General features: G+C 41.4%; 1 protein-coding gene and 1 long non-coding RNA gene across 4 annotated transcripts; both read left to right on the forward strand.

Moving 5' to 3' along the window:
* Positions 1-11,831: 11,831 nt before the first annotated feature.
* Positions 11,832-15,400, forward strand: LOC121140474. Its single transcript, XR_005877323.1, has 2 exons — positions 11,832-12,084; positions 13,631-15,400. It is a non-coding gene; the product is annotated as an uncharacterized LOC121140474 (long non-coding RNA).
* An 8,354-nt stretch (positions 15,401-23,754) lies between these two features.
* Pum3 (pumilio RNA binding family member 3) lies at positions 23,755-55,592 on the forward strand. 3 transcript variants are annotated; one of them, XM_005063722.4, is made up of 18 exons: positions 23,755-23,904; positions 26,784-26,875; positions 27,855-28,073; positions 30,256-30,391; positions 31,014-31,089; positions 31,502-31,595; positions 31,820-31,886; positions 32,918-33,092; positions 34,457-34,560; positions 35,370-35,448; positions 37,561-37,659; positions 38,456-38,509; positions 41,796-41,876; positions 45,540-45,682; positions 46,286-46,508; positions 48,914-49,001; positions 51,132-51,222; positions 55,332-55,592. In XM_005063722.4, the coding sequence occupies exons 2-18, from the start codon at positions 26,791-26,793 to the stop codon at positions 55,462-55,464; spliced, it is 1,947 nt and encodes a 648-aa protein (XP_005063779.1). In that variant the 5' UTR covers positions 23,755-23,904; positions 26,784-26,790; the 3' UTR covers positions 55,465-55,592. The 3 variants fall into 3 exon arrangements, with proteins under 3 accessions (XP_005063779.1, XP_012973038.1, XP_012973042.1); XM_013117584.3 differs by lacking the exon at positions 23,755-23,904 and adding an exon at positions 23,947-24,182; XM_013117588.3 differs by lacking the exon at positions 23,755-23,904 and adding an exon at positions 24,204-24,312.
* Positions 55,593-71,709: the final 16,117 nt, after the last annotated feature.

Here is a 71,709-nt window from a genome sequence, read left to right on the forward strand (position 1 = left end):
TTAGAAAAAACAGGTGTTCATAGCTTTGTGGATTAATTTCAGGGCTTTCATTTCAATTCCATTGGTCTACCTGTCTATTTTTGTGCCAGTATCAAGTTGTTTTCAAGACTATAGCTCTAAATAGAGCTTGAAGTCAGGGATGGTGATGCCTCCTGACGTTGCTTTGTTGAGCAGGGTTGTCTTGACTATTCTGGTTTTTTGTTTTTCCATATAAAGTTGAGAATTGTTCTTTCAAGGTCTGTGAAGAATTGTGCTGGGATTTTGATGGGGATTGCATTGAGTCTGTAGATTGCTTCTGGTAGAATTGCCATTTTTACTACATTGATCCTACCTATACAAGAGCATGGGAGATCATTCCATTTCCTGGTGTCTTCTTTAATTTCTTTCTTTAAAGACTTAAAATTCTTTCGATACAGGTCTTTCACTTGTTTGGTTAGCGTTACCCTCAGGTATTTTATATTGTTTGTGGCAATTGTAAAGGTGATGTTTCTCTGATTTCTTTCTCAGCCCTTTTATCATCTGTATATAGTAGGGCTACTGATTTTCTTGAGTTGATCTTGTATCCTGCCACTTTGCTAAAGGTGTTTATCAGCTGTAGGAGTTCCCTGGTAGAGTTTTTTGGGTCACTTATGTAAACTATCATATCATCTGCAAATAGTGAGAGTTTTACCTCTTCCTTTCCAATTTGTATCCCCTTGATCTCCTTTTGTTGTCTTATTGCCCTAGCTAGAACTTCCAGTACAATATTGAAGAGGTATGGGGAGAGAGGACAGCCTTGCCTTGTTCCTGATCTTAGAGGAATTGCCTTGAGTTTCTCTCCATTCAGTTTGATGTTGGATGTTGGTTTGCTGTATATAGCTTTTATGATGTTTAGGTATGTTCCTGTTATCCTGGATCTCTCCAAGACCTTTATCATGAAGGGGTGTTGGATTTTATCAAAGGCTTTTTCAGCATCTAGTAAGATGATCATGAGAGTTTTTGTTTCTCAATTTGTTTAGATGGTTGATTACATTGATGGATTTTCATATGTTGAGCCATCCCTGCATCCCTGGAATGAAGCCTACTTGATTGTGGTGAATGAGTTTTCTGATGTGTTCTTGGATTTGCTTTGCCAGTATTTTATTGAGTATTTTTACATCAATGTTCATGAGGGATATTGGTCTAAAGTTCTCTTTCTTAGTTGTGTCTTTGTGTGGCTTGGGTATATGGAAGCCTCATAAAAAGAGTTTGGCAATGACCCTTCTGCTTCTGTTGCATGGAATACTTTGAGGAGAATTGGTATAACCTGTTCTTTGCATTTCTGGTAAAATTCTGTACTGAAGCCATCTGGGCCTGGGCTTTTTTTGGTTGGAAGACTTTTGATGACTGCTTCTATTTCCTTAGGTGTTATAGGACTATTTAGATTGCTAATCTGTTCTTGACTTAATTTTGGTAAATGATATTTATCCAGAAAATTGTCCATTTCCTTTAAATTTTCAGATTTTGTGGAGTACAGCTTTTCAAAATATGGCCTGATGATTCTCTGGATTTCCTCACTGTCTGTTGTTATGTCTCCCTTTTCATTTCTGATTTTGTTAATTTGCATGTTCATACTCTGCCATTTGGCAAGTTTGGATAAAGACTTGTCTATCTTGTTGATTTTTCTCAAAGAACCAACTCTTTGTTACATTGATCCTTTGTATGGTTTTCCTAGTTTCTACTTTATTTATTTCAGCCCTCAATTTAATTATTTCTTGGCATCTGCTCCTCTGGGGGTGAGTTTGCTTCCTTTTGTTCTAGAGCTTTCAGTTGTGCTGTTAATTCTCTAGTGTGACTATTCTTCAGTTTCTTCATAGGGGCACTTAGTGCTATGAACTTTCCTCTTAGCACTGCTTTAAAAGTGTCTCATAAGTTTGGGTATGTTGTGTCTTCCTTCTCATTGAATTCTAGGAAGTCTTTAATTTCTTTTTTTATTTCTTCTTTGACCCAGGAGGGGTGCAATTGTGTATTATTCAATTTCCATTAGTTTGCAGGGTTTCTGTGATTTGTGTTATTGTTGAATTCCAACTTTAAGGCATGATGATCTAATAAGATACATGAAGTTATTCCAATTTTTTGTACCTGTTGGAGTTTTCTATGTTGCCAAATATGTGGTCAATTTTTTGAGAAGGTTCCATGTGGTGCTGAGAAGAAGTTATATTCTTTTGTATTTGGATGGAATGTTCTATAGATGTTTGTTAAACCCAATTGGGTCATAACATCTATTTGGTCCTTTTTATCCTTGTTAAGTTTCTGTCTTGTGGTCCTATCTAGTGCTGAGAGTGGGATATTGAAGTCTCCCATGACAAGTGTGTGAGGTTTTATATGTGCTTTGAGTTTTAGTAATGTTTCCTTTATGAACGTGGATGGCCTTGTATTTGGGGCATATATTGTCTCCTTCCCATCTGTTCTTGCAGTGGGTTCCAGAGGGATACCTCTTCCTCTCCTGGTGGGTGTGGGACTGGGGTTCCCTTCTGGTGGGTGTAGGCAACCTCACTGTTGTGGTAGCTCTCCACTTCCTGGTCTCGTGGGTGGAGAAACAGACAAGGATGCTAGGGTGCTTTGGATCCCAGTGGGATGGATTGGAGCCCCAGTGGTATACCCCAGGCACAGGAGTGTGACCTGGAGACAGGTCCTGATAGTCTTAGTCATGTGGGTGGAGCGGGAGACAAGGGTGCTGGGGTGAGTTTGCTCCTGCCTCTGGGATGGAAGCTGCAGTGGCAGTCCCCAAGCACCTGCAGCCGGTCTAGTCCTAGTTCTGTGGGTGGAGCAGGAAACTACAGTACCTTGGCTCCTGCCGCCTCCACCAGGTTGGAAGCCTCAGTGGCAGAGCCCAGGTCCAGGACTACTTTATATATTTTAATTAAAATAAAATCACATCACTTTCCCATTTCCCTTCATCCTTCAAGCACCTGCCAAGTGTCCTTCCCTCCGCCTTTTCAATGCCTCACACTCTAAAGTTGATAGTCCCTTTCTTCTTAATTATTATTATTGTTAAATGTATATGCCTATGCACATAAATACATAAATACAACTTGCTGAGTCCATTTTGGTTGTTTGTGTATATATGACTTTAGGGCTGATTATTCTGAATTGGGCAAGCAACTAGGGGCCCTTATCCCTGGGGGGAAGAGGAATCTCTCTCTCTCTCTCTCTCTCTCTCTCTCTCTCTCTCTCTCTCTCTCTCTGTCTCTCTCTCTCTCTCTGTCTCTGTCTCTCTCTCTCCCTCTCTCCCTCTCTCAGTAATCTTCAGTTGCCTGTAGTTCCTTTGAGATTTTCCCGTCTGTTACCATGTCTATTAATTTTGCCAGTGTTCTGGTCTTGTTTATGCAGCCATTTCTATGAGAAACTGTTTCACAGAAGGGGGTATCATATCCCATTGTGGATTTGATTGTCATTTCTTTGACCATTAGTACTGTTGAGGCTTTTCCGTATGCTTGCTGTTTATTTGAATATCTTCTCTTGAGAAATATCTACTTAGCTCATTTGCCTACTGTTTAATTGAATGTTTTCTTTTTTACTATTTAATATATGGCTTTGAGTTACTCATATATGCTGAATAACAATATGCTGTTGGATTCTAAATTGGAAATACTTTCACCCATTCTGTAGGCTGTCTTTTCACTGTGTTGACTGTTTCCTTTTTTTCAGAGATGCTTCTTAAACAGAATCTCCTCCACCCATTTTCACTTTGTCATGAGTGCTTTAGAGTCATAAAAAAGAAAACAAAAACCTTAACCAAGAACAATGTCCTAGCCGGGCGTTGTTGGTACACGCCTTTAATCCTAGCACTCAGGAGGCAGAGGCAGGCGGATCTCTGTAAGTTCGAGACCAGTCTGGACTACCAAGGGAGTTCCAGGACAGCCTCCAAAGCCACAGAGAAACCCTGTCTCGAAAAAACCAAAAAAAAAAAAAAAGAACAATGTCCTAGTATTTACCATATCATAGTTTTGAGTTTTGCGTTTAAGTTTTTGTTCATTTTGAGTCAGTTTTGTTCCTTAGGAATGGATATTTTTAAGAAACATGTAGACTCACCAGATGTAATGACACATTCCTAATAACCCCAGCAATCAGAAAGCCGAGGCAGGCAGATCTCTGAGAATTGGAGGCTAGCCTGATCTACGTGGTGATTTCCAGGCTATTCAGGGACACATAGTGTCACCCCTGTCTCAAAATAAGCATCTGACAGTTTTAAGTTCCTACCTGACTGTGAGGCACAGCCAGGACTGAGAAACACCAGTTCAGAAACTGACAGTTAGCAAAGCACTTCTGGGTGTGATTGCCTCTCACACTTCCCCATAAAAGATGGGACAGCAGGTTCTGTCCCCATTTTAAGGGAGCCCTGAGAGGATGACTGACCTGGCCATCTAGTAAATCTCAGAGCTGGAACTTAAATCTGCCTTCTGACTCAAATCCCAGGCTCTTTCTCCCCCGAGTATAGCAGAAGCCATCTGTAAATAGTGCTGTGTAGCTCTGCATAGCCATCTTCACGCCCTCTTCAGATATAGATTGCATTTCTTTTCCTGTCTTGCCTCAGCAGATCACTAAGCAGCAAAACTTGGGAACAGACCCCACTTTGCATTATTCACACAGGACTTAGCATATTTTTGTCTCTGCACAAGTTATTTTTTGAATGAATGAATAAATGAATGAAGCCATTGTTCCCACTGTTCACTGAAAATTCTTGTCCTGCTTTAATGGCTGTGCTGTCTGGTGACAGCTTCACTCAAATGTTGGTAATTAGGGCTGGTAAGATGGCTTAGTGGATTGAAGATACTTGCTGCCAAGGTGTGTGTGTGTGTGTGTGTGTGTGTGTGTGTGTGTGTGTGTGTGCACGTGTGTGTGTGTGCATTCACATGTACACACATACACACACAATTAAAAAGTATATTTTTAAAGGGAGAGTGGTAGTTTAACACTAAGAACACTTGAGCTCACACCTGGGACTAAGGTGCTGTCCTCTTCTTCTTCCCCCTGAACAATTTTAGACCTGGAAATGCACTGGGTGTTGGGATTTTTTAAAAGTAAGTAACGTTCTTTCTTCTTAGCAGTCTCCAAACTTTAGACTGTCATAAATAGTCTCATTAGAACAGCTTGCTTTCCCAGCAAGCCTGCAGATCTAAGTAGACAGAGGAGAGACGAAGAATCTTGCATTAAGTTAAACTAAGCATTTAATTAAAATTATGCTATTTTCTCTCCAGATGAACTTAATGACTTTCCCGAACTGGAAATGCCTGCTTCCCATCAGGCAACAGGTACTGTCTAGTCTCTTTCTCGCCGTACGACTGCAGGTTGTGCATCAAGATTTTTTCAACCTTGGCAGCATCAGTGTTTAGGTTTGTGGCATTTTTTCTGTGAGTGGGATTTGTCCTGTGCACTGTAGGAATTTAGAGGTGTCCCTGCTCTCCACGAAGAGCTTAGTCAATGCTTCTCAAAGTCTGTCCCCAGAACTCTACACAATCCTGTTTGAGGCCTTCGCTTAACCTATTTCTACATTTCTCTTCCACGGGATATTCCCAGTATAACCTCTCTGCCATTTATTTCCACTTACTGCAATACATGGGCTAACACATGTATCAAATATAGTTCTAGAACACTGGCAGTAGGATGGAGTCCTGAGAGTGGCCCATTCATTATCACTTAGCAAGGAGGACCACAATCCAGATTGAATATGGCATACACATGGTTCAAAGGGCAACATGGCTGCTGAGTTGCTAAGCAAGTCATTATCAGTGGGCTAGGGCGTCTGATGGAAATACTCTTGCCAGTGCAGTCAGTTGTTTGGGCATTTGAAAGTTTTCAATTATGTATTTTGTCCACATACTGTAATACCTGACAGACACCACCTAAGAGAAATGTTTGCATTGGCTCCTAGTTTATGGTGATGCAGTTCATGTGGTAGCTAATCTTGGTTGCCAGTGGGACTACATCTGGAAACAACTAAAACCCAAGCTTCTGAGCACTCCTATGAGGCCTTTTCTTAGTCAGATTATTTGAGGCAAAAAAGATACACCCTAAATCTGGGTCATGCCTTCTTGTGGCAGCCCACAGGAAAAGACATGGAAGAAGGAAGCTTTGTTTTTTGCCTGCTTGCCTTCACTCTCGATGACAAGTTCATCTATCCTGTTGCTGAGGCATCCCTTCTCTGGGATGGGAACCAGTGTTTTTGGGGTTCCAACTTAGACTGAAAATGAGCAGTCAGGAATCATTGAGAGCCAACCATCAAGGCCAGCCTCTCGGCAGCCTGCCTCCTTCAGCAGCTTCCTCCAACATGTTTACTAGCTGGTGACCAACTGTTCAAACACATGACCCCACAGGGATATTTCCTATTCAAACTCTGACAAGGAGATCTGTGCTTTTAAGGACAGTGGAGTTGGATGATTTCCTGCAGAAGATTAATGAGGATTTAGGTGCCTTTTAACAATAAAGACCTCACAGAAAGGCCAGCAGCACTTTTGTTTGTTTGCAAACAGACACCTACCTCCTGTAGGGAACAGGACAAGCTGAGGAGAATATACACTTAAAAGTCATGACTCTCGAGGCTTGCAAGTGTTCAACACTGTGGTCTGTTACAGTGAGGTCAGTGCTCTGGTTGAAAAAACTTAAGACTCTGAAATGTGAGATGGGGATGTGAAAAGATACTTCAATGGAAGTTCTGAGTACCCCAGTCAAAATCTAGATTCCCACTCCACCCCATGCAAGAAGACATGCAGTGTCTTCCTGTAACACAGGAAGTCCCCATCTTCCCTCCCCAGGCCACAGTTGCAGCATTGCCTCTCCTGGCCATGAGATCAATAACTAAGATTAAATCCCAACAGCATGCTGGGACTGACACTAGAGATTATCCTGGAGCAGACTTTTAAGAAATTTCCCAGAACACACTGTCTATCCCAGAGAAATGCTGAGAGACTGAGTTACAAGGATGCTGGACGAAGGTACTAAATGGGAAAAGTGAACATGTAAAGACATACTTAGGGCCACTTTCTCAAGGCATGGTTCTTAGCACCATGGTGTTATTGCCAAAGGCCAGGTAAAAGACATGTTATATGACTTTCCAAATGCCTTGGTTACCATAGCAGATGGTAAAAGATAATGAAAACAGTTGGAAAATACAATGAGAAACAGTTCAGATTCCTTGGAGTGAACAATATTCATTTCTAGTTTTATATCAAAGCTATGTTAGCTCGCCCACCCTCTGTCTTAATATAGTCCAAAGAGATCTGGGCCATCTGGACACCATACATAATGTCACATCAAACTTTACATCAATTAAACAAAGGTATGGTTGGAATGCTAGAAACCTTGATTGGAAGTGGGGCATGCAGCAAACCCTGCAAAGATTTCAGGATGGGTCACTTCAGTAACACTTCTAGGAATCATATGAGAATGGACAGGAATTAGTAACATTTTTGCATGCTGACACACATCCACAAAGGAAGTCACTGAACAATCGCTTCAGCCAGTTGTCATTAGTCACTCTTCAAAAGTGGGTATGAGGGATGTGTAGATGGAGTGACTACAGTGGCAGAGATGGGGATCCATCTATAGGTCCACACCATAAATATCTACTCAACCAAGACCAATCTAACTGCTACTCCCAGCAACTAAAAACTAATATAGGACACTTGATATGGCATTGTTTCCCAAAGAAACCAGTAGGTCTCTTGGTGGCTAGTTGATGATATTGGGCTCTACTTATTCTGAAGGGACCACAGGTTCCTTCTCATAGGTGAAAAGTCCTATTTCAAGTATGGATTTCCCTATTTCCCATTCACAGAGCCTCTAATATCAGTAACATCAGAATCTATCAGACTATGAAGTTCCTGGTTCTTGGGTGCAAAATCTACATAGCATAACCCACACACAGGACATATGCATCAGATCAAAGCAGGGACAGGGTGGGCCCATGCCTTGAGATTCAGAAGCCATATCATAGGCTATACCACCTAGAGACAGGCAGTCTGACAGAGCACTCTGATGGTCTACTGAAGACATAGCTGAAGCACTGGCTGAGAGATCAAAGTCTGAAAAAATGAAACACCGTCCTCCAGAATACAGAACAAATGGTATACTCCTCAAGACAATACATGTATCATGGATAGCAGTATGAATGGAGCCCATTACCATCATTTTCAGTGACCTTCTGAAAAAAAATGTGCTTCCCGTCTCACACTATGAGCTCTTCAAGGTGGAAATTCCATTTGCCCAGTCCAATAGGGGCACACTTGCCAAGAGATAGAGGAAGAGTTCATTGAATTATGGATGCTACCTAGACATTTTGGACTGGTTGTATCCAGGACCAACAGGTAAGAAGGAGAATCACAGTCATGGCCAAAACAGTTAATTCTGATCAATAGAAGTTAGGGTTGTGTTAGGGGATATTTTGATCATACTGGCACAACTAAGACTGGCAATAAAATTTACTTTGAAGCAGAGTTAGCTACTAGCTGACTAAAATTAGTCCTAGAGGTTTTAGAGGACTGAGGACATATAGAGAGATACAGGAAGTAGTAGGGTGGGCCTTAGAAAGATTTTTGGCCCTTTTGAATTGAGTAAGGAGAGAGAGAAGAGGCCACTGATCACTTTTCTACCACTTTTCTAATCATTCAGATTCTTACCCTGAGTTTTTAATTGATAAAGAATAATTACATAAAGGCTTGGGGCACAAAGCTATGACTCTGAGATTAAGAGTGTTATGCTCTACCATGGTCACTTGGTGGTTTATCATTGTTTAGGGGGATTGTTTCTAAGATGTTATTGGTCATAGTCAGGGAGAAATTAAACAAAGAAGATTTAGATTCAGGGATCTTGTTCTGAAAAGAAAAGGGGGGACATAGAAATGAAAGGATAAAACTAAAAAAACAACTAATCTTAAATATTTTACATTGGTATGGATTTTTGTATATACAAATTAAAGTTTATTTTTGCTATACTACTCTTGTTTAAGGTATTGTACCTATGCAGCTCATTTTAAAGTGTAATGTCAAATTGTAGTCCTTAAAGGCTATTATTACAAACTGTTTAAGATAATTAAGAAATGTAGGTTAGTTAGTAGTTAATCATCTATAACAATCAAATTTGCGGCCCTGTTTGGTACGTTCTCAAGGTCAAACACATAATTTAGAAAGATAAATGGTCTTCAAACGCTTCAGAGATGTACAGAATATGAAATGTAAGATTTTTTAATAGTATAAGTATTTTCTGGCAGTGAGGCATGTCTGCTCCTGGAAGCACCAATTAACTTCAAAAAAGGATGATGAGCATCAAAGAACTTCCATACAGAGTTGTTTTTATTGTGGCAAAGTTAGCCACTGAACAAAAAAAAACTGCCCTGGCCTTAATTGCTGACAGTATGCTGTCAAAACTAGACAAGCAGGAAAGTGACTGCTGAACTTTGCTAAGACAAAGTAAGTTAGTCCTTAAAATTTTCTGTTTCACAGAAAAGTCTTTCAGATATTCTAAGTCTGTAGGCTGAAGATGAATGCCTACAGGAAACTTAGGTGACTGTTCAGGCAGGCAAATGTCTCTGTAATTTCTATAATTTTGGAAGTTGTTTGCTCTGCGCTTCCTGTTTACTCAGATAATATATCCTTCTCAAGTCTCTAATGGGGTTGAAGACTAGATAGTTATTGTTACAGTTTTTCTTATTACCAAATTCAGAAAAAGAGGTATTGTTGGGAGATGTCATTCTGTAAATATATGTCCAGTTGGTTTGAATAAAGCACTGTTGGTCAATAGGGAAGCAGAATGGGTAGAACTAGGAGTTGAGGGGGACTCTGAGAAAGAGAGACACAGGCAGACATGATGTAGGCTGCCAGAGGACTAAGATGTCCAGACCAGTTCTCCCTTAAGAGAAATACTTAGATTAACAATTATGGGTTAAATATTTAAGTCAGAGCTAGCCAGTAAGAAACCAAGAAAATGGCCATCAGCTTCATAATTAATATAGCGTCCTGTGTGTTATTTGGGGGCTCAGACAGCTGGGCAGGGCCCAGGTGGCTGGCAGGAAGACAACACGTAACATATGGTGTCAGAAGTAATGGAGAAGTCCTGTGTATATGTAAATAAAGCACTGTTGGCCAATAGAGAAACAAGATAGGTGGAACTAGGAGTCTAGGAGGATTCTGGGAAATGTAGTGAAGGGAGTCGTCGCCATGTGATTCCCGGGAAGAGGGGACGCAAGTCTGTGTTCTCAGTAAGATAAGACCTTATAAAAATATATATTAGTAATTATGGGTCAATAATTAAGTCAGAACTAACCAATGAGAAATAATAGCAAGTGGCCAACAGCTTCGTAATTAATATAGCCTCCTGTGTGTTCATTTGGGACTGTCCTGGCTCTGGAACCAGTCTGGTGAGAAGACTGCACATTACATACGGTTATTAGGAGTGGGATCATGAATTTCCACATAGAATGACAAAAACTTAAAAGGAATTTTAGAAACAAAAGAACAGAGAGAAGCACAGCTTCTTGGTAGCAGCATTTTTCTCAGGTGGGCTCTGTTTTTCTAGAGACAAGCAGAGACTTCCACAATCAGTGCTGGCAGTAAACTTACGCCTGCCATCTTGGAAAGAGCAGTTTAAACAGATGTGGTTTTTAGCAGGTAAGACATGTGGCCAGAAAAACATAAAGATTTACAGTAAATTCAGATTCAGATGAAGAAAAGCCTCTAAAGGTTTACAGTGTGCTTAAAAATATACATAGGCTTAAGAGAGAAAAAGACACAGGATACTGGTAAAAGAAATAGAGAAGTCAGTTGTGGTGGCACACGCTGGTAGGATTTGCTGAAAGAGGCAAACAGATTTCCATAGAGAAACCCTGTCTCAGAGAAAAAAATAAATAAAAGTAAAAGAAATAGAGTAATAATAATAGATAAATTTAAAAGCCACGTAATGATGGAAAATACACAGAGAGTCTGTATACTGTATGCTATTGTGTTTTTCAGTTGTTCAATGGCTAAGGAAGGAACAACTGCTGAAATATACTTGATTATAAATGCTGCTAAATTAATCCAACTTATATATTTTAAAAATGCTTTGACTTCTAAATTTAAATATAAGAACAGGTTACTTGGGAAAAGAGATTCCATTTGTGTTTCCACAGAAAATGAAAAGCCATGGATTCCTTCCACATTTATATGGTTCAATGAAGCAAGACCTCCTGAAGCAATGTCCCAGATGATCCAGCATCTGAAACAGCTGAGATGATGCAGCCTTACAGACTACAAAAATAAGGAATTGGCCTGGTTTCTGAGTTTTGTGATGACCCCCATGGTATGGAAAGTGCCCCCTATCAGCAGGAAGCACTTTGGAATGAACAATGCCCAATTTCCCAAATATTGTTTATAAATTTTTGTTTTCATTTAAATGGGGCTTCTTGTAATTGGTTAATGATAACAACCAATCTCTTTTTAAAGATAAAAGGGGAATATGGTATGGAAATGAATACTTTGTATTGGTATGGATTTTCATTTATTGATACAAATTTAAAGTCAATTTTGTGATATGTATATTTCTCCTTTTGATTAAGTATTATGTTTATACTGATCTTTTAAAATATAATGTATAATTAAGTACAGATTATAGATAGTTACCTATAATAGTCAAAACTTATAGTTAGGTTAGCTAGGTATATATTTGAGATAGTTTTCAAAGACCTTCAGAAAATGGCATTTAAAATGGTTTAGGGTTTTTCTTGACAATGAGAAATGTCTGCTCCTGGCACATCAATTACGTCTGAAAGGAAGATGGGCATCGAAGAAATCTTGCTTTCAACATTGCAAGATTAGCCATTTGGGCAAGAAACTGCTCTTGCCTAGACTGTGTAACTGTTGCTATATAATCTGGACATGCAGGACCCATAGAAAAGTGACTACTAAATTTTGACAGTCCTTCAGGGTTCCTGCTTCATGGAAGAGTCTACTGGACTTTCTGCAGGACTCAGAAAAATAATCGACAAACTACCAATATAGATGGACAGTTTAAAATTTCCTGCTTTGCTGAGAAGTCTGCCAGACACTGTAGTATATGGGCTGAAGCCCCAACATTACAGAGGAGACTGTCCAGGTAGCAAGATGTCTCTGTCAGTTCTAGTATTTATATATTATCCTTCTGTGGTCTTTGATGGAGTTGAAGACAGATAGCTATAATTATAGTTTTCCTTAGTTATGATAAAAGATAAACTACATATAAGACTTTAGACTCACACAGGTATGATAGATAATAAAATATTTTCTTTAAATCTTACTAAATGTTATTGACAAAATATTGTAACTATAGTTCTTACTTGATAACTGTTCTATTATATAATTTGACTATGTTAAAGTTAAAACCTTTTATGTTAGACAGAAAAGAGATGTTGGGAGATGTCATTCTGTAAATATGTGTCTGATTGGTTTGAATAAAGCACTGTTGGCCAATAGGAAAGCAAGATGGGTAGGACTAGGAGTCGAGGGGGATTCTGGGAAAGAGAGACACAAGCAAACACAATGTAGGCCACCAGAAGAGGTCAGGACCCTTTTCTCCAGTAAAAGAAGTACTTAGATTAACAATTATGGGTTAAATACTTAAGTCAGAGCTAGCCAGTAAGAAACCAAGCAAACGACCAACAGCTTCATAATTAATATAGCGTCTTGTGTGTTATTTGGGGACTCAGACAACTCGGCAGGACCCAGGTGGCTGGCAGAAAGACAACACAAGGTATAAAGTGTATAATATTGAGAGACATAAAAGCTCAAATTGTTTATCTAAGAAAATGTTTTGAAGTCTAAAAAGATAGTTTGGGGTTTGTAATACAAGTTAGGATAGAAAGTAAGTTAGGTAAAAATTTTAGACTCACCAAGATAGGATGGATAATGAGGTATTTTCTCTGGATTTGTCAAATGCAAATGGACAGGACATCATAAACATAATTCTTACTTGATAATTGTTCTTATTGTATAGAGTTTTACTGTATTAGAGTTAAACCTTCCTTTTTATTTGGACAAAGAAAGTGTTATTGTGGGCCATTTTTATCACACCCTGACACACCCGAGACTGCCAATAAAGTTTGCTTTGAATCAGAGGGCAAAGCTAGCTACTAGCTTACTAAAATTACCCAGATGTTTTAGAAGACCAAGGGCATATATATCTATATAGGAAGTAATAGCGTAGGGCTTAGAAAGATTTTTGGCCTTTTTGGATTGAGGAAGGAGAGAGATAAGGCCACTGGTCACTTCTCTGCCACTTCTCTGATCATTCAGGTTCTTAACCTGATGTCTGACTCCAGAGTTTTTAATTGATAAAGAATAATTAGATAAATGCTTCAAGGGTACTTCTACACAATAGAGACAAGGAGAAGATGAAGTATCCAGGAGACCCACTTAGATGCCTTTCAGGGTTCTTTAGCCCCCACTGAAACTGTACACATGTATCTTTAATGTACACAAAGCTTTAGGAAAATGTGGTTACAAACAGCACCAGTGACTATGTAAGGCCATCATCAGAACCTTGTTAGTAGAAAAGGGTAAGATGAGTTCCAATGGGAAATAGAAGGGAAGCCCTTGGGAAGCCCTGTTGCAGCCTGATAAAAGTTTGTCCCACAGATCTCTTTCTTCTAACTTTTCTTTGGAAGGACACTGGAGACATTGGAGAAGCTACCCCACAGCATACGGAGATAGATTTCGTGAAGGCTGGATTCTTGTTACCATGCGAGTGAACTGTTCCAAGCACTTCTCAAGGAAGAGCCTATGATGAAAGGCGCCATGACTTCAGGAGCCATACCAGTATGAATGCTACAGTTATGTCCTTCCTAGCTCTTATTAGTAATGGCTGAGAGCAGAACCACACTAGAGCCCAGGTGTTCCTACCCTAAGGGCCTTCTTCCACACTAAATCTCTCCTTCGGACCTCCTTCCCTGTTGCCTGGCTAAGACTTTATTAGAGCTTTTATTATTTGAAGGCCTCTTACCATAACCGCTCCTTTGTTTCTCCTTTCATAGCTGTTGGGTCTAAATCTCTCCTCAACTGATCCCATTCTCCTACTCTCCTTCTTTCATGGATTTTTCTCACACTAAATCTCTTGGCCCTTTAATTCTAACTTGACATCTGCATCCTGGTGACAGAATGAGTAGATCTTCCCCCTTCATTATAAAAAGAAGTGCTACGTGGAATAAGTGGAGTTAGGTCATTATTCTAAGATCCAAAACAATTTTGTCATTTTTAAAAGGTAAAATTATGATAATCAGATAATTATTTGTTGGGGCTGGAGAGATGTCTTGCCTTCACAGTTAAGAGCACTTGATTTTCTCCCAGAGAACCTGAGTTTATTTTCCACCTAAGTCAGGCGGCTCACAACTGCCTGTAACTCCAGCTCCCAGGGATCAGGGGCCCTATTCTGGACTCCTAAGCCTCCCACACATAGGTGGTGTCCACACACAGAAACACACATAGGTAAAAATAAGTCTTTAAAAAGGAAAAAGGTTTATGTTATTATTTTTTCTCTTTATTTAAATTAGAAACAAGCTTGCTTCATGTGTCAATCCCAGCTCCCTCTCCTTCTCCCTCCTCCCCCAAACCAGCGCCCCCAACCCCCTATCTGATCCCTACTCAGCTCTCAAGGGAGAGTGAGGTCCTTCATGGGGGAATCTCCAAAGTCTGTCATATCATTCTGGGCAGGGCCTAAGCCCTTCCCCATGTGTTCAGAGTGAGAGAGCACCCCTCCATGTGGATTGGGCTCCCAAAGTTCATTTAGATGCCAGGGATAAATACTGATCTAGTACTGGAGGCCCCAAAGCTTGCCAAGGCCTCCTTACTGACACCAACGTTCAGAGGGTCTGGATCTATCTGGGGTCCATGAGCTACATCTTGTTCATATTCTTTGAAGTCACAAGTTTCTTCTTTTCTCATGTAATAAATATATGGTTAGTCACTGTATCTTTATTGCTCATAAGTTAAAGATGTTATGATAAAACTATTCAGTGCTTTGTAAATGAAATAGCTCTCATCAAGCACAATAGCAAAAGCTAAAAGTGTACACTACAAACCTCATTGTTGTCTCTGTTCTGGTTAAGAACTGCTGTATGCAGCTAAGGTACAAAATTAGGTACAACACCATAGAGCAGTGCACGCGTGCTGTGTGTGATTGTAGGCTTTAAGTGGTGCTGATGTCTATCTTATTTTCCTATCACATGCTGATGTGACATTTCATTAAGGGTGGCACTTAGTACAACCTTCAGATCAGCCTTTACCCTGGGCACATAGTTTTTCTTCCTTCTCCAAAACATGTCACATACACACACAAGAACAAGGTTAATTTCCTGTTTACTGAACAAGCAGAACATAATAATTAGTGTTTAGACTGTAGTAGCTCACATTTTAATAAACTGATGATATGGAGAAACAAAGCATCTTATTCTAAAGCAGTTCTTTCTTCCTAGAGGAAAATACAATGATGATGGCTCTATTTCAATGGCTTTATTACCCTAATAGATTCTGAAATTTTCTTTTATACTTTACATCAACATGCCCTTTATCCCTGCTTATACAACTGGGAAACAGAAAATCCAAATTAGTTAAAAACATGTTAGTTAGAATTTTTAAAAACTTAGAGAAAGGAAGATTGTTGGGGAAGTCCTGTTATTTGACTGTTATTTGTCAATAAAGTACTGTTGAGCCTATAGGAATCTAGATAGGTGGGGCTAGGAGTCCAGGAGGATTCTGGGAAGGAGAAACACAAGAGAGTCAACATGTAACGCCATGGGGGTAGGAAGCCTGGAACTATTCTCCAGTAAGAAACATACTTAGATTAACAATTATGGGGTAACTTAAGTCAGAGCTAGCTAGTAAGAAACAAGCAAGGCCAACAGCTTCAGAATTAATATAGCCTCCTGTGTGTTTATTTGGGACTGATGCAGATCTGGAACCAGGCGGGCGAGAAGGCTCCTCTCAAGGAAAGCTTCTCTTAACAGAAGATGTGTGGGAGACCATGCCTGACACACCTTATTCTTATGGGGGTAAAAGGAGAGAAAATTGTACATAATCATGCTGGATTGAACACGTAAAAGAGAAGAAGCATTTCCCACACAGATTTTGAAGCATGCAGTTCAAATTTAGATTTTTCAACATCTCCTTGTATTTAACTGTCATAGGAGAACCCAGTCAATGAGAAAGACACAGTGTGCCCAAGATATTCTACTTAGAGAAACAAGTGTATAAGACATTTAATTCTTATCTTTGTTAACTGCAATAAAAGCGAAGACCAGGCCATTGTAAGGTTTAATTGGAAAATGAAATCAACAATTTGAAGTTCATTCTTTAAACAAGTGGCTCTTGATTTAGCTGCACATTAGGGAGCTACGAACCAGGGAGCTTCCACAGACTCTCCACCTAGGTTCACTCAAGATCAATTAAATTAGAATTACTGGCATTTCTAACTCTACAGGTGATTCTGGTGTGCTTCCAAGATTGATAGAGATTTCCTTGGATACTAAAGTTATTTTAAGCTTTCAAATGTATTTGTGTAAGACACAAATTAAGTGTCTGCAGCTCCACAGAACACCAAGTGACCTTTAATTTTGTCAGAGAATTTTAAAAAGTGATATTTAAAGAATGATAGCTTGCTAATGTTATATTTGATGGCTAGCTTTCCAGTCCTGGAAGTGGCTGTGAAGCCTAGTTTTAAGCCCCAATATAGAAGAGGATCCTTGCTGTGTCTTTTCCTTCAGGGATGAAAACTGAGCCCTAGTCAGGGGGTGAACTTCACCACTTCTCTTATTCCCCTGGCCCAGGACTCTGGTTGCCTTCTGGTCATCAGAAAGCAGCAGGAATAAGAATAAATCAGGGCTAATTATGCTGTCTATCACCACATAGAAGTTGACATTGACTCATGTAGGCGGGGTTTTTCTATGTCTGGGCAGTCACTCCCAAATAACCACAGAGACTTATTATTAATTATACATGCTTGGCTGATAGCTTAGGCATGTCTCCAGCCAGCTCTTACAACTATATTAACCCATTTCTGTTAGTCTATATGCTGTGCCGATGCTCGTTTACCTCAGCTATTACCTCCACGTTGCTTCTTTCACTTCTGGCTCAGGACTCCTCAGACTCTGCCCATCTTTGTCCCAGCATTCTCTCTGTTCTGAAAATCCTATCTAGCTATTGGCCCATCTTTTTATTAACAATGAGAGAAGCACATCTTCACAGTGTACAGAGGATTATTCCGCAGCTTTCCCCCTTTTGTCTAATTTTAAAAAAGGGTTTTAACTTTAACATAGTAAAACTATACATAACAAAAACAGTTATCAAGTAAGAATTACAGTTACAATATCCAGTCTACTTGTATTCGGCAAATTCAGGGAAAATATTCTATTATTTATTTTTGTGAGTCTAAAGTTTTATACCTAATTTACCTTTTTATCATAGCTTTAACTCCCTCAAAGACCATAGAAGGGTGTAATATTAACTAACTACAGACATCTGACTGACTGGACAATGTCAGTTCTTCTGTAATTTTGGGTCATCTAACTATGACCTACAGGCCTAGTATATCTGACAGAAATTTTTGTGAAGCAGGAATTTTGAAGGATTGTCCCACCTTGTCTAGGCAAGCTTCAGCAGTGACTTTCTTTTGTGTCCTGCTTGTCCAATTTGGACAGCATCCTGTCAGCAGTCAAGGCAAGGGCAGTCTTTTTGTACAATGGCTAATGTTTGTCACAAAGAAAGCAAACTCCATATGGAGATTCTTCAATGCCTGTCATCCTCTTTTGAAGTAAATTGGTGCTTCCAAGAGCAGATATATCTCACTGACATGAAAAGCCTTAGATTATTAAACATATTAAATGCCATGTTCTGTAGGTGTTTGAATTGTCTGAAGACAATATATCTGTTTAATCCTGAAAACATACATGACTACAAGTCTGATTATTATAGATGATTATTAATCTGTATTTCTTAATTATACATTTTATTTTTAAATGTGCTGCATAAACACAACACTCCAAACAAGAGTAGAAACATACATAAAATATAACAAAATTAACTTTAAATTTGAATCAATAAACCAAAATCCATACAAATATGAAATATTATGGGATTAACAGTTGCTTTTTGGATTAAAGTAGATTCAATAATCTAACTTTTTATGTCATCATTTCTATATTATAATCCCCTATTTTCCTTTAGAAATAGATATTTGAATTTAACTATTGTTTAGCTTTTTCCTTAACTCTGACCAATATCAACTTGTAACCAACCCCTATGAACAACGAAACGTTTAAAATCCACTGAATAACCAAAACTCAACTGCACCCCATCTTGTGGGAAAGGGTGTTGTTCTCTAGACTACTTCCTATTGTCTGTAGGTGTTAGTATCTTAGAGGAAACCTTGAGAAAATCAGGATAATTATTGGGTCTTGGCTGGAGTATTTTGTGAGACTGGACCATCTCAGTCAGTACCCTTGAAGCTGTTTTGTATGGAGAATTCTGAGGAGACTGTAACAAAGGCATTTTGATATTCTTGATCACCTGGGCCATCCATTTTTATTGGTGTCTGGTCTCCTTGTTCTGAAAATGCATAAACTTTTAAAGGTAACATAAATTTCTGTATTAATACAAGTATAGACTGTGTATTGTACACAAGTTAGCCAAAGATGATTTTTTGTTTTATTCTTGAGTAGATAAAATATACGTTTCAAGCTGGGTGTTGGTGGCACTCGCCTTTAATCCCAGCACTTGGGAGGAGGAGGCAGACGGATCTCTGTGAGTTAGAGGCCAGCCTGGTCTACAGAGTGAGTGCCAGGATAAGCTCCAAACTACACAGAGCAACCCTGTCTCAAAACACACACACACACACAATTCATATTTTGTAGTTTTTCTAGATTTATTTCTTTATTTCTATAGTCAGGATGTTCCGGGGGGCTTCCCCAATCAAACCTGATCCATATCAAGCTGGAATGAATCCACAGCCTCTCCTTTCATGTGGAAATAAAAGCAAAACCTCTGTTTTTTTTTTTTTTGAGACAGTGTTTCTTTGTATTTGGAGGTTGTCTTGGAACTTGCTCTGTAGACCAGGCTGGCCTCAAACTCATAGAGATCCTCCTGCCTCTGCCTCCTGAGTGCTGGGATTAAAGGCATGTGCCATCAACACCCAGCTGCAAAACCTCTTTTTAAAGTGAAGATAAGCCGGGCGTTGGTGGTGCACGCCTTTAATCCCAGCACTTGGGAGGCAGAGGCAGGTGGATCTCTGTGAGTTCGAGACCAGCCTGGTCTACAGAGTGAGTTCCAGGACAGCCTCCAAAGCCACAGAGAAACCCTGTCTCGAAAAACCAAAATAAAATAAAATAAAATAAAAAATAAAGTGAAGATAGCCCTAAAGTATCTAGCTTGGTTAAATTTAGCAGTCCAGTTCACAGTCCCATGTCTGTCAGAGCTGTCATTTGCTCACCAGCATTCAAAAAAATTTTAATCAACACAACAACACACAGGATCCACACACACTGTATATTTCCCATCCTAGGTGGTTTTTTCTTTTTATTTCACTTTTCCTATCTTTAAAGGCTTCATTATTTTTAAACTGTTTCTTTCTATGACACCTATACCCATTTTCTTTTCTTTCTAAAGCCTATGCCAATGTTAAACACATTGTAACCTGTTTAGAGGTTTTTTTCTGTCTGAATCTGTCTTTGGTGCATATCTCTATCCTTTTCTGACCAATGAGTCTTTAAACTACTAAGCAGTGTGGCTAGGACTTCTGCCTCAGCTTTGGTGGGTGGTTCCACTATGCTCCTTGGTCTGTGAGAGATGAGCTCTAGTTTTGGGGGGTTTGTTGTTGTTGTTGTCTTAGTTTCCTCAGGCCCTATGTGGAAATTTGAGGCCCACATTGGAATGCCATTTGTAGGCAGACTTTTCTGTTCCATCAGTCAGTTTCCAAATAACTACACAGAAACTTAATATTAATTATAAATGCTCAGCCAGTAGCTTAGGCTTGTCTTCAGCCAGCTCTTACAACTTAACCCATTTTTATTTATCTATGTGCTGCCTCGAGGCTCATTTACCTCATCTATGAACTTTCCATGTTGCTTTAGACACCTGGCTCATTCTCTCTGCCCCCCAAATCCTGCTTAACTAACAGTCAATCAGCATCTTATTAGCAATGAGAGCAACACATCTTCACAGTGTACAGAAGGATTATCCCCCAGCAGACTAAAATATTATAGTTCAGTGACCTGTGATAGCTACAATAGTGACTAACGACTAGCCTCATCTAACTAAGGATGAAATTTTATCATATACCTCAAAAACTTCGACAAATACGGAGATCTACATTGAGATTATTAGTTAAAGAATGGATAGTTACTGAGTTAGGAACAAAATCATAGGACATAATTCTTTGTATTATTCTGTAGAAATGAAAAAACACGTTCTTACTCCAAACAAACAAAACTCCTATATTAATCTACATTGACAGCATCACATTGACAGCATCAGAGGGTTGCTTTAAAAGTGCATCACTATTAATTGGGCTTTGATGTGTAACAAGTTTTTATTCTCCTTGGTGAAGAAGCAAATGAATAGTAGGGGGTTAGTGTGTACGTGTAAACAGTACGTGTGTGAGCTCCTTTTGTTCGAGCATTGTTTACTTGTCAGAGCTCTCTAAGTGTCTGGTATCTTCACTACAGTGTCTGCTCAATAGTGCAAGACAGGCTCCTGCAGGCCTGGAATTCTTGTTCCTTACTCTCCTTTATTCAACATTATCAAAGAATTAATGGAAGCTGGCTGTGATGGCTCATGCCTTTAGTTACAGCACTCAGGAGGCAGATCTCTGTGAGTTCTAGGCCAGACTGATCTACAAAGTGAGTTCCTGGACAGCTACTACACTCCCATCTCACACACACACACAAAAAAAAAGACAGAAAGAGAAAACAATAATTACTGGTGTCCACTTAATTAAAGCAGTTCAGAGGCAGCCATATTGAATTTGGAATCCAGCTCTTAGGACCAAAGTTAGTGTATCCCCTTCCTTCATTGAATGAGAAGAGATCACCTTCAAAATTCCTTTCTTTTTTCTAAGTTGGCATACAAAGTAACTGGTTTCACTGTGAAATTTTCACACATAAATGTATATGTGTTTATAGTTTGTTTTTATTGTTTCCCCATGCCACCTCTCCTCCTCTTTCTTGTGGAATAATCTTTTGTACACTGTGAATATGTGCTACTCTGATCGGTTTAATAAAAAGGTGACTGGTCAATAACTAGGCAGGGGCAGAGAGAACACTGGGAAGAAGGTGGAGTCTCAGAGGAGATGCCAGAGATACAGAGCAAGCAACATGAGCTTTACAAAATAAAGGTAACCTACCCACGTAACAGAATGTAGAATGAAAGATACAGGTTAATGTAAGTTATAAGAACTAGTTAGAAACAAGCCTTACCTATCAACCAAACTTTCATATTTAGTAAGTCTCCACGCCATTATTTGAGCTGGCTGGCGGTACAGAAAAATCCACCCACACTTTCTGGTCTCCTTCCTCTCAAATATTACTTCTGTCTGCTTTCATGTCACAAATACCCCACCATTTTCATTTGTTCCCCTCTCCCTTCAAAGCCCTGCACCCCTCAGGCTCCTTTCTAGTCTCATGCCCTGCACACACTTAGAGGGATGCATTTGTCATAACAAAGGCAGACAGGTATTTCTGAAAAGTGTTTGCTCAGCAGTGGGATAGGGACCTGAGACGTAAGTACGACTTCTAGCCTAGAGAACTGCACTATCTTATGTGGTTATGCTCCTCAAGCTGGATGTCTCAAAGGACAAGACACTGAGTGAGTTGGAAGATAAGAAATTCTTAAGGTCAGTATCTCAGTCATCATTGTATTGCTGTGAAGAAAAATCATGACAATGGTAACTCTTATAAAGCAAAGCATTTAATTGGGGCTTGCTTACAAAATTTGGAGGTGGAAATTTGGAGTCAGGCTGAGTGGTGGTGGCACACACCTTTGTTCCCAGCATTCGGGAGGCAGAGGCAGGTGGATCTGTGAGTTTGAGGCCAGCCTGGTCTACATAGCAACACAGAGGAACCCTGTCTCAAAAAACCAAGTTACAGTCACTTGTGATTCAGAATTCAAGCAAGCTGAATGAAAGTGTGTGAGCAGCTGCCTTGGGGGAGAAACTTCTGGGATATTCTAAGTGCCTGTTTCATTGAGGAGACAACTACATCACCCGTCTTAACACGCCTTTAGGTTTACCAAAGTTCAGAATATTTCTGGAAAAGATAGCTTTGTGAGGTGCATTTTACTGTCCAGATGTTTGACAGGTTCATTTGGATTAACTCTGGAGGGTCTAATACATTTTTATAATTTTATCATTTGATCAGTTTAGAATGTATGTCTCCACTCAGTACTAGAGTTATGACTCAGATCCCTGAGTCAGAAAAATCTTCAACTGAACATTTTTTAACTTAAAAAAAAAAGATGAATTAGTCATACTGTACCAGGATATTTATAGCCTTTCCTTGATGGGCGAAAATAATGCCCTGCTACTCCATCTCTTTCATATAGCATTTATGGAGTTTATCTTCATAACCCTCTTGTATAATATGGTATTTTAAATATCGAGAGGCATTCGTGATACATCCTCCTTTTTATGTGTTAATTCTAAGATGGATCAACTCTGGTACTTTCCACTTTCTTAAAATAGGGGTGTTATTAGAGACACAGCAGGCAGGGTCCACAGGGGATTATGGTCTCCAAGCTTGTCTTCGAGCTATCAAACAAAATGACAAGCTTTCTTAAAACAAAGACACAAGGAAGGCAGAGGCAAAGGCCGGAGCCAGGTAACCTTAAGCCAAAGAACGCCTGGAGCACCAAACGCTGCAGATACATGGGAAGTTCATTCATTCCATGGGGCTTCAAAGGGGACCTCGCCTGCCCAGCCCCTGTATTTCAGAACTGTGTCTAGACAATACGGTTCTGATGTCTGGCATGATCATGTTTGTTTGGTTTTCTTTTCTTTTTGGAGACAGGGTTTCTCTGTATTGTTCTGGAACCTGTCCTGGAACTCGCTTCTAAGTATTTTGCTTCTATGAACAAGTACACCAAGTGTGTGCGGAGCCCCAGGAGGCCAGAAGAGGTCGTGAGATCCCCTGGAACTGGATTTTACTACGAGCAGCTAGCTATGTAGGTGCTGGAATCGAGGTCAGGTCCTCTCCAAGAGGAGGAAGTTGAGCCAACTCTGCAGCCCCTACGACTAAGCTTATTACCTAAATTGCTCCCTCGGTGAAGCTTAACTACATATCCTGAAGTGGATAAAAGGGGAAATATATGCTCAAGAATGGGTCAACGTTAAAAACGCTAAACATTTATGGAGAGCTTTTCACATTCACTGACTGCTCAGCTCTTTACATTTGGGATGAGTCCCGAGGGTCTCCCTGAGTCCCAGAGACTCAAAGCTAGAGTGGGGAATACGGGAAACATGGAGGTTGGTAAACAAGATTACAACAGACCGACTCCAGTAGTTTTTATCCTCCAGGCTAGACTGACGAAAGAGACTCAAGTGCATACACCCCAGGAGAGCTAGCCGAACGTTGACCCGGATTGCAGAGTTAACGGGGCCGTCCTCGCGAGACCCTGCGTCTTTCCCAGAATCTGCAGGCTCCAACGTCATTTTCCGGCGCCACTGACTCGTCTTCACCGGACGGATCCCTTCAAGGGCCAAAACCCGCGCAGTCCAGCATAGACGGCGTGGCGAGGGTGGACCAATAGAAACTACGGACCTCGCGTTTCCTCTTAAGCCCCACCCCTTGACCCCAAGCACCGTGGCGGAAGAATACAAGCAGAGGACCTGGGCGGGGCCAAACACGGAAGCGGAAGCGGCGGAAGGTGGCGAAACTCTGTGAGCTTCTGGCCCACGTGTGCGGTGAGTGCTGCGGGGTGGGAGATAGATAGCAGACGGAGAGGGAGATAGATGCAGGCGGTGCGGGACACCTTCCGCTGGCTGCCCTGGAGCGGGGAGACTCTGCGGGGCCGTGGGCGATCGGCCGTCTTCAGAGGCGCCACCAGGGCCGCCTCCCGGGCTGCCTTTGTGGCTCGGAGTTGGGATTGGCGGGAGCCTGGAGAAAGCACGGGTTAAGCCCACTCCGTTACGATGCTTGATGCAGAACTCGAGAAACTAGCTTGGCTTTCCGACCCCGGCCGGTGCGTCACGGTCACCCTGCCTGTCCTGTGGCAAACCTTGGGCATAGGAGCAGTGCAGGGCAGGGAAAACTGCAGAAACGATCCATAAACAGAACTAAAGCATGATGGGAGGCAAGAGTGTTTTAAGCAGGTGTGGAGTTTCTGTATTCTTGCGTATTGGGAAGCATTGTCCTTTGTGTTCCTAAGCATATAAAACGTTGAAAAGTTATTAGAAAAAAAAAGGGAGGTTGCTTGTGACAGGCCTTGATACTCTTAAAGAAAAATGTACTTAATTTGCAAGTTCGGTAAGGAGATTTTTGATGGTTTGTATTGAGTATTGGTAACGGAGATAAAGGCATTTAAGAGAATTGCAGGGTAGCTTACTGATAGGTTATAGATGACTGACTCAAAAAGAGGTAAATGTCAGGAGCAATGCTCGGGTTTTCTCTCTGAGCAGTAAAGTAGATGATGTGCCATTGGCTACGGTGAGAATGGGCAGGGAGAGAAAGGTGGGCTTTCATTGGGGGTAGTTTGCAGTGGGAATACAGAGAATTACATTTCAGAGATTAAGCCTAAGGTGCCAGTTATGCATAATCAAAAAGTTTCCAGTACACGGCTAGGAAGTAAAACCTAATTTGCTTATCTTTGCCTTTGGGTTAGTCATAAATTAATTTGATAGTGAAGATACTTGGCAAATACTGCTTTAAGTGATCAAGGCTAACTTCAGGAGTAAATCATGTTGCCACGTTGCTTTGGTGCTGGGAGAACAGTACTTCTTTGCTAGCTTGAGCGCCCAAGCATAACAGTCTAATGATGAAAATCTTGGTCGCAAAGGGGACCTAATCTGAAAAATACAGAGAAAACATGATGGCTAAATTAACTGTGTCTTGGAATAGGAAAAGGATATGAATGGGGAATTGATATACAAATAAATCCTATTATACTAGTGTTAATTTCTTAGTTTTATTACAGTATCTATGTTAGCAATAGAGGAAGGTGGGTAAATGATCTATAGGCTCCTATGATTTTAACTTTTGTAAGACTCATTGTTTTAAAATAAATGCAGACTTAATATGTAAAGAAAGGTATGGTAATATGTAAAGAAAGGTAAAGAAAGGTAACCAGTGGCACAGTTGGTTAGCTTGTGGTACTTGCATGAAACCTACATGCAGAAACACAAGTGTGTTAAAACAACTATCCAATTAAAATGCCCAGGAGGAAACTGAGTAGTTCCAGTGCTGGAATGATACACATCACTATGTACTTTTTAGGCAGTTTTGGGCATCAAACCCAAGGCATGTTCCAGTGTTCCCTGGAGAAAGTGATTCAGTCAGGTTTGGAAAGTCTTGAATATTTCAGTGTTTGTTTTCCAATGGGTAGTTTATAGTAACAAATTAAGAACTTGGAAAATCTTTCCTTACTTGCTGACTATTGCTATTTAATTTGCTATTTCTCAAATACATTTTTACCTGGAACCCTGCCTTTTTTTTCTTCCCAAGACATTCAAGTGTTCTGAAGAATTAATCATGTTTTGTTTTGAATTTTGAAACAATATCTCACTATGTATTCCAGACTAACCTCCAGTTTATGTTGTTAGAGTGGCCATGAAGCCACAGTGATCCTTCTGCCTCCGTCTCTCAGAGCTAGGATTATAGGTATGTGTTGTCAATACATCCAGCAGGAAATTAAATCATGCCTGGAGGTAGTAGTGCATGTCGTTAATCCCTGCACAATAGGAGGCAAAGGCTGTCAGATCTCTGTGAGTTCAAGGCTAGCCTAGTCTACAGAGATAGTTCCAGCACAGCTAGGACTGTTACACAGAGAAACCCTATCTTTAAAAAAGAAAAAAAAAATCAGGAATGGATATTTCTAATCTGGAAACATTGTCTAGGAATTCCTACAGGTGTGTGTAACCATGTAACTTTTCGAAATGTAGACATGAGCCTGGTGTCATTTGCCCTTGTATCCATATGTGTTCTGCTCCTTCCAAAGCTTGTGGGTTGGTGAGAGGTGTCTGTTACTTTACCTATGCTCAGTGAAGGTCACTGAAACCCACAGGTGACATGTTTTTTAGGCAGATCCCTCTCAATTAAATATTAAATAGTTCAGTGTGACTTGGAGGTCGGCAAGTCATCAGGCTGCCTCTAAAACAGCTGGCCAATAACCTTTGTTTTTGCTTTATTGGGTTTTCTTTCATTAAATTGTAATGTGCTAAATGCATCCTGTAGCTGATTCCTGGCTTTTTAAGGTGGATGCCAAGAATGGGTAACATCGCCATTACTCATCATCAGGCTTTCCCAGGTTAAAAGATGCAGACAGTAGTGTTTATTCTTCATAGTGGTCTGTGTTTGGCCAGTGCTGTTGCTTAAGTGTTGCCTCCAGGTGTGTCACACACTAGCCAGGGTGTGTGCATGTCCTGAGTTCTTGTGTTGGTGTCTTTTGTGCCCTCTGTTTTAATGTCTTAGAGGTAATCGTGGACTTGGTGGGCATGAGAACTGCCAGGCTGTGCCTGGATGCTTTATCCTGTATCTGCACTCAAGGACTGTGTGCTGCACGACTATTTAATGACTCCCGTTGGATAGCAGTTCCGTGAATCTTTATGGTTTTGGCTTTGTTTTCCAGAATTGCTATGATGGAAGTCAAAGAGAAGAAACAATTCACAGGAAAGAGTCCAAAGACAGCACAAGGAAAGAACAGATTTCCTAAAAACAGTGGTAAGAGAGCCTTCTCCACATGTGCTTCCCATGTGCTCATTACTGTGAAGATATGGTGGGGGGGTTGTATCAGGTGCTGAGCCAGGATTACAGTAAACACTGTCACCACTACTGTCCAGAGACAGTAGAAATTGCCAAAATAATTGAGGAATGCTTTATTTGTAAAAGAACATTTGTGTCAGCAGTATTCACATTTGTACACTATGCAATTCATTTTAGTGTTTGATGGGCTGGAGCTGGCTAGTACACTCAGCTTTTGCCTTCTGAATTTCAAATGGTGATGTCTCTATTAGTCCATCAGGTGTCAGTATTGCAGAGTAGACTAATCCAAGCCTATATAGATAACTATGTCCTAAGCAGTCTTATGCTTTCCCTTGTGATCTTAAGGCATAGCTATTGTTGCTGTCATCCTGTCTGTTAGATATATATAAGCTTTTTCACTAAAACTTTTAGCCAAATAATTTTATTATAGGCTTCAAGATTTTTCTTAAAATTAGTCATTTCCAGATATTTTAATTCATGTTTATGATATACTTCTTAGCTTCAGTAACTTCATTTTGTTCTTAAATGCTTATCTTATTGAACCATTGAGGTTTTAATATAAGTATTGATGGTAGCACAAATAAGACAAAGTGGAAAGATACTTAATATCTTATGTCTGCCATTCGCTTAAAACTGCAGAAGTATACCATGCTCTAGCATTAGTGGTTTCTAGGAGGTAAATTATAGTTTATTATTAATTCCTCTACTTTCTGGGGTTTACATAGCTAACCTATACAATTTTATAATCAGAAAGTTTTCTCTTAATTTTGGTTTGATTATTTCGATCCTAATTTATTCAAAAGGATTCACGTATATTTGAGAGTAAGGCTGTCAATTGCACTAAAAGCTTGTAGTTTTCTGCAGCATACAGTTGAGTAGGTACCAGAGAGTTAGGCTCAGAATCAGTGAACTACTGTGTATTCGTTGTTATCACTAGGTTCTAGTTCTTCAAAGACATTCCCAAGGAAAGTTGTCAAGGAAGGCGGCCCTAAAGTCACATCTAAGAACTTTGAGAAAGGTGCCACAAAACCTGGCAAAAAGGGTGTGAAGCAGTTCAAGAACAAGCCACAAGGGGGCAGAGGACCGAAGGACAAATTCCAGAAGCCTAATAAATTCAACAAGAAGAGGAAGTTCCAGCCCGATGATAAAAGCGATGGTAAGCACGGCTCTTAGAGGGGTGACTGGACCTTGGTGCCCAGGTCCTCCGCTGTGTCAGCAACTGCCTGTCTTTTCTTAGACAGGCAGCATTTTGGGGTGGAAGGAAGGGAGCGCAGAAGGGCTTAAGTAAACAACAGCGTGCTTCCTCATCACAACATCTTGCTCTGGCGCTGGAGAGATGGCTCAGCAGTTAAGAGCACTTGTTCTTGTGGAGGACTTGAGTCTGATTCCTAGCACCTCCATGGTGCCTCGCAACCATCCGTAACTCCAGTTCCAGGTGTTCAGTGTCCTCTTCTGCCCTCAGGCACCAAGCACACATGTGCACATACATGCCTGCAAGCCAAGCACTCGTAAAATGAATCTAAAGATAAAATGTTTCTACACTTTCTCATGCTTAGAGATCTTCATTTCTTTAGCCAAGGAATTAGGCAAAATTGTGGGTTTTGCAGGAAACTTAAAACTCCTTTCTGAAAGCCAAACTGAACTTATTTGTTCATTCATTCATCAAATATTTACCTTTTTTCACCTTCTTAAGACATTGTCTCTCTGTGTAGCTCTGGGTGGCCCAGAACTTGCCGTGTAGACCAGGCTGGCCTTGGGTTCACAGATCCACCTGTGTATGTACTATCATGTCCAGCGAACTTTTTTATTCATTGTGTTGGGAGATAGGTACAGGGCCAAACTAATTGTAGAAGCTGACCTTAAAGACACAGTGTGCTCCAGCTAACTTGCCAACTGTGCTGAATTAAGAGATTTGCAGACTCTGCCCTCATGTGGCCTAGGCCAGGCTAATATGATCAGCTCGTTAGATGGTTCACATTCAGTAATAGTCCTGGGTATGTGCTACACACCTGATAGATTTAGTCATTTTATTCCTTCAGGACAAATTGCTCCTTAATGATAATTGTTCCTGGGGCTTCTGTTTGTCTTTGGCATGAACTGCCAGTCTTTTTATTGTGATATCCATAGAATCGCTTCTCACCAGCAGTTGCTCAGTTGTGCAGCGTGGCCCCGATGTTCATTGTCCCTTGTTGGTTTCAAGCAAGCAGCTTCTCCGTACTGAACTACACATTCCATCCTGTCCCACTGTGAGAGTTTTTGGTTTATTTCCCTAACACAGTGTGTATTCTTACATGGCTCCATACCTGCCGGCTGAGATTACTGCCTGGCTCATTGTCTATCTAGCCCTCTGACCTGCTCCTTAATTCTTTAGTTTGCCTAAGGATTGCTTGCCAGAGGGACAGCATGCTTGAGATGAGGGAAGAGGAATTTCATTGTTTCTCAGGATATCTACAAAACCTTTCCCCACTCCAGTTGGGTTTTTTTTCCTTCCTTTCCCCATACCCACCATACTCAGTATTTGCTCCAATAGCTTGTCCCCCGCCCCTTTTTTTTTGTAGCCTGCCCAATAGTTTTAAGAGGGAATGCAGAGAATCCAATAATGTTAAGCATAAATGCTAAGATTATTGCATTTTAAAGATCAAAACAGAGAAGGAAAGGGGCAAGAAGGAGATAATTGCTTCTAGATAATTATATCTAGGTTTTAGTGTGACTTTTTTATTGTTTTGGATTTTGTAGCAAGTGAATTTTATGATCAGAGAGATGTTTAGACATAACTAAATTCCCAAGGATTTTGGGGGAGATACTTATGTGAATAATACTCTAATGAAATACTCATTTCATTTATCTCATTGGTTGGTTTTGTTGTTTAATAATATAATTACATTTCAAAGATATAGGAATAGATAGATACTCGATTTTTATATCATTAATTTGTGGGAGCTTGCTGTGTGTTGTCATGAGTGAACGGCAACTGTAGGTTGTCCCTGGATTTGCATCTTGTTTCTACCATGGGGTGGCCTCAGATGAATGACTTACTGTGTGATACCTAGTATGAAGAGGTTAGTCAAAGTCGTACCCACCTCACACTCTGAGAATTAAATAATGCATGTCAGCTATCAGAACAGTGGTGTCTTACTGCTGATTTTGTTCTATCTTTGATATTTAGATTGAATGGGGAACCTCGTACATTCAAGCGCTTTACCACTGAACTTCACCACCAGCTTATATTTTCCCCTTGTAGCTTCTAGAATGAATATTGGTCCTGGTAATTGCTCTGTGTACTAAAGTTTATTCATATGTAGTATTTGGAAGGTTAAATGCATTGACTCTAATTCTAGAATCAGCAGCCAAGAAACCCAAATGGGATGACTTCAAAAAGAAGAAGAAAGAGCTGAAGCAGAGCCGGCAGCTCAGTGATAAGACCAACTATGACATCGTGGTTCGGGCAAAGCACATTTGGGAGAGCTTGAGAAGGTACTGGCACTTAACAGTGCTGTTATTAGTCTGTCCAAGACAAGGGAAACACAAAGGTTTGCCCTGTAAACAGACAGATGTTCTAAACATCAAAGACAGTATCTGGTTTCTTTGACATGTTTAGTCCCCTGTCACAGCAGCAGTGTGGGTGTACTGAGTGCAGAGATGTGTGAAATCACTAGGATAGTGTCAGATAGCTTTGTGGAAATGATGGTAGTCAAATGTGTGAAATCATTAGGATAGTGTCAGATAGCTTTGTGGAAATGATGGTAGTCAAATGGATTCGATACCTGTCCTGAAGGATTTCTCAGAAAATGAAGGGCAATTTCTTATCAGCTAGGTTTTGAGATGTTTAAGTATTTGCTATCTCAGATTGCTTTATTATTTTTCTTTGCTTCTGAAGTTCTGGCTGTTAAGATTTAGATTGATGCATAAAATTATACCTTGTGAGATGAGTTTCTGCCTCTGGGAAAATTACTTTTGTCTGGCTGCTCCAGAATAATAATTTTAATGTCAGAGGTTTCCTGCCTTCGAAGGAGAAACCACACTGAACTGTCGAACATATATTGCATGCTGTTTTGTTTTCATGTTTAAAATAATTTCAGCTGCCCTTCCCTTGCAGAAAAGATTGTGATAAAGAAAAAAGAGGGAAGCTGATGAGTGATTTACAGAAGCTGATTCAAGGGAAAATTAAAACGGTAAGTAGAATGTGCTCATGCCAGTTTGTTAAAAAAAAATCCAGTTTCTTTGCTCTTAGGCAAATGTGTTCTTTCTGTGTGATTATGGTTATTGATGTAGCAACATTTCAGGATTGGTGTGTCCCACGTTAACTTACTAAAGCACAGTTCATGTTACCCTTGTGGGTGTGGTCTTAGTTAGGACTGGAATTGGAAAGGTGGTAGACTTTTCTGTCTCTAGCATCTACTTCAGCTGTGAGTTATGATGGGAAGCCAAGCCAAACAATAGCGCACCACGTAATTAACATATCTCTGTCTCAAACAGGCTGGTGCAGCTTAAGCTGAAAAAAGTATAAATTGTAATGGTGTAAATAGTAGAAACATGATGGTTCAGACATTCTGAGTCCAGAAAGTTCCAACTGTTTTCCTACAGATTGCTTTTGCACATGACTCAACACGCGTGATCCAGTGCTTCATTCAGTATGGGAATGAAGAGCAGAGGAAGCAAGCTTTTGAAGAACTACAAGGTATTGTTGATATGTAGCATTTTTATGGCATGTGATTAAAGCCACTTGTTTTCTCTTGGAATGCCGAAGAATATCCTACGGAGTAGTCCCATGTTTTCTGCAACAGTTTTCATTGCTAGGTTTCTTTGCCCTGTTCCAGAATCATGCATGTGTTTCTTTTCTTTGTTTCTGGAGAACTGAAGTGAGGAGACCAGGTCATGTTTTGGTTTGTTTTTCCCTACCAGGTGACTTGGTTGAACTAAGTAAAGCCAAATATTCCAGGAATATTGTCAAGAAATTTCTCATGTATGGGTAAGTTGTTATAAAGCGTATTTTTTGCTTGGCTTTTGGTTTTGTGGATTCGTCTTTGCCCAAATGTTACTTTAAGATCTCTGATCTTAGTAATTGCCTCCAAACACTTGTGATTTTCCTAGGGTGCAACACCTTAAAATAATTGAAATTGACTAAATAATAGTGCTGCTTTCTCTATTGTTAAGGACCTACTTTTATATATTTAAGATAAAGAACAAAGAATTGGAATAATTAACCTCACTCACTTGTATTTAGAGGGTAGAAAGTTGAGAGGGGCAGAAGAACAGACACTGAGGTAGGTTATTGTGTTAGCACGTGTCAGGGTAGGATGGTTTTCTCGATGACATGCTGTTGGGTCTTATCTAGACCGGCCTTTCAGGTGTGAGAATGTATCAGAATATGATAGCAGCAAGAGATGTGTGACATGCAATTGATAACATTTTTCCTAATTATTTCTGGCAGTTATTAGCTGCTCTAATGCTTTAGAATAAATCCTGTTTGTTTTATTTCCATTTGCCTCCTTGACGCTGTCCTTCCCTAGCTTTCCTTGTGTCTAGTTGAAGGAACTGATGGGGGCACTTTCTGTGGGCGCTGCTGGCTGTTCTCATTGCAGTTTAGTTCATCTAATTGTCACAGCAGCTGTTTTTCTATTTTGTGAATGAAGAAGCCGAGGCACAGAGAAGTTGAAGACTCTAGGGGTGGGGCTGTAGCTCAGTGGCAGAGCATTTGCCTTGCTTACATAAGGTCCTAGGTTCAATCCCCAGTACTGCCATAATAAATTAAGAAAGAACCTGCTTGTCTCTTTGAGCTGGTAGGCAGAACTGGGCTTTCTCACTGAGGATTGCAGCATACTTTTTCTTCTACACATTGAAAATGCATGCCGTTTGATTTGCCCACTCACAAGCTTTCCCTTATAGGAGAACTCCCTTCTCTAACACAGATATTGGTGAGTTGGCCTTTGGAAAGTTGTGGGTTTATTGTTACCCAGCCTTCTTCTGTCATTCACTTTCTCTGTATTCTTTTGTCTTTAGAAGTAAACCACAGATCGCAGAGATAATCAGAAGTTTTAAAGGTCACGTGAGGAAGATGCTGCGGCACTCAGAGGCATCGGCCATCGTGGAGTATGCATACAATGACAAAGCCATTTTGGAACAGAGGAACATGCTGACGGAGGAGCTCTATGGGAACACGTTTCAGCTTTACAAGGTGGCCTTTCTGGATGTTCTTTCCCTCTTGTGTTTATTTTTCTGTTTGGTTTTTAAAAGTTTCAGGATCCTTTAGGGGACAACTCATGTCTGTTCTTTTAGATTATGTGTCTGTGCAGTAGGGAGCAAGTGGTCACTCGATGCTTTCTCCTCCAGAATGCTGCCTTCAATCATCTTTGGATCATTCCATTTTTATTGCTTCTAACTGGTGTGTGTGTGGTGCTTCATTGTGTCTTTGCAGTCAGCGAGATCAAAGATGGCAGTAAAGAGCAGAGCGTTGTAACTGCTCCAACATCAGCCTTGGCTGAGGTGCACTGGGCTTCCTCTTGTTGCTTTGGCTCATGTTCTTCCTGGTTTTGCCTTACCTTTGTCTGCATTGGTTCTGGAGAGGAAGGGTTCTAGCGATTTGGCACTAGATGGAATATAGAAGTTGAGTCTGAGGCCAGCCAGTGATGGGATCTATTTCAAACCTTGGGACATGAGTGTACAAGCTTCAGTTCCTGAGTTGAATTGCTGGAGCGTTTCTGCTGTGACACGTAACTTTGGGAATACCCAGCAATTATAAAACTAGCACCAAGGCAAGGATTTGTGATTGGGCACATGCTAGGTGCTTGGTAAGACCTGTAAGACCTGATGGTTGGCAGTTTGGTTGGTGGTCTAACTGGCTCTTGAAGTACAACCAGCCCCCATTTCTGTGGCTTTCACATCTTACAACTCAACCAACCAAAACCATTAAGTGAAGAAAATAAGTGCCAGGTGGTGATGGCATACATCTTTAATCCCCATCACTCAGGAGGCAGAGGAAAGTGGATCACTGAGTTCAATGCCAGCCTGTTCTGCAGAGCAAGTTCCAGGACAGCCAGGGCTACACAGAGAAACCCTGTATTGAAAAACCAAAAGGGAAAAAAAAATGTATGTCTGTACTAGACATGTGTAAATTTTGTTCCTTATTGTTAGACATGTATAAATTTCATTCCTTATTGTTCTGTAAACAATATAGTATATATAATTATTTTTAGAACGTTTATGTTTTGTTATATCATGTAAGTAGCCTTGAGATGGTTTAAAATATACTGAAGGATCGTATGGGTTGTATATAAATACCTTTGTTGTTTTAATGGGACTGTAAAGTGTCACCAGGGTTTTATATCCATGGAAATTGCTAGAGCCAACCGTACACAGGGATGCTCACACACTGGCAGATGTATAGACAGGGACTCAGATCATAAGGAACTATTCTGTGGACATTCGATCTAGAAATGTGAAACATCTCAAATTTACTTTAAACTTGTTTAGTATGGCTGTAGTTCTGGCTTGTTCTGAAGTAATAACATTGGGAGGCGTTTGATTTTTCTTCTGTTTTAGTCGGCAGATCACCCAACTTTGGACAAGGTGCTGGAGGCGCAGCCAGGAAAACTAGAGCTTATTATGGATGAAATGAAGCAGATTCTGACTCCGATGGCCCAGAAGTAAGAAAGGCTTGTTATTTACAGACTGAGAGGACTTGAAGGACCCACATTTTATGGAATCCTTGATGGAAAGGAGTCATTTTCCTCCTGACTGTTAATAATCCATCATAAATAAGAGTATAAAACATTTTGTTTGAAACTGTTCTTGATGCAGTTAGACATGCTCTCAATATTGTATCTTACTGGCTATTTGTTATGGTGGTTTGTAAACATTCTTAAATGATACTTTTTTTTTTTCAAAGTGAAGTGTTATACTGAACCTTTTTATGGTATGTAGCTTTATATAATTGATTGTTTAAACTGTGCCATAGACTTAGAAGTCTGCTTGTTGCCTTCATGGACCAGGCAAGATGAGACACTGCAGCTGACCTTGTTCTGATGAGGTAGAACACGCTGGGACTAGTGCATCATCTTGCTGTAGAGCCTGGAAATGTGTATCCTGCTCTTGGTTGTGATGTCACTAAACCAGTGTTACAGTCTAAAATATTTTAGCATCTTTTTTGGTTTTTCGAGACAGGGTTTCTCTGTGGCTTTGGAGGCTGTCCTGGAACTCGCTTGATAGTCCAGGCTGGTCTCAAACTCACAGAGATTCGCCTGCCTCTGCCTCCCGAGTGCTGGGATTAAAGGCGTGCGCCACCAACGCCCGGCTATTTTAGCATCTTAATCTTGCTGAAAGATACAATTGATCTGTGACAAATTATATTTAGCAAAAACCATTTCACTTGCTTAGATGATTTTAAGACTGACAGGGTTACTTGTCTTTGTGTTGCTGTTTCACTAGATCTGATTCTTTTTCCTTCTGTTTGCAGAGAAGCTGTGATTAAGCACTCCCTGGTTCATAAAGTGTTCTTGGACTTTTTTACCTATGCACCCCCAAAACTTCGATCAGTAAGTTCTTGGTTTCTGTCTTTGAATTGGTGTAAAACCAGTGTGGTAGCACACACTTTTGAGATTTGGTATTTGGGGGCCTGAGACAGGAGGATAACCTTGACTTTGAGGTTAACCTGGGCTCCAAAGTAATCTCTAAGGCAGCCTGGACTGTGGTGTGAGACTGCACTCAGAAACAAAAATAAACTGAAAGTGGAAAGGGAAAGCCATTAGGACTTTGCGAGGCTGCTCTGATATACACAGTTCTTTAGAAATGCCAGGGTTCCTTTCTCCCTTAGGTGAGCACTAAACAGGCACCGATCTGCTAAATCTCTTTAATTCCAGTCCCCCCCCCCACCCAAAGAATAGAGTTGAGTTGTTCCTAGTTTTATTAGTGGCACTAAATTTTTATATTCTAGTTACAATCCAGAGAGTCTCCTCTAGCTAATTTAATCTAGAAGGTAACTTACATTGGAAGATTCCTCAATGTTCCAGTAGTTTAAATAAAACAACAACAAAAACATGCCTGCTTTAAAATGTTAAGGGAGGATACTTAATATGAAACTAAATGACCTGTGAAAGCCTGGCCCTTATATGATGGAAGGCAGAGGACCAGTGAAGGTAATTGCACTGCCCTTTGAGTCAGTGGTGGGAAAACAAATGAGAATTTATGCTTTAGTTCTGGAACTTTGCTTGCCTCATCCACCTGTGACCTGTTGTCCACTGGTTCTCATTTTCTAATCACAAGGGTTGACTGAAGTAACACATCTGATTTCTCTTAACATATATGCCTGTCACACATTCTGGAGAATTTTGAAGCCCTCCAATTAGCATATAGAATAATTTCTCTGCAGCCCCCCAATGTTTTGGCTCAAAGAACAGTACTTGCTCTCTTGGGAAATTTCCCTCTTCCCCGTAGAACTCAGTATTGTCAAGTTTTTGTGTTGAGAGTGTTTGGGGGACAGTAAAAGACCAGGTTCAGTCATAGCAAACGTCTGAAGTGGGCATAAGATGACAAGACCTACGAAGCATAATTGGAGCCTCCAGGTTTTTATTAATTTTTTGAGACTTTCATACATGTATATAATGTAATTTGACTATATTAGTCCTAATTTCCTCCAGATCCATCCTCTCCAATTCCACGCTTTTTTTTAATAACTCATAGAGTTCAGTTTTTGCTCCCCATGTATTTACAGTTGTGGGGCAATCTACTAGCCATACTATTGAAGATTGTCTCCTTCCTCTATAAGCTGTCAGCAACTATCAATGACGCTTCTATTGCTGTGACTTCATGGATGCAGTGGTCTGGTCCAGGCCAGTCCAGAAGACTGTTGTCCCTGTGTTTTGTAGAATCTCTCCACCCACTCTGCCACAATATCCCCTAAGCCTTGGGCGTTGAGGTGGGGGACACTGATTTACATGTCCCGTTTATGGGGGAGCACTTTTGGAGGAATTCTGAAATGTCTCCTGAAATCTAGTCTTGAGATTCACCCCAGGAGAGGGTGGTACCTTAGGGTGAAGTGTAGCCTTTTCTCTTTCCAGACTTTGTATATGTTTCCCCTGATGGAAAATTTTAATTCAGGATCCCTGTAGCTATTGGGTTCCAGAACTCATTTATATCCTAGGTACTCAGACTTTGAAAATAAGAAATTAAATTGTTTTCCCCCCTTCAGTTTTTACAAAAAGGTTATCTGTGAGTAAAGTCCTGTCCTAAATGTTAGATCAAAGATTTCATTGAGAAGTATTATTTAAGTGTTTTGGTACACCGTTCATATGACTTGTTGAGTGATCCTGTCCTGAAGCAAACTAAAGTACAGATGCTTCCATCAGGATGAGTTTTGGTTGTGTTTTGTTATATACACATATGGGAGAGTGTGTTTTTTTCCCAGCTGTTCTGTTAAACACCCCCTTAGAACTGCTACCCCCAGGTGCTATTTCTGTATTCATTGCAGTATATCACAGGTCACCTGTGCATACTTTAAAATAGATATAAGGGAAATTATGTTGTTTATCGGAAATGTTTATTGCTATGAGCTGCATTTGCTGCTTTTTTGGAAAATGTGTCTAGAAAGAGACTGACTGTAGAATTAAAGCCTACAGTCAGTGTTCTCTGTCTGCCTTACTCTTCTCTAGGAATTAATTGAAGCCATCCGGGAAGCAGTGGTGTACCTGGCCCACACACACGATGGCGCCAGAGTGGCCATGCACTGCTTGTGGCATGGTACGCCCAAGGTAAGTGTCAGAGCCATGCCTTACCTGCAGTCTGGACTTGATCCTTAAACTTTGAGTCAGTAGCCTGTAGTCTTACTTTAGTTCCCAGTTGTACAGAAGTGTCATATTCTGGAAGATGTGTCTTAGGGCCTCCTGGGGCTTTGGCATCTTCATTGGGTCTTGTATTCTTTTCTGCTTTAGCAGAGACCCAAAACTTCCCTGAAGATTAGGAAGAGATCCTCCAAGCCCAAGACATGTTTATGCTCAGTTTTGGCTTGTAGCAGTTTGGGCACCTGTCTTCTGTTCTTTACTCTTCAGTTAATGGTCATATTGAAAATGGGAGGAAGGCAGAGATCATTAGTAGTTGAATACACCATACATGCATTCCTGTGTGTATTAAATACTCTGAGGAAAAAGGTGAATATCGATCTAGATCATAGAATTTACGTATTTCATTCATCCTTTAAATGTTAGTTGTCTTTTATCTACCTTTTACTTACTGCAGATTTAACTATTGTACAGACATAATAAACACATCTGTAAGCTAGGTTCTTAAAGTCATAGCAAACATTGGAAGAGGAATGTTGTAAAGGTTTGCCTGTGGCTTAGAATTTCATAGTTCCATATTTGTGCCTAAATGGGTTGACATAAGTTGAAGATTATATAGCTCCTCGTAGGGGTGTTTTCGCTCACACTGCAATGTTTTCCATTCTGCTTTGTAAATTGGTCTTTTCACTAACAAAGAGATAGTGCTGACGAAAATATAATACTACATAAATATTATAAAAGTTCATTGAGGCAGTTTTTTCTTATTAAGGACAGGAAAGTGATCGTGAAAACAATGAAGACCTACGTTGAAAAGGTGGCCAATGTGAGTATAACAAAAGCCTGTTCATAAAAGTGGCTAAGTGAGATGAATTTGTGTCTATTGGAGAAAGTTGAAAACTGCATGAAAGTGTGTAATTTTTCTGGGTTAATTTGCACAAAATAGGGTTCATACTATAGTTCTCTCTGTACATATGAATTTTTTGCATGTATGTGTGTCTTTCTAGAGATCAAAGAAAGGAATTACTATATTCTAGGTGCATGTCCTGTCTGTGCACTATACCCCAAGCCCTATTTAGTTGTGGTGTGTAAAGACTGGTATTTATACCTGTCCCCAGCCTTACTGTTTGAACATAGTAACCCTTACTGCTACCTATCTAAGCCATATGTATCTAGGTAAAAATGTCAGATTGTCGTTGAGAAACATAAGACTGGTTTTTGCTACCACAAAACCTTAATAAATTGAAATTTGTCTGTTTTCTTGGTATAAATTTATAGTGTCATAAGAAAAGTTGAGCTCTTATATATTTTTGCTCCTTGGAATCTGTTGGAGGATTAGCATTAGATGCAAAGGTTTTTTGTTTTTTTAACTGGGCATTGTTTCTATCTGGGGAGGAAGTATATCAGTGAATAAAGTACTTAAGGTTGAGCTCTGGCCTCCACACACATGCGTTACCATCCATACAATAATAAAAGTAATAGAAATTTTTGTGTATTTAAATGTTGAATGACTTTTTCATGTTAACAATACAAAGAAATGCTAAAACTAGGTTATATGTGGTAGTAGATATTTAATTATATAACTATAATTCAATAAATTTATCAATTACTAGTGAATGGGAATTGTTTTATGTTCAACCTTTTCCTGTTTAAAAAAAATCCACTGAGAACAACTAAGTTACTAATTCAGCAAGTGTTGTTCAGACCAAGGTGGGATAGATGCTGTTTGGTATAGGTGGTCTTCTGTGGCTTTGGGAGTGATGGGAGTTAGTATGCAGCCACTCGGTAGCAGCTAACTTTTCTGTGAGGTGAAAGGTGGTGGTCTTTTTCCTGCTTGTGATGTATAAGAGTATTTTACTCACAGTTCACAGTTGAGTAGGTTTTGTGTGATCTTTAGTTGAAATACTTAAAGTAGAATTGAGTAAAAATAGGATGTTAATAAAGTTTTATCTAAACTGTATTAGTAAGTCTAAATAATAAAATTAGACTTCTTAATTTTAGATCTTGATTACATGAGATAATTGGCCAGTTCATTTTTTGGCCTTTTCCTAGTTTGGCATTGTGGTGGTAACAGAACCTAGCAGTCTGACATCCTTTTAATTTAAGAATCATCTCCAAGGAAGGAGGTAAACAACCCAATAGATTTGAACAATTATTTAGAATCTCAGATGTTATTGTTCAGTTTTGAGGCTTTTAAATTTTTATTTTATTATTCCAGTCTTTTACATTTTATTGAGACTTCCTTTCAGGCCTAGCATTAGGTCTGTCTTAGTTAGTGTCTTGAATAGAATTACTTATGGTAGTCTGTAAATGTCAGTTAGATCAAGGTGGTGTGTTAGACGGGTTTTTAGGTCTCGGCTGCTGAGAGAAGCATGTTCAGTGTCTAGATGTGATAAGTTGTGTACCGACTTCTATATTCTTTTTTTTTTTTTCAACATCTATATTCTTGCAGGAATACCTTACAGTTACTTGCATGCCTGACTAGTAGTTTTGATTGTGTGCACCGTCCTTTACCAGTTTTCTCATCTCAGGAGTCACTTTATTTCATTGCGTAGACATCTGCTTGTCGCACTTGTAATGACTTTACAGTGTTCCATTGCATGGCTATACCATGATTCACTTAGCCAGTCCCTTCTGTTGGGTACTTGAATTGTTTCTAGCTTCCTTAGATCGTCAGTACCCCAGTAAACATTTTATGTGTCTGTACATATGTGGAAGCATGTCTAAGATCCACCTCTAAAGCTAAAATTGATAGGTGAAAACATGCATGATTGTGTTAACGTTGCCAATTGCTTTCCAAAGAAACAAACCATTTTACATTCTAATCAATGTAAAGGTGACTGCTTTCCCCCAAAAGTTAAAGTGATTGTAGGCAGTGTCTGTGTGTGTCCTTTTCTACTCTTAAAAGCAGTGATTTTATCTTGTTCTTGGGGGCATTGTATTTTATATAGTTTGCATGCCTTTTTTTTGTTATTGTGTGTGGATTTAGAGGAGTTTCTTTTTTGCTTGTGTCTTTCCTTTAGAACTTGTGGGTTTTTGCTGTTTGTTTAAGAAGAGACTCACCATGTAGCCTCTGAAACTCAATTGTGTAGACTTGGATGTTCTCAAATTTACAGCAGTCTTCTGGTCTCCCTGTATTAAATATTTATAGGTGTTATATGTTATAGTGATGCCTAGCTCTTGTCCACTTTTCGTATGTGATTTGAGTTTTGTTTTTAAATATCTATAACTTTTCAAAGAAATTCAGCAATATAATAAATGCAATTAGACAAAATACAATAAAAATAATTTGTAGTCCTTTGACCCAGGATGACTGTTATGCCTTCTAGAGTTTTCTGTGTATGTACAAAAACTTTATAAATGTTTATATAATTCATAATTTTATGAATATATGTATATATTTTATAATATATATGTCGTGCCTTGAGATTATCCATTTGCTTTTTGGTGATTTGAATAGTTTCTGTATGTAGTTGTATGCACATGCCCTCCTCCCCTAATTAATATTTCATTTAATTGCCTCAGTTAAAATTTTCAAGTACTGGTTTTTGCTTAGATGTTGTATCTTGATTCTTGGGCTATTTGACAAATATGTTTCTCTATTTTTATTTTCTTTTTTGTTAAATCATCTTATCTTGAATATAATTAGCTAGTTCATTTGAGCAACTTTGACTCATCTTGTTTGCATAAGGTTGGACAGATTATTATGTAGGCTCTATGGGTAGGGTATGTAAGGAAAAGTTTTTTGTTTGTTTTTGAGACAGTGTCTCATTACATCATGATAACATAGACAAGGCTGGACTCAAACTCACAGAGATTTGGCCACCTCTCAAATGCTGGGATTAAAACCATTGCTACCATGCCCAGCTTTTTAGGTTTGCTGTTATTTTGTCTTGTTAATTTTTATAAGTTATGTGTAGGGGATGGGTGCTGTGCATATGTGTGGAGGCCAGAGGACAACTTTAGAAAGTCTGTTCTCTTCCCCCACCATGTGGGTTCTGGGGATTGGCCTCAGGTCATTAGACTTGGCAGCAAAATGCCTTTATTCACAGGAGGATTTGTCAACCCTTTATACAATTGTTTTTAACCTTCGCTGTCTTCCCATTTTCCAGGGCCAATACTCTCATTTGGTTTTACTGGCAGCATTTGATTGTATTGATGATACTAAGCTTGTGAAGCAGATAATCATATCAGTAAGTATTGTGAATGGGCTTGAATTGGTTATGTTGGCCAGTGTTGGAGTTTCGTTTCACATGTTATGTAAACACTTTGACCTGTGCTTTTTGTCCGTATTTACTATGACTTTAGTTGCCTCAGTTGTGTTTTATTTTAGAGGCTTGCTATGTTTCTGTGTGAATCCCAACCTTGTAACTAGATAGTAGTTGTTTTAAACACCTAAATAACCATGGTTAAAATAAAACTTGACATTTCCACTTGGGATCAAGGTTGCATGGTTTTGTTTTGTTTTTAAGCAAAGCAGTGCTTGGATGTGATTGGTAGTTGTCTTGTTTAGTGATTCTTGAGTTCACCACACTTGCTGTGGACAAGCAGTTTTCCAGTTCATCTGTCCCTATGTGCGGGGCTAGGCTGGTGGAGAAGGGAACACCTAAAACCCGTTCAGTTGTGCTTGTAACATCCTTTTGTTAAAACCTCCTTCTTATGTCTTAGCAACTGCTCCTGTCTAATACAGTGACCATAAGGTGGTAATCCTTGAGTAAATGTCTTCATCCCTGTACTTTCAGAACTCTTGGAAAAGCTGCTCCAGTATAGACATGGTGGTTGGATTATGTGCCTCCCCTCCATCCCCTGTGGCCCTCCTTTTTCTCATTCCGATTCTGTGACCCTGCCTTCCTATGGAGTATGCACAAGTATTGACTGCACAGGGAAGAGAGTGCCAAACTAGGGAAGAGAAATTACAGTATTGGTAGCAGTGACCAAAATTGGAAATGTTTAGAAACAGCTGAGTTTTTGCAAACAGATGTTTTTTCACCTGAAAATCATATGCACCATTGTGTTTGCACATGAATGGAGTCTTGGAGAAATGTTACTTACAAACGAGACTCTTACAGGGTCTGTAGAGAACAGCCGGTGGTCAAGTGGGGGTGCTGTGGCCTCTCTAGTCCAGCAGGGTGTTTACGAGTTTATCCATAATAGAAGGCAGGGACTGCATTCTGTTTTCCTAGACAGCAGCTGGAAATCCCGGTTGTATGTTTCTCATGCCCTTGCTGCCACTTTCCAACTTTGTTCTTGACTATTTTAAAGTTGTGGTGAATTTTTGGGGGAACAGGACTGTGGGAAGGAACAAGTTGGCAAGATTTTGTGCCACAGACTGAATATTTTGACATGTTCCTTGTGACTTTAGTATCCTTTTGACTCCAGTCAATAGTGATTGTTTTTCATTCCTGTGACAGAGATGTGAGGCCGTAGAATTGACTATGAATAAAGCTGTTTCACAGAAATGGAAACTGGCTGGCCTATTGAAAGCTTGCTTTTGTTTAATATTTCACAAAACGAAAATGTGCATAACTGTTCCAAATGGATTTCAAGGGAAACAAGCACCCTTCAGGACTTGCCAGAATTATTGACTGGGTTTGTCTTTCCCAACGATTTATCTCACTTCAAGCTGCTCTTGAAGCCATTTCCATTTCTTGTGCTTATCTGTTTGAGGTCCACAACTGTGGAACCCACATTCCTAAAGACTAACTTCAGGCAGCTCTCTCATGGACGTGCCTCTCTCTGACAAATGCTCCACCGGTTCTGTGTATCATTAAGCCCCCAAGTTAGTGATAAAGTTGTGACATGTTCATTGCTCTTGTGTTTTCCCACACAGCCACCACAGAATCTGTTGCACTGCTTTTTAAAAATAACCAGGAAAGTTGAGCGTTGCCAAGCACTCCATTCAGGGTATCCATACTTCCCAGAATGTCAAGTTGGAATCACAACATGGTCAGCTCTACCTTTCTTTGACCTTTCAAAATAAATTCAAGCTGTCTCCCATCTGCTTTCCTTTCCAAAATGAATATGCTTCCACAGAAAATGTGATCCCATTTATCGGGGTGTACTTTGGCTGGTTTCATGGCAGTGTTCCTAAGGAAAGGGATGGGTAGCCTAGCCAGTTGCTGTTTGGGAATGAAGAAATATTGGTGCATATTTTAAATGCCTTATCTTTAATAAATAATCCAAGTTACAAAGAATACTATGTCAGCTATTTAGCCTTCCATCATGTGACACAAATAAATAAAACCTGTCTGATCATAGTAATTCATACCTATAATCCCATCACTTAAGAGTCCAACAAACCTAGAGGATTGCCATGAATTTGGGGGCCAGCCTGGACTCAATATTAAGATTTTTTTTTTGTAAAGGGCCAGATAGTAATTATTTGATGCATTATGGGCCATGTATGATTTGACTTTTAAAGGAAGCTTTGCAATGTTAAAAAAAATAAAAAGAAGGAAAAGTAAAAAACATTCTTAGGATGGGTGTATAGAAAGTGGACACAAACAGAATTTGACCTATGGACCATAGTTTTCCCCCTTGTGTATTTTGTTTCTTAGACTCTTACAAACTAGTTGTGGATCTCATATGTGTAGTTCATTTGGTAGAGTGCTTGTCTCATATCCCTGAAGTCAGGGGTTCCATACTCCACACCACATAAACCAAGCATTCAGCACTTGGCAGTGTCCAATTCCATTTCAGCATGTAGCCAGTCATTGGGTATCAGAAGAACACGCCTGTGCAGAAGTTGAGGGAAGCCTGAGTTTTTATCATCAACAAATATGAGACTTTTGAGTTTTGCTGTCTTCTGAGCCTCTGGTTGATGACTGACTTTTTAGTTTAGTCCCGTGTACTACTAAAATCACTAGTAGGGCTTTTTGTTTGCTTGGTTTGGTTTGGTTTTTAGTTTTATTTTGTTTTGTTTTTTTTTTTAAAGGGTAGACTGGGGACTTGAGCAGTGGCTTTGTTCTGTGTTTAAGACCTCCAGTTCAATACCCAGAACCCACATAGCAGCTCAGAACTCTCTGTAGCTCTAATCCCTGGTGATCCCATACCCTCTTCTGGCTTTTGTGGGTACTGCATGCATGCTGTGAACAGACATGCGTGTAGACAAAACACCCATACACACAATAAAATGTTTTTTAATTGTTAAAAAAATAACAGTCCTGGGTATATGTCATCTTAGAGGATTTCTTCATTTCAGAGGAGGGTGTATGTTTTCTTTAGATACAACAGGTTTGGAGTCAGGATCAGAACTAGTGAGATCCCTGTTTCTGATCCTGTCCTGTAAACTTAGCTAGTGGATGAGTGTTCCCTGTGGCTCCAGGTACCCTGTTTCTGTTTCTTACCCTGGTAAACAGCCTTCGTGTGCTGTGAATAAGCAGCCCAGCTAAGCCTGTGTCAGCTCTGTTGAAGGGCAGATTTCTCTCTTGTGTCTCAGCAGGGAAGCTCTGGGGCGTGTGCTTCATCAAGGATCACGCTACAATAAGTGTACCTGCAAATTGACCCTTGTGTACTCAGATCACAGCAGGTGCTGTCTTTAGTAACAGCAGCCCAAGAAATGCTCCTCATCATGAATGGAGATAGCTCTTCTATGGTTTTAAAAGTCCTTGCTTTTGATCAGTTAATACAAACAGGTCGTTCAACAATGACGGCAACAGTAGATAATTAACTATGTTCTGAATATAATTCTTTGTGTTTTGATAAGACATGTCAGAATTAACTTCACATTTGCTAGTGGGTGCACTGAGGGAAATAGCCAAGGATGTGTTCCTCATTCCCATCAAATCCCAACCAACTTTGAGAATGTAAATAATACTGCAAAGGTTATTTTGTTTTTTGTTTTTTTAATTATGTAGGAAATCATCAGTTCCTTACCCAGCATAGTAAATGACAAATATGGGAGGAAGGTCCTGTTGTACTTGCTGAGTCCCAGAGATCCTGCCCACACAGTCCGAGAAATCATCGAGCTTCTGCAGAAGGGTGATGGCAACGCTCATAGGTAACTGTCTGCCTGAGTGCTTGATTCTTTGTGAGGAGCACAGGCTCCAAGACATCCTCGAACACAATCCCTCTCTCCCTCTACTTCCCTAAAACTTCTTTGTGAATTCCATTGACAGCCTCAGATCTTACCTTAAAGGAAATAGCAGGATCAGGCTGAAAGATCCCCTCTGAGCAGCTACCTAGCACCCAGTAGGCATTCAAGTGTGTAGTTTGATTTTTGTTTTTCTTTACTTTCAAAACTGTTGGCCTCCGTGTGTTTTAATGTCCTGAGAACAGAGTCTGTGAAGTACTCTGAACACGCCCTGTCTTGCGTGATGATTTGTCATTGTTTGTTTTAAGATTTGGGAGGGTTACTTGTTTGTCTGCAGTGTATAAAACAGCTTCCCTTACTGAAGTCTTGTTCCTTGCCAGGTAGTATTAAGATCTTGGGAATGAAAAGATAAAGCCCATCCTGCACTTCTCACTCACTCACTGTCTGCATCCTCAGCAGAAGGACAGACAATTACAATAGAGGGTGCCCTGGGTTGTGATAAGCTCCTAGAGGTTTGTGATAACAAGATCTGCCATTTATCTTACCACCTCTTTCAACATATTCCGACAGTAAGAAAGACACTGCTGTCCGCCGGCGTGAGCTCTTGGAATCCATCTCTCCAGCCTTGCTAAACCACCTACAAGGACATGCTCAAGAGGTGGTGCTGGACAGGTCTGCATGTGTGTTGGTGTCTGACATCCTGGGATCTGCTACTGGAGATGTTCAGCCTGCCATGGATGCCATCGCCAGTTTGGCAGCAGTAGAACTACATCCTGGTGGCAAGGATGGAGAGGTGATGTGCAGTTAATTATAGTACTGGCAGGAGAGCCACAGAGACTGCACAAGCCCCAGTCACGGAGACTACAGAGTGTTAACAATATTGCCAGTAGCGCATTTGAAAACAATTAGAGTGCCGTAGTGAGAGTACTTGTCCTTTCCAGAATTGCAGTAATTCTATACCTCTTGAAGTCACATGCTATGACTCTTTAGATAGCCGTGACTGGCCCTTTACTACCTTTCCAGAGTAGTGCATGCTTGCTGTGGCTACTGCTTCCTCCAGTGTGAAATGCTATCCTTTGCTCCATTGCCCTGTGCTCCATGAATACAAAGGCTAACTTGTCCCAAGGTCCACAGTTCTCTGTGAAATCTTCCCTAGTTTTGACTCTTAAAAAAGTCTTGCTCAGCCAAGTGCCTACCTACAAACCTAGACTTGAGAAATAAAGGCAGGAGGAATAGAAGTTCAAGGTTATCCTCTGCTGCATAAGGAGTTCAGGGCCTGCCTGAGCTAGATGAGACTCTCAAACAATATAGTTGCTTATTCTGATCACTCTTGCTTGTATTTACTTGGGCATAGTGTGATTCTTAAGGTCTTGCCACTCGAAAGACACACTGTTTGTATAAATAAAATAGTTTAAGTTAATATTGAAACAAAAACTAGGAAGGATAACTATGGGTTCTCTGGGGTTGTGTAAGACCCAGCTTGTCCTCAGTTAGCTTTCCTGGAAACAGAGAAGAGCCAAGCTGAGCCCCGAAGGGTTAGCAACTCAGCCAAGAATGGTAGAAAGAGGCATGTGGCCTGTGGGGAGGGTGTTCTACAGCCCTGAGGAAAGGAGAGTTACTGAACCCAAGACTCCCAGTTGGCAACCGCAAGCAAACAAGAGGAAGGCAGAGGCCAGATCACACAGGGCCTTTGTCCTATGCTGGCTTGTGAGCTACAGCTCGGAGCTAGCTGGTTATGGGGAACTACCTTTTTCTTTTCTTTTTTTTTTTTTCCTTTTTTTTGAAGCTTTGGTCTCTGCTGTCACTTAGTCTCTCTCACAAAAGCCTTTATGTGCTAAATAGAGTTACCTTTTGTTATGATCCCTGGCATTGCTCAAGGATATAAAATAAGCAGTTCAAGTTCTAAGCCTTTCACTCATTAATTGAAAAAGCAATAAATGTGCCAGGAGTGCTTTAAAAGATACTCCCTGCCTTTAGAGTTGGGTCCATTGGAGGGACACATGCATGTCACGTTTAAGCATACGTTTGTTAGCTGAATGCTAACATCTGCATTTTAGTCCAGTTCCGGGGACTTTAAACTAGTAATCTATGTAGTTCCAATGAACAGTCTAATGGATGCCTTATGGTAGCAGCACTAAATCATCACGATGCAGGGGTGCGCAGCACTGGGCCAGTCTGCCTCCCCCTGCCGAGCTCTTCTGCTCTCTACACCATCTTTCCATGTGCTGGGTTCTAGTCACAGCCAACTCCACTGCTTCAGCGTCTCTTCCCATCAGGGTCTCAGGCAGGAAGGAAAGCAAGAGCGATGGGGCCTTTTCTGCCTTTTGTTGGCTGGAAGACAGTCTCCCGGCAGGCTTTCCTGCCATGTCATTAGCTGGAATTGGTTTGAGCCACATCCCTGGCGGAGTGACTGGGTGGCTAGGTCTGCTTACAGCCATTGAGGGTGTGGACCATAAGAACACAGCCTTTAGAGGAAACAGGTTAGGGGCTACTTGTTGAGTAAACAGTGCAGCATCTTTTCCACGGCACAGTTCCTTCCATCTCTAATTCCCTCTAGCCTTGGGTCAAGTCTGGCACTCAGTGTTTAACCATGGATTGGATTCTGAATAGAAAAGATGCGTGGCATGCTCCTGACACATGACTTGGAAGAGACAAGTGGGTTGTGATCTGAAGCTCAGGCCCCTGGCTTCCTGGAGCAGATCAGATGAATGTGTGATGAAATTCTGCTCTCAGTGGAAATAGTGCTCATTATTTCTCATACTAAATGAGGGGAAACTGCTGTTACTGTGGGAACAATAGTTGATAAGGCCAGCAAATAAGCTCCAGAATGTTTTCGAGGCCTGCTCATTAGGTCATGGTAGTGAATGGTATTTAAAAACCATGTGGTATTCTCCCAAGAGGTCTCTTTGTGTCTCAAATCAGTGTATTACCATAGGAAGAGTTGGCAGGTTTACCTCATTTTTAGAACATTGTGTGGTTCTGTTCAAACAGACTCACCAATCTCAGAGCTACCTTGCAGGAACCATGACCTCCCACATAGCTGTGCTTGTACCCTGGGAATGTGGTGGCTATTCTGGAAAAAGATTTCTTAAAACCGTGAAACCTAACTGCATCCATGTCTATACATGGGACAGAGATAGGCTTGTGGGCTAGAGAGGGATGACAGCCTTTAAAATAACAAGTTCGGTTCTCTTGTAGCTTCATGTTGCCGAGCATCCTGCAGGACATCTCGTTCTCAAATGGTTAATAGAGCAAGATAAAAAGAGGAAAGACAATGGAAGAGAAGGTAGGGTGGCGTGTGTGTGTGTGTGTGTGTGTGTGTGTGTGTGTGTGTGTGTGTGTGTGTGTGTGTGTGTGTGCGCGCGCGCGCGCGCATGTGTCTTCTATGGATTTCTGCATTTCTGGACTTCGTGCTGGTCTTTCAGGTCCAGGTGGGATTTGCCAAGTGTGTAAAAATCATGCCTGTGAATAGGTAATGATTAAACTTCAAGGGCTGGGCTGCAGCTCCATGGTGACTGCTTGCCTACCTTGCAGTTTAAACTGTTACAGTGGCTGGAAAGTGTGACCAGTCATGGATTTGTTTTTGAGACAACCTACGGTGCTATGGCTAGCAGTGTCATTAGTACAGAGCAGCACTGTCATCTCTCACTCTAGATTTTAAAGTAAGGACTTGAGACTCTCTTTTTCTGCAAGTTTTAGATAAGTTGCTTTTAATATTTGAAAATAATATGTAGTGAAGCAACCCCTTCATTGCTGAAAAAGGCGATGCATAGTTGAAATGAGTTAGACAAGCTGTTAATATCTTGGAAATTTCCTAATGATTTTTCATAGTAAAAATGCCAGAAACCCTAAGACAAGACTGTTGGGCTCAGGGCAGTTGTCGTTTTCAAGCACAAATGAGTATGTCTGTCTATTTGGTTATGTATTGCTGTGTGACAAACTACCTCAGAGCTTGATGGTACTCTGAGCAGTCATTTGGGGTTTAGTGGAGCTTGTCTCTATCTACCTTCCAAGGCAAACACACAGTCTGGGTGTTGGAGTATGCCCACGGTTGTTACAGTAGCTCATTCACCAGACGGTCAGTTTTAGATTAGAACCAACCACCTCACTTCCTCTTCCTAGACTGCTTGGCTTTGCCCCCATGGTGGTTGTTTCCTTTTTAATCTTGTTTATGGCATGTGTGTGCATCTTGGCACATGTGTAGAGGTCGGGAAAGACAAGCTGACCCTTGTGCTTCTAGGGACTCTCCTGTTTCTACCTCTCATCTCACCTAGGAACATTGGAATTATAGGAGTATATAATAATAATCTCCTCAGCATTACATAGGTTCTAAAAATTGAGCTCAGGTCCTCATTGTTTACTTAGGAGTCACTGTACCCACTGGCCCCCGTGGTTGGTTCTTAGGTTGAGCATCCCAAGGAAAGGAAGCATATGTTTATGCCTCCTGATTAATCCTCAGAAGTCATGATATGTCACTTCTACCGTGCTCTCTTGGTCCAGGCAGTGAGACCACCCTGAGTCAGCAGAAGACTGAGATTCCACCCTTAATGGGGTACTGACAGCATCAAGAAATGCATACAATGTGGAACATCTTGTTTTGATCCACTTTGGAAAACAAGTGGCCCCACTGGCTGATTGCTGCCCCTATCCACCATGAATAGCTCGGTGGCCTCCATGAGTGTCTTTGAATTCATTATTATGCGTGGTACCTACTTGGAAATTTTACCTTCAACGTGGGTCATCTTTTCCTCTATCTGCAGCAAATCTCAGTCACTAGAATTTTTCCATTGACTGAGAATGAGTTGCACAGAGAGGGCGTGGTGAATAAGATGCCAAGACTTGGAAATAGAGTTACTAAAGATGAACAGTATTTGGAGTGGAGTCTTGTATATCCTGAAACTCATGACAGTCCTCTTGTCTCAGCCTTTGGAGCTGGGGCACAGGCATAATTATTTTTGATATATGGCTATTGAAAGCATCATAAAGAGAAATTGCCATGACTAACCCAGATATATGGTCATTCTTTAGCCACTAACCACATTATTTGTCCCTTCCAGTTAAATGTTTTTATACAAGGGGAACTGCTTTTGGCTACATGTGGAGTAACACTGTCAAACATTTACTTGCTGGGCATGTCAAGGTTAAATCACTAACTATTACAAAGAAATATAGATGTGACCAAATGAGCTTTTTAAAATAGTTTGTTTTTCTTGTGTAATTACTGCTAAAAATAGTTTGTAATTACATCAGAGTTAAGAAAATTGGCAGTATTAACATAGTACTAGATCTGTACTGGAATTTTAGTTTTATAGGTGAGGATTATTTTTAGCTTTTCTGTTGAAACATTTGCAAACTTAAAAGTATTGAGGTGAGGAGCATGTATGTTATGGTAACTATGTTCTGATCTACTTTACAGGTTGCTTTGCAAAAACCCTTATAGAGCGTGTTGGCATGAAGAACCTCAAGTCCTGGGCCAGCATCAATCGAGGTGCCATTATTCTTTCCAGGTCGGTAGATATATCATGCAACACACATGCACACTTCTTTACCTTTATTTCTTTTTCTGGAATTTATTCCCAATAATGTGGGATTACTCCATCACTCATGGCTCTAGACAAATACTAAAAAGTACATGTAAGGGCTGTTGAGACAAAGCATTTACCACTAAGTTTGACTACCGGAGTTGCGTGTCCACAGATAGAAGGAAGAAGTAACTTCCCTGAGTTGTCCTCTGGTGTATACACATATGCTGTGGCATGGAGCCCTGTGTGCTTACACAGAAACAGTAAACAGGTGTTACTTAAATTTGTCTTTAAAAGCAAATGTAGCTCTTCAGTCCTCAAGTTTAACTATTTAACTGTCATCTTTTGGGTGTCAGGTCACAGAATTGTGACATTTACATTGTACATAGTTTCATTACATTTGTAGTTTTGACCAAAACATAATTACAAAATTTTCTTTTAATGAATGAATAAGTTGTATGCCTCTGGAAACTCACAGAGCTCTATAAGTCAAGCCTAACTTCGTAGTTTTGTTTGTTTGTTTGTTTTCATTGTCTTTAGTGATTCTGAAATTGATAAAGGATTTGTTAAATGAGAGAAGTTGATGTGTCAATGGAGACCTTGCTTATAGATTGCTCTCTGCAATTTATAATGTACAGGTCATTGTTTAAAATGTTCATTTTATGACAACTGTATGCTGTTTGAATCGATTACTGTTTTTCTTCTGCCGTGTTGCTGTCTTAGTTTGCTTCTCAGTTATAAAACACTGGTCAAAATCAGCCTCAGGAGGAGAGGGTTTATTTCATCTTACAACACCTGGATCACAGTCCATCACTGAGGAAAGTCAGGGCAATAGCTCAAGGCAAGACCTAGAGCAGAGACTGTGGACAAGTGCTGCTTACTAGTCTGTTCCAGTTTTACCTTTGACTCCCTTTCTTACCCAGCCCAAACCTATCTGCCTAGGGATAGTACTTGACACAATGTGCTGGGCCCTCCTCCATTATTAACAATTAAGAAAGTGCCCCATGGCCAGTGTGATGGAGCCAGTTCCTTGATGAGGTTTCCTTTTCCCAGGTAACTAATTTGTATCAAGTTGACAAATTAACCAGCACATCTACTAACAATGAGAAAAGAGATACTCCAGTTTGAAGCATCTACATTATTTGGGGAACTCGCTGTGCAGTGTAGCTGTGTGGTTTGTAAACATTAACATTAGGTTAAAAACTGTAATGTATCATCTGGTTGACTGTATATACACATGAATTCATTTTTAAGTCAGTGTCTTTGAATGTATGGGTATTACATGCAGATCAGGCTCTGTTTTTAGAGAAATGTGTTCATATTCCAATGGATGTTAAAAAGTCAGAACCCATTAGCTATAACAGGAACTTTTTTGTCTCGTAATTCTTTGCCAAGCGTTTAGAATGTTAACACCTAGTGACATGCTTTCATTGTGCTCAATTAACTGGAAGTTTCAGTGGTGCCATGAAATTAATGTATAAAGTTTGCGCATGGTCAGCACTCCCATGTGTAGATCTCAGACAGAAGAATGATCCAGTGTGTTTCTTGTGGATCTCTGCCTGGAACTGTATGGAGACACAGGCAGTATCTGAGATTCCAAACAGAAGTTGAACTGTTTAAATTCAGTCATCTTATTTACTGGATACTTGAATAGCATTTATTTGCCAAAATCCCTGCCTGTTTACATTTCAGTTAAAATGTGTGTTTTCTTTGGGGAATATTTAATGCTGTGTTTGTTGTCTGTTCACCACGGTTGTTACTGAGTTACTGAAAGAGCATTTTGGGTGGAAAGAGGAAAAAGTGTTGTATACTGGCTGAGAAATAACTCTGTAGAGTTCTCTAGCATCTAACAACATAGGTTCTAGACAGCCTGCCTACGCTTCAAGACCTGCCTACTGTGTGACTTGGAAAATCATTGAGCTCTCCTGGTCTTTCTTGGTTGTAAAACAAAAAGTTAATGATAATCTTAAAGTTGTTAAGAAAGCAAGACATACAGAATGCCTTTCACTGTGTCTGCGTTTAGCACATACTTAATAGCTGCTAACTTGTACTAATATTATGTACCATGTGGCTGTTTAGCCAAGGTGTTAACGGAAAGACATGAGTGACAAATCCATTTCAGGGCACTTTACCAGCATCTCTTGTCGTCTCCTGTGAGCCTTAGGGTACTGCCTGGTGTTCACTTTGCTCTTCGTAGACATGATATAAGTTACTGTGACTATGGACTTTTGAAAATGCCTACTAATCTCCTTCTAGAGTATGTTTCAGAGGTCGACATTTTAAATGTTGTCCTAAAGAACTTGGGAGGGAAAAGGAATTTGGGCCTGGTGACCTGCAATCAGGTGCCTGTGACCCAGTCTTCTTTAATGGTTCATATTTTTACTCATTTACTGAGTATCAAGCTTTACCTTAAAAACACCCCCCTCTGAGAACTGGGCCTGCTCAATGGCTGAGTGTGGGCTTAGTGTAGTTGTCTCAATGGCTGAGTGTGGGTTTAGTAAATGTGGCTCAGTGTTGAGTGTGGGCTTAGCGTGAGTGCGGCTCAGCTTGGCAGCAGAGCAGGATTCAAATGCACATAGTTAGTGGTGGGATCTGTACCCAACATGTGTGAGGTCCTGAGTCTTAGACAGTCAGCCTGCCCTGAGTTGTATGGTTACTGACAGAATGTAGAGTGTTCTCCTCCCGCCAGCCTGGTTCCAGAGCCGCATCAGTCCCAAATGAACACTCAGGACGCTATATTAATTATATAAAGCTGTTGGCTGTTTGCTTGGTTTCTTGCTGGCTAGCTCTGACTTATTTAAGTATTTAACCCATAATTGTTAATCTAAGTATTTATCTTATCAGAGAAAAGGGTCTGGACCTCTTACTCCTGTGGCGGGCTACATTGTTGTCTCTGTGTCTCTCTTTCCCAGAATTCTCCTCAACTCCTAGTCCCACCTGTCTTGCTTCCCTGTTGGCCAACAGTGCTTTATTCAAACCACTCAGACACATTTTTACATAATGACATCTCCCAACAACAGAAGGCAGTTCTCTTGCCAAACCAGGGACATTATTAGGTAAATCCCTTCGCTTCCACGGTACAGTGTCATAAGTATAGAGTTCAGTGACAAGGTCACTAACAGTTTTCCTTCCATGCTTTGCCTGCCACATCTGCTCACTGGGGTGAGTTCACCTGTGCAGACAATGTTCCTTTTCCATCTTTATTCCTATGGTGCTATGGTATCAGTGAGTAAGGCACACGGTCACTGCTTTTGAGCTGTTGCCCAGATTAGACAGTAGCCTGCTGTCTTAGCCACTGTTCTGTCATTGTGAAGAGACACCTATGACCAAGGCTAATAAAAGAGTTTTTGTGGGTGCCTGTTTACCGTTTCAGAAGGCAAGTCCATGACCATCATGGCAGTAGAGCAGTAGTTGAGAGCTTACATCTGATCCAAAAGCAGGGGGCAGAGAGATTAAGCAAGTCTAGGTCCATGTGGGCTTTCGAACCCCAAAGACCACACCTCTGATTCTTCCCAAACAGTTCTACCCACTGGGAACCAGTCATTCAAATACATGAGCCCATGGGGTCATTCTCGTTGAAACCACCACACCGCCAAGCAACCAGTCCTAAAGCAGGATGCTAGTCAGTCACGAGATAATCAAAGCCAGTGGAGTCTTGTCTCAGTGATGCCACCCAAGACTATAAAGCGCTTCCATAGTTTTAGGATGTAGACTTGTGGCTATCATTCATTTGGTGAATTTTAAGTTTTTCAACTTCATTGTTTGTTGGTGGTTGTGGGTATCTGCATGTACATACATGCCACAGCACACATGTACTGGTCAGGGAATAAGTTATGGGAGTCAGTTCTCCTTCCGCTATATGAATTCCAGAGATGGAACTTAGGTCATCAGAATTGGTAAGAAAGCAGGTGCCTTTACCTGCTGAGTCATCTCACTGGCCTTCATCTGATTAATTTTTAAAAATCCGTGTAATACACTGTACATAGCTAAGGAGGTGACCGAACAATGACTTGGTTACACTGTCCATGTGGGTGGTGTTGCAGATGTAGGGCTTTTATGACATTTAACTTTGTCAACCCTTTTCCTTTCTCCAGCCTTCTTCAGAGCTGTGACCAGGAAGTAGTAAACAAAGTCAAAGCTGGACTGAAAAGCCTGATTCCGACGTTGGAGAAAAACAAAAGCACCAGCAAAGGAGTGGAAACTCTGCTGGAAAAGTTGACTGCATAGGCGTGCTGGACAAGCAAGCTGGAACCTGCTTCCCATGAGAAGAAGGGCAGATCCACCATCCTCAACACTGGACTCTTAGAGTATTCTTGTTAAAGGACCTATTTATATAAAATTGTTTCTAAAAGACACTCTTTGTTTAATGCCAACTTTCCGACCTATCAGGCCCAGCATTGCACAGATTGCAGTGCACTGTGACGGTGTAGCATCAGACTGATGTGTGCATGGATGTATGCAGTGTGCTTGGAAGGCTTGATTAGGAAAGGAGCCAGCTGCAGTCTGAGAAGGCTTCCTGGAAAAGGTGGACTTTCGAGGACTGCTGTGACAAAAGGAAGGGCATGAAAAAGCCACATGGGATGTGTGTGGTGGGGGCAGTAAAGTGAACTGCTCCTGGTGGCAGCCTGTGGTGGGGACAGCTGCTTCTCTAACTGCTGTGCAGACTGAGTTCACTCAGGCTTGCTTTGAAAGCTGCTCTGGTAAGTTCGGCACGTGGAGGAGTTAGGAGGTCATGGATTTTTGCTAAGTTCAAGGTTGCTGGGAAAGTCTTACCTCTGGATTTGGGCCTTCAGAGTATATATCTTGTGGTAGGGCATTCTCCCTCGGGACAGCCCCTATAATTATAGCCCTTGGGGTGAGTAAGAGGGCTAGTGTGTTAGAGTGAGATTTGAGTGCAGGCAGGCTGTTTGGATTTTAAAAGAATAGGTGGCTCTCAGCAACAAAGCTAGAGAAGGTCCATAGGCCTCCTGGGCGGGTGTCACCGGCTTCTGCAGTACAGAGCCTTGTCCTTCCTCCAGGTGTCTGATGTAATGAGACACCCTTCTGGTCCATGCCCTCTGGAGAACTGGCTATGCCTTACCTGCCCTGACTTCCAGTTCCCAGGACTACTAACGTGGCTTCTGGGACTCTACTGCCAGGATATATTAAACCCGAAACAAAGGCTTGACACCTGTCACTATTGGTTAGATTCTCCAGGTAGCTGAGCATGGAGTGAAGCGGTAAACGGAGAAAAGGGAATGTGATTTTGCTTCTGTGTGTTTAATATATGATTTGGGTTTGAGTTCTCTATAGAAAGGACCATTCATAGATGAGAGTGCTACATGTTTCATAAGGAAAGATAACAGACATGCTGCGGATGGCTGAGCAAGAGGTAAAAAGAGTTGAGGCCTGTCAAGATAACTCCTGAAGACATGGGAAAGCAGACCTCCATTTTCATTTACATTCATTTGATTGATTGTAAATTGGATTCCATATCCAATATAGAAATTTGCAGCTCAATGAGCTAGCCTAGCTCAGAATACTCTTACCCTTGCACACTGCCCAGCAATTGAGGTCAGTCAGTGGTCCCATCCCATCTAGAGAGACTTCAGGCTTTCTGTGTATCCTGTAGAATTGCACACTTGCCGCCATCATCTCCTGTGGAAATCCCATTTCTCTTATTCCTTACTTTTACCTGAGTCACATCCTCTCGTAGGCTGCCTGTGAAAATACTTGTGAAGTCAAATAGATTGCTGGCAGGTCTGAAGCTCTACTCTTTTAGACAGTTTAGCTGGATGTAGAATTCATACAAATAGTTTAGTCACAGAATTTGGAAACATTAGTCTTGTCTGTAGTGTATAAAGTTGCATTTAAGTCCAGTGACATCTTGATATTTTACAGGTAGAACCTTTGGGGTGTTGAAAGAGATGGTGGAAGAGAAAGTTTATAGAAAAATTTTTAAGTTCCCTGTCTTCATCCCAGGATCATATGCATAGGCATGCAATGTGTATCTCTTGCGTTTAAATGAGAAAAGCCCAATCCTTCATTCTGGAGTGTGTATTGTCTCTGGCACCCACCCACCTTTTGATGTTTCTCATCCTTTAATAGCTCAGAGATACCCCACCCGTCCCAGCGCCCCCAGGATTGCCTTTCCTTTTCCTTTTTCTTGTTTTATTTCTTTGACTTTCTTTGTGAGTTACTTCCTCCACTTTCTTGGCCCTCCCTTCCAGTGAAATGTCTTTTTCTTATTTCTAGGATGTATGTCTGTGGCTCTCGGGATTCCGTATTTATGTTGGATACTTATGTTTTACTTTGCTTTGCCACTTTTCTGATTCCTTCTCTGTCTGGTCTCTATTACAGGCTTTCTTCTTTCTCCATACACACTGCATGTGGTCCCTGTGGGCAATGGGGTGGGTGGTACCCTGCTTCACTCCAGACTGGGCTTAAAGTGTGGAACCCTGCTGTTCTTCTCAGGAGCTGTGAGTTCCACCTGTAGCCAGCACCCAGATTACCCAGTACCACAGATTTCAAGAACCAATCTGGATGTCAGTAGTTGCTGTCCCTCTCATACCTCCTTGTATTGAGCAATTGGGGCAAAAATCTAGTCCACAGAGTCTAGGGTAGGGGAGGTGTGGATAAACATTTGAGCTGGTCCCTGTTTAATTTGTTCTGGTTGATCTATACCATGACTCTTAGTTCTGTATTACATGTAGAAGGAATAGAGATGATATACCAGTTTGTAAACAGCTTTCAAATGGCTTTCTTTAAGTACAAAAACCATCGATAGACCTGGCTTCCTAGAAAGACCAATTTTCCATGGATAAGCATAAAGGTTTTGAGAGTTTCCCAGTTGATCATAGTTAACATCACACATCAAGTCCTTGCTTCTTCCAGCAGTCAGACATTGCCCACAAGGAAGGGGCATGCTCATTTTTTCAATTCCACTGTTTGTACAATGGGTTAAGGGACTCAGAGGACATGGCTTTTTTTTCTTTTCTTTTTTTTTTTTTTTTTTTTTTTTTGCTTTTTGCTTTTTGTGTTTTCAAACAGGGTCTCACTATGTAGCTCTGGCTGTTTTGAAACTCAATATGAAGACCAGGCTGGGCCTCAAACTCACAGAGGTCTGCTTACCTGCCTCTGTAGTGCTGGGATTTAGTCTCCCAAGTGCCAGGATGTAAGGTGTGCACCACTACACCTTTTATATGGCTTATATGACCAAACTCAAAAGACTGTAAGATGGGACTTAGCATTTCCTTTTATGTTTTCAGTGAAATTTTGTGCAGGCCACATCTTAATTAGAGCAGGTGAATCTCTTCTGATAGTAAATCTTGGGCTGGCAAAATGGCTCAGTGGGTGCTTGCCGCCAAACTATTGGGGTGGGGTTGTGGGGGACCAACTCCCAAAGATCCTGTGACCTCCATAGAGTCACTGGAGTATGACTGCATCACACACACACACACACAGTGTAAATTTTTTAAGTTAAATCTTGCAGGTGTGTGTGTGTATGTTCAGAATAATGGTGAGTAAAACACAAGGAAGGCTGGCTTGTCTGAGCATGCCTGTAATCCCAGGAGGCTTTGACAGGAGGATCATGAATTTGAAGCCAGCCTAGGCTAAAGTGAGTCAGAAAAAAGAGTAAGAGAACACAGTGTCTCAGAGCATCTGTTTATATGCAGCCATTTGTAGGATAATCTTTTTTGTACACTTTGAAGATGTGTCTGTTTTACCTCAGCTGCCTTAGGCACCTTAGATTGGTTTAATAAAGAGCTGAATGACCAATAGCTAGGCAGAAGATAGGCTGGACTTCTGGGGAGAGAAGACGACTTAGGAGGGGGATTCAGCAGCAAGATGCAGAGGAAGACAGACGTACAGTATGGAAAAGAGGCAACGACCCACATGGCAGAATATAGGTTAATATAAATGAGTTAAGTTAGAAAAGCTAGTTGGAAATAAGGCTAAATTAAAGGCAAAGCTCTCATAATTAATAAGCCTGTGTCATTATTTGGGAGTTGCCCGTCCAAAGAAAGTCCAATTACAGCTAATTACACTGAACTGAGCAATAAGTTCTGCCTCTTGGAGCTGTCAGTGTAGCTCCGTAGCAGAGAACTTGCCTAGCATGCAGGAGGCCATGAGTTCTATACTTGCTGCAGCCCAAGAAAGAAAAGGCAAAGCACAGCCAACTGCTTAGCCAGGCAGACAGATCATATTATATCCCATGCTCTCCTTCAGTTCTTTCTAAATTTGAGACACCACCAAAGTGCCCCAAATTCCTTAACCTATGTTGTAGAGAACAAAGAATCCTGAGTGGATTGTTGACATGGGTGTGGCCATGGTGGTGATCCTAGTGTCTCAGCCCCATGGGAGTGGTAAAACCTTCCCTGGAGATTAGCTAAACCTGCCTCCTTTTCCCACTGTATGCAGTAACTCCACCTTCCTGTTCACCTGCATGTAAGAATCAGCTTTTCCATCAGAGAACCGTGTCCACCGTATCCCAGCTTTTCTGCTTGTCTTTCTTGTATCCCCTTGCCACCCTAGTCAGGTTTCCAGGACCTAGCCACACAGCAAAGTGCACTGTGTCTGGATGAATTCTTCAGATTTTCATGAGTCACCTCACCAAGGAGATCCAGTGTGCGATTTATGGGCAGTGCAAAGTGGCTGTTCTGCATTCGTTGGCCTGCAAACAATGCCATGCCCATGACTGTACTCCAAACAGTGCCCTCAAAGGTATTGCCAATGCCTCTTCTCTCAAAGCTGTCAGAGTGGTGCTTTGGGACTCTTCCTAAAAAGGAAAATGTCTCACTCATTTACAATACTTTACTCAACTGGTAAGAGCTGCAAAGATGTGGGAATAAGACATTTTGGCCTGTGTTCTGTTCTTAATTTCCTCTTGGGAGAGTAAGATTGTCTCTTAGCTCCTCGAGTGTTGACTGCCTGGGTGGGAGGTGTTAGGGGTCTGCTAAGGTCATGAGAATCATCTGACTTTGTGTTCTTAATGTCTACAATTAAGCATAATGAATAATTTAGATATTTTAAATCACTTCCAGATGCTTGAAAAACAGACTCTCCTTTTAAATAGAGCTTGTCTTGTGCTTAAAGCTAATAATATTCCTAGGCCAGTCCGTGCTTCTGCCAGTGAATACAGATGACATGTTTCTTCATCAACAGCAGGCCATGATGGGACTCAAGGCCAGCATCACAGTAGGAATGTGTTCTCTGGGAAGCATCAGATCAACCATTCTGCCATTTGTATTTCAGTATCTAAACCAATAAACATGGGCCTGCTGGAAGTTACAGTCCTCCAGGCACATGCATTTGCCTGTCTGGTACCTTGTCAGCAGTTGAGTTGATGATCATCTTGAGTGGGAAAGAGGAGGCCTACTCCAACCCAGGAATTATGGCCCCAGGTCCCCAAAATCACAATTGATTCTTTGGGGGAGCAGTGATCGGTTAATGGACCAGAGCACTCTGCTTAGTTAATAGCATGCAGTCAGAATCGAGAACATTTGTGTTCTGCAGCTTCTGTGAAGAATGGTGAAAGATGCTCTCCTGGGAATCCCAGGCTCCTTGTCTGAGCTGCTTGCACAGGCATGACCATACGTCACTTCCACTCTGCGTATGTTAAAATTACAGATCCTTTCAGTTTGCATCTTAACAGGGATGTATTAATATGACTGATAGTTGGAAGGTGGCTTTTTCTCAGTGATGTGTAAGATAACAGACCCCTGGGCTCAAGATGTGTTAAGGCACAGTATTCTGCCCTTTCCTGTCTTCTCTGCGGTGGTCTGGTTTGCTTTTCTATAATAGTCCTTCAGTCCTTGAAATCCTTATTGCTGGACCTTCCTAGGGGTTAGCAGGGTGAGAAGGCTTGTCTTCTGAATGTATGTGTACTCAGACCACACTCCTTTTGGAAGATGAAAACCAGGCGAAGTGAGAGGCTGTAAAGGATATCGTCTGTGAGGGAACTCCAGCCTGGAACAACTGATGTGGAGCCGAGCTTTGCAGTTTGGTTGACTGTCGTGGGTTTTGCACATCTTCAGCTGCTGTTTTCTCACAGATGAAATGAAGATAATGCGCACCTTCCCACATCTTTGTGAAGACTAAATGAGTGTATATAAAGCAGCCCAGTTGGAGTGATTCTCTAGCCAATCGGGTTGTTCCTCAGGCCTGGCTTCCTACACCAGGTGGAATCACTGACAGTTTAGAAACTATTCAAAAGGCCCTGGGACAACTCTAAAATTTGTGACTTGTGAGTGAAATGAACTCTCCAGCCTTTGGGGGCAGAACTCTCTTGCCTTTCTGCCTCCCCTTCCAGGCACACAGGATTCCCTGGAGCTAGGCATTAACTGCTTCAGCTATTGTCTAGGGGAAGAACAGATCTGCAATCCCCTCCAGTCACTCTGCCTACTGGTTAGGAAGCCTGAGGGAAATCATCTGAGCCCTAATAGAATCCTTTTGAAATGCAAATAACCCTGATGGAAATAGCACCTTGAGCTGTTGCCTGTCATAACACCTTCCTGTGAAGTCTATCAACTCCATTATGTATTTGGCATAGAGCAAGGCATTGTAGGAAGGGAGGCCGTTTCCATGGGGAAAAGAAAGGGGGTAAAATGAGGTCATTTCTAGGCTCCATAGGCGTAGGTACAGCAAAGTAATGGTACCTTCCTGTTGCCTTGTAGTTCTGGCCTCCAGAGGTCAAGTTTGAGTCAGTGCCAAGACACAAGACAGGCTAGCCCCAGATGGTGGCTTTGTGGCAGAAATTCCTTGGATTTCTTTGGAGAAGTGGCTGCTACTGTAGGGGTCTGCCAGCTAGCCACCAGGTGACCTAGATCTTCCGTTTCTTCATTTATAAAGCACAGCACCTGCGTTAAACCGTCCTCGTTGTGCTTAGTGGACAGTAGAGTTGCTGAATGTAAGCAAGTCCCCCACCCCCAACAGGTCTGTCTTCAGAAGATCCACTAGTGCAGCGTGGTCCTGATTCTGGCCAGGAATGTGGGCAAAGGTTGATCTCCAGAGCCCTCCACTCTTCTCCATGTGAAGGTAGGAGTCCCTGCAGATCTCAGGAGGCTGTGTGTGGGAAGGTGCCTGTGGAACACTAGGAGGTCAGATGTTCCTAGACTTGTTTTGGACCCACATTACAGTTATAGGTTAGATTTAAAAGAAATATGGGGAAAAAGAGGCAAAAAAAAAAAAAAAACCTCTACTGTTTGTCAAAAGGAATCAGATTTGATCCATTCAAGTGTACTAGAACAATGTTTGTCACGGGGCATCAGCATTCTAAGGGAGACGCAGCTATTTGAAAAGTGGAGGCTAATCTGGTGAGTAGAACTGCAAACGCTAGCTATCCAATAGCACAGGAGACCTCTGGGATGAGTTGGCCTCTAGAATTTACCCATTGATACAAACTTGCAATCTTATTCTAGGATTCTCTCTCTCTCTCTCTCTCTCTCTCTCTCTCTCTCTCTCTCTCTCTCTCTCTCTCTCTCTCTCTCTCTCTCTCTGTGTGTGTGTGTGTGTGTGTGTGTGTGTGTGTGTGTGTGTGTGTGTGAGATTTCAATCTGCTATCTTTCCTTGAGCTTACGATACCTCCTACTTATTTTCTTGTTGATAAGTTATGTAAATCTGTGACTCGTACATTTTTGTAAGGATAGATTTCTTTTTTTCAATTCCGATGCTGTGGCTTATTGTTTCTGTGTTTGGTGCTTTAGGTGTAATTATGTTATTTTGCAACCTTTCTGTTCAACAAAACCTAGACAGCCTCTGGCTCTGGTAAAGGGCAATAACTGATTCCCAAATAGGAAAAGCAGTGTCTTCCCACTGCTATTGTGGCATTCACAGACGTGCAGGGATACTGTGAAGAGCTCTTTTCTTGCATTCAGATGGCATTCAAGTTTGTTGTGAAGAAAGTGTTTAAGAGTGACATTTTCAGTTACTGGGTGTCTTACTGTTCTGTTGCTATGATGAAACACCAGAACAAAGCAGTCTACAGAAGGAACCTTTTAATTGAGGGCCTCATTACAGTTGCAGAGGGTTAGTCCATGCTAAACGTGGCAGAAAGCATGGCGGCAGGCAGACAGGCAGGCAGGCAGGCAGGCAGGCAGGCAGGCAGGCAGGCAGGCAGGCAGGCAGGCAGGCAGGCAGGCATGGAGCTGGAGCTGAGAGCTCACATAGGATCCACAGTCACTCAACAGAAAGAGGGCAAGAATGGGCCTGGAATGGGCTTTTGAAACTTCAAGGCCCTTCAACTCCAGCAAGGCCTCGCCTCCTAATCCTTCCTAAACAGTCCACCGACTAGGAACCAAATATTCAAATCTATGAGCCCACGGGTGCCGTCCTTATTCAAACCACCACACTGAGGAACATTACAGCTTCCTGCTGGCTTGGAGTTTGCTCCTTGATGTTTTATAATTGAAGAAAGCAGGAGACTTCTCTCATTAGAAGACTTAAGTCAGGAAACTTTGCCCATGCACGATATACAATACAATTGTTTAAATCGAGGAAATCAGAAAGCATGTAACATTCGGGGAACATTTGTTTCAAGACTAAAGTGGGCAAAAAAACAAAAACAAAACAAAAAAAAAACCCTGATATTATATGAAAATGAGGAACAACTTAAAATATCTCTCTAGAGAAGCTACTTAAGGCAAAGACCAGAGAAGCACAGTTAAAAAAAGACATGAAGTCCCAGCAAGTGGGGAGGAATAAATCTGCAGCTCATATCTAAGTCAGCAATAAAAATGAAAGCTAGAAAAGCAAGTGTCTCCGTGCCTACATATGCTTCCTTATCTTTCCCTGGGGCTTTTTGGATGGTTTCTTTTATACTCTTTTCTTTTTCTTTCTTTTCTTTTTTATTCCCTGTATACTCACATATAGTCTAACTCTATACTCATAAAGTCAGCTCTGTATATGTAGATTCTGCCAACTGAGGATCAAAAATAGTTCTGAGACTGTATCGTGTAGCTCTGGCTAGCCTGTAACTTCAGATCCTCCTGCCTCCACTTTCCAAGTACTGAGATTACAGACATGTACCAACAGACCCTGTTTATGCGTTGGTGAGGCACAGAGCCAAGGAATATACAGGTGACAACTGGTTTCCAAATAGAAAAGGCAAGTTCCTCTCATACATCCCTGGCAAACACTTTGCCAACTGAGTTATATTTCCCAGCCTCAGAAAATACATTTTTCAATGTTTTCATACAGGACCTGGAGAGGTGGCTCAAAACCCTCATACAAGAATGAGGGCCCAAGTTCAGATCCCCAGTATTCATGTAAAAAGCTGAGTATGGTGGCATGCACATCCCAGTGCTTAGAGAGGGCAGGTAAAGATGGGATCCAGGGCTTGTGAGCCAGCTAGCCTTGTCAAATAGATGAGCTTCTTCCTGTGCAGCAAGAAGCCCCACCTCAGAAAATAAGGTGGAGAAATTGAGCAAGACACCTGATTGTGACCTCTGGTCTCCACCCCCATCATGAATACCTGTGCATAGGCATGTACACACATATATGAACACACAATGTGTGTGCTGAACATGTGTAGACTTTTTTCTTGCCACTTCTTAAGTGGCTAAAAAATGTTTGCTTAAGATTTTCATTAGGTATTATGTGTGTTATGTAGATATTTGGTGGGTCACTTAAAACCTACAGGAATGAGCATGTGGACTTTATCAACATGTCCTGACGGGCCCAGGGGCCGATGCCATAGCTGTCTAGAGATGGATTGCATTTTCTGTTTCTTGAAGCCAGTGTTGTCCACTGGTTTCCTATTCTGTCTTACACCTTCCTTGTGTATGCCAGGGACTTTGCCAGTGGCGCAGTATGAGGTAAGGGCAGACAGGACCTGAACAAGGCAGTGGCCTCCAGTGAGTGATGTGGCTGAGGGAAGGAGTCCCCACCTCCTTCCTGGGCGTCAGTGAGGGAGAGATTTTCGGATTTTTCCCATACCCTGCAATACCTGGTATAAGTCTATCCTACTAGCCCTACTAACAGTTATTAGTAGCGTTACCGAGAGTTTACTGTGGGGACAAGGTGAGACACAGCGTGATCAAAGGCTTAGAGTCAAGGCATTGTTAATGGTACAGTGTAAGATCTGTGGGTAGGTAAGAATTCTAGGCCCTCTTCCCCAGTACATAAGCACGTGTCTTGGGCTGAGCTAGTTACACTCTCTGGGTCATCACTTTGTCCCCCATAAGAAGGTGACCTTGAGATACTCAGGTCATTTCCAGACCAGACCCTTGAGCCCTGGTAAGATGCTGAGTGGAGCAGGATGGGGCAATGCAGACTGGAGTCTAGAGCCCCTTCCCCCAGGTCTCAACCAAGTCAACCCAATTGTATCTGCTCAATGTGCTCAGATTTGGAGTTGGACTTCTTTTGTAACTGTGCTGTGGTTAGGAAACAGCAAACCAAAGTTAGAGAAGCACTCATCAGTGTCATCTTCAGTGTTCCTTCCAGGTCCCCGATTGCCTGACCACCTGCGTCCTTGGTGCTATCAGCAGGCATTTCTGGGCACAAAGCCTTAGCTGGAGACATGTTTCCTGTGAAGCCAACTGAACCCTCCTGTGCATGCCTCAGAGCCCATACTCCATAATCGTGTGTTCATGATTGTACAGAACTCTGGGCTCCACACTGCCTTGTGCTAGCCCTGTGCTTCTCACTATGCAGGCATTTTTACAGACCTGTCTGGCAATGTATTAGAACCTTCCAGCCGGTTAGAGAGTGGGTGGAAGGAGCTTCGTAAACTCAAGTCGTATCAAGTGATGGTTAAGTCAGTGATGTTCTCAGTAAGGAGACATATTGGAAAGCATCAGATGGGGACCTCCTCTTCATCTCTTCCATCATCACAGGGGTGTGGCATTGATACTAAAAATGCACACTTGACGGTGACCTTCCTGCTTTCAACCCATCTCTATTGCTTTCTATTCATGGAAATCTATTCAAACAAAATCACCTGTGTAAAGGATACCTCAGTTGTGGGATAGCCTCCATCAGTCTGGCTTCTCAATGTGTCCATGAGACATTTTTTAAATTGTTAACTCTCTTAGTTAGGGTTACTATTGGCCGTGATGAAACCATGACCAAAGATACTGGGGTGGAAAGGGTTTATTTGGCTTACATATCCCAAGTCACAGTCCATTCAGAGAAGGCAAGGCAGGAACTCAAACCAGGGGTGGGGCAGGGAACAGGACCTGATTCAGAGGCCATGGAGGGCCACTGCTCTCTGGCTTGTTCAGCCTGCTTTCTTATAGCATCCAAGACCATGAGCCCCCAGAGGCATTACTCACTGGGACTGAGCCACATCAATTGCTACACGCTTGCCTACAGCCCAGTCTTATGAAGGCATTTTCTCCGTTGAGATTCCCTTCTCTCGGATGATTCTAGTTTGTGTCAAGTTGACATAAAACTAGTCAGCACACTAGCTAATGTGGCAGGGCCCAGACCAGACCTCTTTGGTCTGTGCCAGCCTTAGTCAAATGGGCCTGGGCTATATAAGAAAAATGACTGAGTGGGCCAGAAAGAAGTATTGGTCTCTGTTTGAGGTCCTGCTCTGACTTCCCTCCATTGATAGAGTGTGAGGTATCATTGTTCCTGCAAGTTGGTTTTTGTCAGTTTTATCACAGTAACAAAAAGCAAAGCAGGATACACCTTGACAACCTCTTCAGGGCCACTTTTCTCACCTATAAAATGAGTAACAATTCCCCATAGAACTGTGAAGAGGAACCAGGATACCATGACATAATGAATTTAGAATAGTCTGCATTCACAGGTTGTGCAATAGGTTCACTTTCCTTATTGCCATTGTTGGATTACTAGTTACAACAGAAATAACTGACTTACTGTAGTGAATATTCTACCCACCAGCCTGGTCCCAGAGCCACATCAGGCCCAAATGAACATGCAGGATGCTATATTAATTATGAAACTGTTGGCCGTTTGCTATGGTTTCGCATTGACTAGATCTGACTTAATTATTAACCCACAACTGCTAAGTATTTCCACGTGGTCTTCTCTTACCAGAGAAAGGGTCTGGACCTCTTATTCCTCTCACGTCCTGCATGGTGACTGACTGTGCCTTGGTTTCCCAGAATCCTCCACCTCTCCTAGTCCCACCTATCTTGCTTCCCTATTTGCCAACAGAGCTTTATTCATCAACCAATAAGACATACATATACACAGAAGACCATTCCCCAAGAGTTTACTCTCTCAAAACCCTAGAAACATGCCCTTGATTTTTTCCTTTTTCATTTTTTGTGGGTCTGTGGTTTGTATGTGTATGTATACATGGTTTTTGAAGTGTGATATATGTGTGTGGGCGTGGCCACATATGCATGTGCACGTGGAGGCCTGGGCTTGATATCAGGGTTATCTTCCATCACTCTTGCAACTTCATTCATTGAGGTAGGATCTCTCAATAACACTTAGAGCTCACTGATATGGCTAGTCTTGCTAGCCAGCTTGTTCTGGTGATCTTATCTCTGCCCTCTGAGATCAGAATTATAGGCAGGCTACCAAACCCAGGTAGCACTTATGTGAGTTCTGGAGATCCAAAGTGGTCTAGCCAATGCTTTGACTACTGGGCTGTGGCTATATAGCTAGCACAATACCCACCCCCCAACACACACATCACCAATACCACTGCTACCTTTTTTCTTTTCCTTTTTAAAACCTTGATCTTTAACGGGGTAGGCAGGTATCCAACCAACAGTCATTCCAGCTTTCTTCACAGAAAAGTCTTGTTTTTGCTGTTATTTCAGCTTTTATGTTTTGACATGAAGTCATGCTAAAGTAGGGTGAGCGTTCTGTATTCTATTCCCTTAAACCCAGTTGTGGTCACTGGACTCCAACAGCTGTCCTAGTGAATCTATGGACAAGGTTCATACATGGCAGTGAAAATGGTGGCAGCTTCTTGGTTCTTCAGAACTTTCCTTGGATGGCCTCCTTCTCAATTTCTTATGTAGTGGTTCTTTAATCCATGGGGAACTCACTCATTAAAAACAGTTCTATATCCAACCCCAAAAAATCTCCAACTGCACAGATTTGGTTTGAAGTCTAAGGCTTGATATTTCTAACAAGTTCTGAGGTGATGTGGATGGCACTAGTGAAAGCTGATATGATAGGAAGTAACGTCTCCCTTGCATAAGTCACTGCTGTTTGGGACACTCTTATTGACATTTTACAGCTCACTCTTTTGTTGTGATAAGTTTAAAAAAAAAGAAACAAAGCACACATACACACAGTGAACCAGAAAACCAAGAGAAATTGCAAATTGAGTTGCTGTCTTCTGCACTACTCACTCATCGAATGTGTACAGAGGACCATGGCTGTGCTAGGCATGTATAAAGATGACCCAGACAGGTGCTTGGTGTCTAGCAGATATTCACAGGAGCTCACATCAGCCATACTGGTAACCAGTGTGCTTTTCTGCGACGAAATGCCTGACTATAACAACTGAAGAAAAGAAAGCTTTGACATGCTCAGTTTGATAGGTCAGTCCACCACAGAAGTGAAGGTGGGTGGTGAGGACAGCTCTAGATGTGGAGGCAAGAGTTTAATGTTGCAACTGGTCCTCATGCTCCTGCAGTCAGGAATCAGGGATGCTGCAGCCAAGCTGAACTCCCTTTCCCCTTGTTTGTGATCTAGGACCCTAGTCCATAGGATGGTGCTGCCCACGCTCACACACACACACACACACACACACACACACACACACACACACACGGGTCTCTCAAACAATTCTAAATCCAGCCAAGCTGATGGTGAAGATTAGGCATCATAGAGAATACCTGAACCTGAAAGAGGGTAATGAAAAAAGCCAGTGGCTTCCCCATCACTTAGTCTGCAAATGGGGTGCAGGAGTAGCCAATCCCAGCTGCACCGTTGATGAATGTGCTGTGAGTTTCAAGGTTGAAAACCACTGGTCTACCCCTCCAGAGAGATTGGGTAGCTGAATCCGAAGTTCCTGGCTTAGAGTTAGAGGCAGTTCTGCTGCACTGCAGAGTAGTCTTTAGATGCCCAGGTGCTCCTCAGACCTGTCCATAGCCAGGTACAGGTTAATCCTTCCTTAACGGGCAGTTCCATGATAACGTGTTCCCAACTCACTAACAACTCACTGCAGCTCATCAGTTTCCTTAACAAGATTTTCCTTGGTGACAGAGAAACAGATCATTTTAATTAGCATTAGATAATGAATTTAAATGGCATTGCAGTAATTCCAAAATATCCCTTAACTGTCCTAAATAACATCATGCAGGCAGTGCTCCAGTGGGATTTATTGCTGAGAAATATCCATGGCAAGAACATAGTTCTTTAACGGCTCTTTACTTGAGATGATTTTCCCCTGAACATGTAGTCAGGCTGGAATTATGCTGTAGGGATTTGCATGTCATCTGGTGGCCTTGCGTTTTGGTTGTGCGAATATCTGCTCATTTGTCTGTCCCTGAGTAGACAGAGTTTGTTCCCTGTCTCCTGAAGAGCCCCCATCCATTCACAAAGCTCTTTCTCCCACTCAGCTGAGAGCTCCCTGTGCCTTCCACCTCCATCTCCAGTCCTCTGCGTCTCCATGCTAAGAAAATGTTTTGGAGAGCACCATACTGGATTTGAAAAGATGCCGTCTTAGAATGAATATACTACTGTCATCAGATCTGGGACTAAAGCAACCAGAATAATGGGTTACTCTTGTGACCCTGAGGAACTTGCAAGTCATTTCTCTGCACAACATAGCTGTGAAATTGGTTGTGAATTTTTTATTTTGTTGGTTTTTTGAGACACAATCTCTCTACATAGCCTTGGTTGTCCTGGAACCACTATGTAGACCAGGGTGGCCTCAAACTCACAGAGATCTGCCTGCCTTTGCCTTCTGAGTGCTGGGATTAAAGGTGTGCACCACCACACCCAGCTTGTTGTCAATGTTTGATTTGCTTTTCTCAAGGAAGGCAAAAGAGTATGTTGGCCACCCTTAAGCTACTAACCCATGAGTGCGCCTGTGCTGGTTAGTTTTTATGTCAGCATGACACAGACTAGAGCCGTCTGAGATGGCAGAGCTTCAGTTGAGAAAATGTCTCTGTGAGATCAGGCTGCAGGCAAGCCTGCTGGGCGTTTTCTTAGAGATTAATGTGGGAAGGTCCAGCCCATCATCGTAGATGATGCTGCCACTGGGCCGGTTGTCCTGGGTTCTATGAGAAAGCAGGCTGAGCACGCCAGTAAACAGCACTCCATGACCTCTGCATCAGCCTCAGCCTCCAGGTTCTTGCCTTGCATTCCTTTTACCTCCTTTGATGACGTATTGTGATTTGGAAATGTAAGTAAAACCTTTCCTCCCCAAGTTGCTTTGGGTCATGGTGTTTCATTACTGCAATAGACATCTTGACTAAAACAATGCCCTCTTGTTATTATGGTGTGAATGTCTCAGGCCACATTCTGATTTAGAAAGAGGGGCTCTGAAGACTTGCTGTGGTGGTCTATGCACATGATCCCAACACTTGAGAGGCTGAAGAAAGAGAATTGATATAAGTTTGAGGATAATCTGGTAAAACATAATGAGTTCCAGGCTAGCCAAAGATATATAACATGCCCCCCCCAAAACAAATATAAAGAAGAGGTTCTGCCTTCTCTTCCTAGCTGACCTTGCCTTCCTGTACATAGACTGGTCATCACTAAGCTGTTCTGTGATAACAGGTCAGTAACAGTGACAAGCACACATCAACCAATTAGCTTTTCTCAGTTAAGTAGACTAAATGGACTTGATGGTCCTAGTCTCTGAGATTCAGGCTATAATTCCTGACTTATTGTCATGGTTTGAGGACAGCCTCATTAGCTTTCTCGGGGTGATTTAAAGTCTCATGTGAAGTATAGTATGAAGACTAGACACTATAATCCAGAAGTGGTTAACAGATCACAGCTGTTACATTTCTTAACTTGCTATCCTGCCCATTAATGCCATCGTCCCGGAATGTTTGACTGAGTTAGAATTCCTTGGTCTTTTTCCCAACATCCCTCTTCCTTTCCTGTGATAACAGCATCATGACTTTTCTTGATCAGCCTCTTCACCACCCTGATTCTCTGTACCCTGAGAGAGAATGTAATAGAAGCCTCTGTAGAAACTGTTGAAGAGGATGGGATCTTTGTCCAGAAAGTTGCAATATAGCTATGATTAAAGCTTTGAGATACTATTGCATGCTGGGTGGTAGTGGCACACGCTTTAAATCCCAGCACTGAGGAGGGAGTGGAAGGTGGAACTTGTGAGTGCGAGGACAGCCTGGTTTACAAAGCATGTTTCAGGACAGCCAGGGATACATAGTGAGATAATGTTGCATGCAGCCAATACAAAGGAAGGCAAAATAGAGGAAAGGGGGAGGGGGCAGAGATACCCAAGTCTATATGGCATCATTTGAACCCCAACCCAACAGTGCTCGAAGTCAGATTTAACTTTCAGTTTTCAGTGTGTCAAAAATAAAGTCAGAAAAAAAGTTTACTTCATGCACAAAGAAAAAACACATAGCACAATCC

This window comes from Mesocricetus auratus, unplaced genomic scaffold, assembly GCF_017639785.1.
Source record: "Mesocricetus auratus isolate SY011 unplaced genomic scaffold, BCM_Maur_2.0 Super-Scaffold_4256, whole genome shotgun sequence".
Lineage (NCBI taxonomy): Eukaryota > Metazoa > Chordata > Mammalia > Rodentia > Cricetidae > Mesocricetus > Mesocricetus auratus.

Bases quoted from the DNA above. Each gene is read 5' to 3' on its own strand.
- Pum3 (XM_013117584.3), top strand. From the start codon at position 24,133: ATGCTTGATGCAGAACTCGAGAAACTAGCTTGGCTTTCCGACCCCGGC. The intron at 31,596-31,819 runs GTATTGTTGATA...TTTCCCTACCAG, and splicing joins AGCTTTTGAAGAACTACAAG to GTGACTTGGTTGAACTAAGT. The intron at 33,093-34,456 runs GTGGCCTTTCTG...CTTCTGTTTTAG, and splicing joins ACACGTTTCAGCTTTACAAG to TCGGCAGATCACCCAACTTT.